Source organism: Ursus americanus, chromosome 9 (genome assembly GCF_024610735.1).
Source record: "Ursus americanus isolate L20-20 chromosome 9, mUrsAme1.1.p, whole genome shotgun sequence".
NCBI classification, from domain to species: domain Eukaryota; kingdom Metazoa; phylum Chordata; class Mammalia; order Carnivora; family Ursidae; genus Ursus; species Ursus americanus.
Window position 1 is genome coordinate 18,156,467 of NC_142135.1, and position 72,089 is coordinate 18,228,555.

Below are 72,089 nucleotides of genomic sequence, written 5' to 3' on the forward strand. Positions count from 1 at the left end.
GTTTTAACATAGTTAAGTAATTATTGTTGGATGGATTATCTAGGTTATAAATCAGTCATGATTTATTTTTAACTTCATCTCTCTCATTGGTCCTGACTCTCAGTCCATCTACTTCTAATTGGTATTTCCAAGAGAGGAAACACAAAGCCATTCTCTAAATGTGGTTTTAGTATTTCACAACAGCTTGTTGCCTTGAAAATTTTTTTTCTGGAATACTTAAAGCTAACAATTGCTAAAAGTACCATTCCATTCTTCATGTATAACTCCATAATCATATCATATCAACTCATATGATAATCATTATCTGTTCTTTGTTATTGTTTTAAAATATTTTGCTAATATGCTTATTTATGCATTGATATATATGCACAATTTTGTCATTGGTACTAAGTGATGATATTAATGAATGGTACTAAGTGATGATATTAATGCATATTGTTAATTAATTGTTACTTTGGCTGATCCAAGTCAAGGCTTTTCCTGGTCACTAAGCATCGGTTTTAACATTATCATTTTGTTTAAAAAATTATTTGAGTGGCACTTTGAGAGATTCTACTGCATAAGTATAATCTGCAATACTGAGATTGCTATCAGAGAAAATAAATGTTTATGCCCTGTGGAATCAGTAAGCTTTCTTAATGTAAGCAGAACTGAAGGCTATTTCTAGATCATTAAAAATAGCTTTTACTGTTTCAGTGTGCCATCTATTTTCATTTGTGGGAAAAAAAAATCTCTGGTAAATGTCAACATTTATTTTGGAGAATTTGAGGGAATATCAAAGTACAACACTAAGCTGTAGAGAAAGCAGCTTTGTAAAGTGCAAATTAAATTTTATCTTGTAACAAGATTTTTGTTTCAAAAATCCAATTGGTATATATTATTTATTATATATTGACACATATTCATTTTACACTGGCATATTTTATTAGTTAGCAACTGAAATGTATTATTTATCAGCTTTTTGCTTTTAAGAAATGTGTGCTATCTGGCATGCATTCCCAATTACATAAAGCATGAAAGCAATAGACTGCCTAGACCATGACTTCACATTTCTTTTTAGTAAAGGAAACATTCCTTAAAAGTTCCAAATTCTAAAATCTCCAGATTTGTGTAATGGAGACAAATAAAAATGAAGCAGAAAAAAAACCACCAAAAGCAAAAACAGTTGATGCTATTTTATAGTAAGCAACACAATAGTGGAAATATTTGAGCCCCAAAGACTTGGATCCAATCACTGCTCCCCCACTGATAGCTGTGTGGCAATGGGCACGTGACTGATCTCTCTAAGATTAAGTTTTCTTATCTGTAGAATAGAAATATGAATGTCTATCTCACAGCAACTGTGAAGATGAAACTGGATAATAAATATAAAGTGTCTGAGTTTGGGACTTGCCCTTCATCTTGCCACTCAAATGACTTATTGGATTTAATTTTTAGAATGTCCACTTTACCAAAATGAAAAATACTGTTCAACATAGAGTTTCTATGTAACCCAGGAATTTCAGTCCTAGGTATACACTCAGGATACTAGAAAATACATTTCCACACAAAAACCTACATCGAAGTGTTCATATTCTATTTATAATAAGCAAATTGTGGGGGGGGGAACCCACGAATGTCCATCAACTGATGAATGGATTAAAAAAATCAATACATTTCTACAATGGAATATTACACAACAATAAAAAGGAATGAAGGACTGATATATGTCACAATATGGATGAACCTTAAAAACATTGTGGCGAGTGAAATAAGACCACAAATTGTACAATTCTATTTATTTGAAATCTCCAGAATATGCAACTCTATAGAGGCAGAAAGTAGATTAACAGTTGTCAGGGGTTAGGACAGGAGGGGAATGGAGAATGACTACTAATGGGATCAAGGTTTCTTTCCCAGGTGATGAAAATATTCAGAAATTAGTCACTGGTGATGGCTGTACAATTACATGAATATACTAGAAACCAATGAATGATATGCTTCAAAAGAGGAATTTTATGGTATGTGAATTATATCTCAATAAAGCTGTTATTAAAAAAATAGAATGTTCAATGTCATGCCTCATATCTATGGAATCACATATTGTTTCTCCTAGCAAATAATCAATAATTTCTAAATCCTCATTTCAAAAAACAAATTATCAGATTCAAAAACCATACAACAACATGTATTTCTAAAATGTTTCTTTAAAAATCTTTTTATCAGTAAACATTGGCCAGTTTTCTTTCCAAAGATATGTTCAGCAAAGTCATAAGTCATCTCTGAAATTATACAGATGTCTAAATGCACAGCAAAAATAGAAATAGTTTCTTTGCGGACCAAAAGTCACCAAGTTTACCTTCCCATGAAAATGTTCCCAAATATGAAGATGAGTAAACTTGTATCTCCTGAAACACCTTTCTCATCCCTAAATTTCCTGTACTCTTCCTTTTGTCCAAGGAAGAATAGGGAGAAGTGAAGAATGCCGTATGTGAAGAATAGAGTCCCTGACAACGTTGGCAAACTGTATCCAGCTGGATTGCTATAGTTTCTGCTACCCTGTGGTGAAAAAATTTTGCTCACTAAAACAAAGAGGAGAAATGCACCATCTCCTACTAGATCATTTCCACAACTTTGTGTGGCAATTGTTCCTGTTTCACATAAAAGCTAAAAGCTCACATTACCTGCCAAAAGATACCCAGTTAGGAACCATCAGAGACAATGTTCAGACTCACAGTGAACTGTGAGGTGTAGCTTCTCCCTGCAGTGTTGCTTTTATGGAATTGCTTTTAATAGTGTAACTGTTGAGAGAAAGTCATTACAGAGTGATGGCCAAATGGATAGAATTGAGAGTCAAATTACCTAGAGTTGAAATAATCTTTGCCACTTTTTCATTGGGTCCTCAACTTCTACTGCCTCAATTTCATCATCTATAAAATGGGCCTAATGATGTATTCCTTTCCTAGAATTGTTTAGGAGGATAAAATTAGATTCATTCATTCAACAAATATTTATTGAACACCTATTATGTACAGGCTGTATTTAAGATACTGGGGATGTGTTGTGACCAAAAAAAGGCTAAGATTCCTACTCTCATTTTTTCTGCAGCCTGAGGGTAAGAGACAATAAGTGAAATAAATACAGTATGTAGTATGTTTGATGTCAGCTATTAATGGAGATAATTTAAGCAGGAAGGGGAAAAGGCATGCTGAATATGGCAGCATATATAATGAGCTTAACAGGATGACTATCAGAGTAAGAACAGTAAAATTAGCAAATATTATTGAAATTAAGAACAGAAATGTTTATTTCAAATTTGCCAAAACATGCTTTACCTGTAAATTCACAATGCTCCAGATTCCAGGAAAAAACAATAAACAAATAAAAATTAAAAATACCCTGTGTAGAGAGTCAACTATGAAGCATGAATTGGATTGGTCTCTGCCTTTGACTAGATTGAGAGAAAAATCCTTTCCAGTGAAGTGAACACAGGGCCATTCCTCATAAAGCTAGCCTCACTGTGATCTCAGATTATGAGCTTCTTGTCTGCAAATTGCCCCTGGGTATCATGAGAGTGGAACAGAAGAAAGACTGAACATTCCCAGGGCAAAGCTCAATCTTCCTGCAAGGAGTCCCCACTGACTCTATCAATGTTGGGACAGCAAGTAAGGAGATCTTGTTGGCATTTCTCAACCTCTTATATTTTTGAGAGGCTGTGGGTACTGTTAGGTCAACTCGTGACTTCTGCTTTGGATACTACCTATCTGGAAAATGTCATCCTGGGATTGTTCTACAAAGCAAGGTGTGATCCAGCTTTCTTCATTCCTTCAGGCATTGGGAGGTAAGAAGTAGGAAGAGGGCTGGAGCTGGAAAAAGCAAACAGGACCTCCTGAGCAGTGGTTCTTAAACTTAGATGCCCATTGAAAGAACCTAGAAAGCTTAAAAATAGAGAGATGCCTGGTTTCCTCCCAAGATTCTGATTTAATTGGTCTTAGATGTGGCTTAGACACTGGAATTTTTCAGAGCTCCCTAGGTGATTCTCTTGTGTAGCCAAGATTGAAAATCACTGATCTAGAATAAAGATGAAAGCAAATGAACACCTGTGGTAGAAGACAACTCAAATTTTGTTAAAGGATCAATGATTTAGACAGTAAGTATTGCCCAATAAAGCAAGGGGCTGGAGATGAGCAGAGAAGTTCTTGCAAAGTGGTGAAAGAAAAACTGGGAATAGTAATAAGAAACCTGAACTGCAGGGAAATGTAATGATTCTATTAATGTAAATCTTGCAGTATATGTAAAATTGCAATGCCTATTGTTTTAATAAATTACTCCTTCTTTAAAGAAAAAGCAATATTGAGTATGATATTCCCTTGACAGATTCAGCCATGGGTGGTAGACAAAATAACACATCCCCTCCCCTCAATATGCCCACATCCTAATCGCTGGGACCCGAGAATATGTTACTTTATGTAACGAAAGGAACTTTTCAGTTCAGGATCTTAAAATAGGAAGATCATTCCAGATATCTTGGTGGGTCAAATGTAATTACAGGATCTTTCTAAGAAGGAGACAAGAGGGTGAAAGTCAGAAGAAGGAGATGTGACCATGGAAGTGGAGATTGGTATAATGCTCTTTGTAGATAGAAGAAGGAACATGAGCTAAGAAATGCTGGTGGTCTCCAGAAGCTAAAAAAGACAAGGACATGGAATCTCTGGGGGAGCCCTCAGGAGGAACACAGTCCTACTCACACCTCGATTTTAGCCTTGTAAGACTCATGTCGGACTTAGGATTTCCGAAACTGTAAGATAATAAGTTTGTTTTGTTTTTTACATTTATTTATTTATTTATTTATTTATTTATTTATTTATTTATTCAAGAGCACGCATGAGCGGGGGCGGGGCCGGGGGGAGGGGCAGAGGGAGAAGGAGACTTCCCCCCAAGTGGGTAGCCCACCACGGGGTTTGATTCAGGACCCTGGGATCATGACCTGAGCAGAAGGCAGACATTTAAGCAACTGAGCAATCCAGGCGCCCCAAGTTTGTTGTTTTAAGCCACTAAGTCTGTGGTCATTTCTTACAGCAGCAATAAGAAACCAATACCGATGTCTTTGGAAAGACTGGCTCTTTAGACTACAAGGCTATCTCCATACCTCCAGAAAGCATCTATCTACTAATTTGTAGCTAATGACTGAATTGCCAGCCTAATGTTCAGGAGGAAATCGACAATGGAGTACTAGCTTAGCCAGGCAACCCTAGGAAATGCTGGCAAAACCCCAAACCCCGCAGTCACTGCAGAAGAGCACAGCACTTGGATTCCGTGCAGCTATTTAGGATACAATGCACCTGGAAATAAATGCCATTACAATTCACTCACCAGCGATGCCAAATCTCCTGCAGGTACTCAGGCCATACCAGAAGAGCTCCACTTAGAGGCTCTCAAACTTGGCCGCACAGTGGGATCCCCCAGGAGCTTTTAAATATCCTTATGCCTCCGCCACACCCTAGACAAATTAAATCTGAAACTCTGGGGGCAGGACGTAGTAATCCTTGTTTTTAACAAATCCTCCCCAGCAGTGGTTCTCAACATTAATGCACACACTAATCACTTCAAGATCCTGTTAAATTACCCAAGGCTCTGCATTTCTTTTTTTTTTTTCTTTTTAATATTTTATTTATTTATTTGACATAGAGACAGCCAGTGAGAGAAGGAACACAAGCAGGGGGAGTGGGAGAGGAAGAAGCAGGCTCCCAGTGGTAGGAGCCCGATGTGAGGCTCAATCCCAGGACTCTGGGATCGCGCCCTGAGCCAAAGGCAGACGCCCAACGACTGAGCCACTCAGGCACCCCAGGCTCTGTATTTCTAACAAGCACCCAGGTGATGTCCAGGGCAGTGTCTTTGAGTTGCCGGTGGAAAGGCAGGTATCACTGAATTTAGCTTTACACTTCTTTTGGTCTCTTTTGCTTATTGCCTAATCTTGCAAACGTTAGTTTTTAGTTATCAGATATTCATTGCAGCTAAAAGGCAGAAATTAACACGAATTTTTTGTTGTTCTTTAATCTTATACAGTGGCGGGCATATAGCATTGAAGAATCTTCAACTTAATTCTTGTTGGTTGGTTCTCTATCCCTCAGTATATCTTTTTTTTTTAATTTTTAAAATTTTTAAAATTTTTATTTACTTTATTATGTTCAATTAGCCAGCATATAGTTCATCATTAGTTTTTGATGTAGTGTTCAACGATTCATTAGTTGTGGATAACAGTCAGTGCTCCTTGCAATACGTGCCCTCCTTAATACTCATCACCCGGCTACCCCATCCCCCACCCACTCCCCTCTGAAACCTTCAGTTTGGTTCCCAGAGTCCACTGTCTCTCATGGTTTGGCTCCCTCTCTGATTTCCTCCCATTCAGTTTTCCCTCCCTTCCCCTGTGGACCTCTGCGCTATTCCTTATGTTCCACATATAAGTGAAACCATATGATAATTGTCTTTCTCTGCTTGACTTCACTTAGCATAATCCCCTCCAGTTCCATCCATGTCCATGCAAATGGTGGTATTCATCCTTTCTGATGGCTGAGTATTCCATTGTATATATGGACCACAAATTCTTTATCCATTCGTCTGTTGAAGGGCATCTCGGCTCCTTCCACAGTTTGGCTATGAACACTGGGGTGCGTGTGCCCCTTCTTTTCACTACGTCTGTATCTTTGTATCCCTCAGTATATCTGACAGAGTTTTATTACTTGAACAAACTCTTTCATTGTATTCCATGTGACAATACACAATACAGGAAATCAAAGCTTATACAAATATTAGAGAGGCTAGGGAAGCTGCTGCCTGGGTTGCTGACATCAAAAAGTATTAGATCTATGGGAAAACATGGGTGATGGTCTCAGATGCTTATGGAGCCCCCAGGAGTCTGCTGAAAATCCTCAGTGAATTTCTGGAACCTCCGGAGAGCTCTCCCCTCAGTATCAGCTGCTTGCAGCACCAAAGCACCACCGTGCCACCTTGGTCTGCTCTCTGCGCATGCATCCCTTGGCATCTGCAGTCAGGAATGATGGCTTTTTTTTTTTCTCATCCACCTTCTAGATCCCATAAGAGCACCTCTTGATTGGCAAAGTCTAACAGAGGAAAGAGATCTTGGAAACACATCCCCAGGTTTTCCTGTTGGGATACAGAACAGACTAGAGGCAGGGATGACAGTGGAGGCTGACAGCAGCCTGCCACATTCAGTTCTTCAGTTCGATTGTTTCCTTAGATCCTACCTCGGACTAGACTATGTGGGGAAACAGAAGAGAAGAAGAAGGTGATGCTTCCCCTCCAGGCTCTCCCAGTCTGTTACAGGAGTCAGACGTGCACCAGCAGATCCGATGTGCACTCCTGTTACAGTCAAATGCAGCTGTTTAAGAGGCTGTGTGAAAAGGATGTGCCTGGTGTTCTTTAGGACGCCTGATCTCATCCAGATCTGAAGAAGTCTGATCTGGGAAAACCTTCTCTTTTCATCGGCCTTTCACTGCTATTTCTTCAGGAGGACAGGCAAAGGAGTTCATCAAAAAATGCTAAATCAGAAAGACAGAAAACAAACAAATGTACAAACAAACAAAAAGTATTTAGGCTTATGCCTGGCATAGAATAAAACGTATAGGAGAAAGGACGCAGATGAGTCTGTGCTTCTGGCCTCTGGGCTATGCGGTCTCATGCCACGTTGGGAAAAACGGCGGTGTATACTTAGTGTGCATAACAGTCCTCTTAACAACAAGTGCAGAACAAACAGACAATGATTCATAAATTATAATAATCAGGGGATTGAGTGTATCTTTCTACTCAAATTTTTATGTAAACTGTGTTGGATTTTTTCCTAAGCATTTTTTTTTAAGTCACCAAAATCAAATTAGTGTATGTTTCTTTACTATTTAACTTGGGCCATTTTTACTTCATAAGAAAAAAAATGGGGTTATCATTTAGTGTTTCTTGGACTATCCAGCTCATTGTTGGCACTGGACAAATGTTAACAGGAGCTCTGAAATAATCACTCATTATTTTGTTTACATGTGCAATAATGAAAGGGTAGTTTCCTTTCTGCCAGTGGGACAGGAGACACCTGATGAGTGGTGTCAAACAGCTTCTCCTTGAGATATGTATGAACAGCTTGTCTTTTAGGAGGTCCTTCTTCAATATATTGGAAGATCAATCTTTTTATTTAAAAATCTCAGGGAGAAGAACAGCCTCAGAAATGTTATTAATTTTCTCCCTAGTAAAGTTTCCTGGAATTTAGTATCTCAAGGGGACTTCTGTGCAATGAACTGAGTAGCTCTTTAGACTGAAGTTGATCACAGAGCCTCCATGCAGTGGGAATGTTTTCATTTTCCCCACCTGACTGGGAACTCAAGCTGCAAAACACAGTAACAGCTGTGAAGAGCCACTCGAGAGCATCTTTGGACTGACCAGAGTGAATGTGTCTCCATGATAATTCTTCCTGTTAGCAAATTCAAGACCAGTGGTCCTAGAGTTAAAGAAGCATAAGTTGCTATTAAAAATAAGTGCACCATGGAGGATACACTGGAAAAATATATTGCATTTAATTAAGTATTCCCAGTTATCGAAGCCTCCCATTCACACAGTAAAAGTGGCTTTTGGAAGCTCAGCCAATAACTGAGCCATAGTTGGAAAAGTAAATGAAGTCCAAATACTATTTGGAAAGAAGAGAGTATGCCAAGACATTCGCCACTCCAAAGAAGGTGAGGCAGGTGAGCGACACAGGTGAGTACCAATACAGATGGCAAATTGATGATCAAGTGGGATGGAGAGAAGCTGAACAGTGCCTCTGTCCCATGGGTCTATTTTTTTTTTTTTGAATAGTTCTTATAGGTAGATAATGGAAACCCAAACTGGATAAACTGACATGGTATCTGAGAGCTTGCAAAATCTCAGAGCCTTCTACAACATGGGCATTCTGAATCATATTTGGAAGCAAGGATGCCAGCTTTGCAATGAACTGTGTAACTAAACTTAGAAACAAGATTTAATGAATAAGTACTTTCATCTTCAATTTCCTGTTTCATTCATTTAAAAAGTATGTTCTGATTTTCATGGTCTATAGACAATCCACACTTTGTACATACCATATCATTTACCATTTGGCAGTATTTTTTTCCTTGGCTATTGGTGTTATCTTCACGGCCAATCAACGTTTGTATAAATTTTCTATAAGGACAGGAAGACTATATTTGTTTTCTTCTCGAAAGCAAATCCGCAGACATTTGGTACCTATCTAAATTCATCCCAATGCAAGTCAGAGGTTTTCAGAGTGCTGAACTTCCACAATCCCATGCAAGAAAGGACACAGATGATGTCTGTATCTCTGTCTTCTTCACTCATTCCTCTTAGCTATTTCCTTTGGTTAGACTCCCATAGCATGATAGAGACTAGCTATTCACAGTTTCCTGACATTGTGATATTTACGTGATCGGCCATCATAATGCAACTGCCTGAAGCTTTAAATTGTGTCTGATTTTCCACCCTGTGAAATAACACAATCACCAGAGGCAGAAATCAGTGCATTATTATCAGAAAGAAAGATCTAACAAAAACCGTTTTTGATCTGATAACAAAATATATTCACTGATGCTATCTTGTTGGGTGCCTAGAGCAGACATGTCCATACAGTGGTTCTCAAACCTCGGTGTACATCAGCGTCATCTGAAGGGCTATTAAACCATAAGTTGCTCTGTCCCACCCCCAGAATTTCTGAACCAGTAAATCTTAGATAGATCTTGAAAATTTGCATTTCTAACAAGTTTCCATGTGATGCTGATGTTGCTTATCTGGGTACCAAACTCTTGAGAGCTACTGCTCTGGTAGCTAGTGCTCCAAATCCCTTCTTCAAGGCCAATGCACCCATCCTCTACCTCCATCCTCCAGGTAGTATTATTGGCTACTGACCACTCACAGTTGTGATGTTTGTTGGAAATTGCTCTCAGCCTCTTGCAAGTTTAGGACCTCTCCCAGGGCTTGGTATGAAGCAAATTACAAGTAAAGGAGGGAAACTAAGGCTTTACCAACTTGCCTCAATTTGAGATAACCTAAAGAGCTTACCAGAGAGTCAGCAGAGGTCTTAGTTTCAAAACCGCATGGTGGGTCAGTTTTTCCCTCTGCTTATTACTACCTTATTCATTTTTTTATAGGCATATCTCCCAAGACTACTCCCCAATTAATTTTTGCACAAAACTCCCTGTCTCAGAATCTGTTTCAGTGGAATACACCATAAGACAGTGTCAAGATTTTGCACCAAAGTGATTTGAACTATTGCTCTAAACATAGTCCAAGTGCTCCAGCAAGCACATTGACTCCTATGCTTTCTACCATCATGGAAAATAAAATCTTATACCATCTGGTCTGAAAAACACTGTTCAACTCTATGTTGTCTTATCATGGCCTGTCCTATACCCAGAACTTTTCATAAGCATTAAAGACTAATAATTCCATACAAAAATAAAATTTGCTAAAGAATTTACAGTATTTAGGGGCACCTGGGTGGCTCAGTCGTTAAGCGTCTGCCTTTGGCTCAGGGCGTGATCCCAGAGTTCTGGGATCAAGCCCCACATCAGGCTCCTCTGCTGGGAGCCTGCTTCTTCCTCTCCCACTCCCCCTGCTTGTGTTCCCTCTCTTGCTGGCTCTCTCTCTGTCAAATAAATAAATAAATAAAATCTTAAAAAAAAAAGAATTTATGTATTTAAAGGCACAGCTTTCTCTGCTCAAGCTAGTCTTTCCATTTATGATAAACTGATGGTTAAGAAGTATTCTAGCCTGATATTTCCTACCTGTTAAACTCAGAATTCAAAACTACTAGTAATGTTGACAAAAATGCTGAATATACTGTTCAACCCTATTTCTTTACTGATCTTCCTGTTTCTCCTAATACTATCAAATATATTTTATAATAACAAAGTATTTTACCGTGGGAATAGGTATGGTGATGAGGAAAGCAAGATAAGTTACAGGAAAAAGATAATACAATTTCATTTCAGTACAACATAAAAATACAGACAATCTATTAGGCCTCACAATCTTTCCTGGTTTACATCTTTTAAAGCTATTTTAGGTGTTCCTTGTGTATAACTTAAATTTACTGAAAACATACTGTGCTTAAAAGAAAAATGAAGAAACATAAAAAAAAGAAAAATTAAAAAAAAAAGAAAAATTTTTTAAAAAGAAAAATTAAAAATATCCAATCTCATTGAATTGGATTACAGTGGGCAATAACTTACCCACTTATTTTCTTAATGAGTAAATGCCAGGGTAAAACTCCCTTTCTCTGCAGCTTGTTTGGAGTCCAAGATCTCTTTTGAAGTAGCTGCATACTAGAAACTCCCTGGTTGGCCAAAAGAATGCATGAAAGTGTTAGTGTCTTCAAGTGCTTGTGGGACTTCCAAAATAGACACTTTCTTACCCAAAGATATAGCAAGAAGGGAATTTATTCTGAGAAGAAAAGAAATTGACAGAAGCAGTGTCTGAGAAAGAAATGTCAAAAAGCAAGGCCATATGAAACAAGAGAGTCAGAAAGCCAGGGCATAAGGTCAAACTACTTTGGCTTATCCCATTTTCTTTTGCGAGAACTTATATTAACTAACTACTGAGCAACTGGTATCTGTTGTGAACTAAATGTCAGCAACTCATAAGATTCTGCTGTGTTAAGATGTAGAACCCTCTCCATTCATCACATCTCTGGGGGAAGGTGCTTTTTATAATGGACATATCAGGAAGAAGGTCAGGAACACAGCAGAGCTTCAGACGTAATCCTAGACATCATTTCAGCCATGTGGAGTGCTTTCTTTCATACTTTCTGACAGCCCTACATCTCTGCACACCCTTTGCCCTGATTATATATTTCATAAAAGCTGACACTCCATAGGAAGTCCCCATCAATGCAGATTAAAAGAGGCAAGATGATCTGTATGATTCAGAGGGTACACTTCAGAGGAGGCAAATACTGGGCTGGGTCCTGCTTAGGAAGCCAGGATGACTGTCCCATTGCTGGCACTGACAGACTATGGGGGACGCAATGAAAGCTAGAATGATTCAGAATAAGCGACTACCATGATCCGAAGTGTGACATGTATGACTCTCCAGCTTGAGTCTCTTTCCTTGCTTATGCCAGTCCAAGAGGCAAAGCACTCGTGACCCACGAGTCACTGAAACCAAGAGCAGATGTCATGTGTCATCTCTAAAGAGATGTTATATGTGCTTGGTGTATATACCCATGGGAAGGACAAGTCATCTTAACACTGAATAAAATATTTCATAGATTACTTCAATATCCAGCAGATATTTGCTGAGAATCAATGATCCGCCTGGCACTGAAGAATTTTAAGGAGTTCAGTCAGGGATACAAAACAAAGTAAAATAATCATATGACAAGGCACAACTGAATGAGAAAATTATAAAAGTGAAGTTAAAATGAGAGCAAACCATCCCAAGAACAGTTACATCTTAAAGGCAGTGTTTGATTTCTGGTACTAATTTTAAGTTGTAGTCTACCTGTGTCTTCACGCATTCAACACACATTCACCAGCATTTAGTATGCACAGGACACCTCGCCTGGTCTGGGGATGGAATGAGAGAGTAAAATGAAATGGACTGGAATTAGTGTTTGTTCCCATCTGGGCAAAGTTTAATCTCAACAGTTTGTTAAAATTGTGTTAGATCAGCCTTGAATAATACAGTATACCTAAGATGGAATGAGCAATCCTGGAAATACTCCTTACCAATTCTTTAAAACTTCTCCAGTTGTCGGGCAACAGGGAAATTTTATTAGCTATCCATAATCAGTACTCCTTGCTTAAATGGTCGGAATATATCAAATGACTGAATTTCCCAGTCCTGCTAGTCGGAGATCAAGAGCAATAACAGATACTATTTGCATTTACTCTTTATGCCAGATACCACACTAGATAATGATTTTTTTAAATTTTCCCAGAAACTCTTTGTGATAAGAATCATTGTCTTCGTTCTCCATCTAAGCTGAGACTCAGGGAAGTTAAATAACTTGTGCAAATTCATATGGTTAGAAAGACAGAAGGTGGGACACACATCGAGGTCTGCCTGGTTCCTTGGTAGCTGAGACCTCACTCTCCACAGCACTGCCTGTGGCTACCCCAGTCTCTGTCCATACTCTTCACTGGGCATTTGTTGCTTTTTATTCCCCTGAACTCAATTCCCACACAACTAGTACTGACTTAACCCACTGTTTCTGCTTACCAACATCACTCTTTTCTGTAAATTTTAAAAGAGTGGTGGGGGAAGCTTAGTGGCAAGTATGATATTTAAAATGTTTACTATGTGTTATGGCTCAGCCTTGGTTAATCAGAAGAATGCCCAATCAAAAGACAGAGTAAACGAGCAGTGTAAACGCCAGCTGACTATCACACTCACACATTGAGGTTACTTTTTTCCATTCAGACAAAATCTTACATGGACAACTCACCTTGCATAGAACTGTCATGAGCTATTATGGGTCTCCTGCTGAACACCTCTTCCTATATCTTTACTTTTACCTTATCTTTTTTTTTCTTTAAGATTTTATTTATTTATTTGACAGAGAGAGAGACAGCCAGCAAAAGAGGGAACACAAGCAGGGGGAGTGGGAGAGGAAGAAGCAGGCTCCCAGCAGAAGAGCCTGATGCGGGGCTCGATCCCAGAACGCCAGGATCACGCCCTGAGCCGAAGGCAGATGCTTAATGACTGCGCCACCCAGGCGCCCCATACTTTTACCTTATCTTTAATGTATGGAGATATATCACTTTGGGGGTAGAGAGCTTAATACCTTTACCTTTAAATGGACTACCCTACTTATTGGTAGGCACATGTTGCTCCAGAAACATAAAAATAGCTGAACTGTAAATTAACAGCCTAGACAAAGAGTTCACTAAGCTGCAGGAAACAATGGATGCCCAACATCTCAGATTTGAGACCTATCCACTGTGAGAGTTTTTTCATATATTAGCTTGTTCATCAGGCCAAAGGAACTTACTCATAATATTGTTAGGAACTGAAATCAGCAAGGGGAAATCTGGATAAAAACATTATATATTGTTAGTATACCATGTACCTGCCACTAAGAAGTTCTTTAAATCTCACAGCAACTCCATTGCACCCATTTTTCAGGTGAGGAAACCAAGGCACTGGGAGGGAGACAGCTGAACCAGGATTTAAAACCAGGGAGTTTTACTCTAAAACTCATATTCTTTACTACTTTCCATCATATGGAGACTAAGAACTCATAAAATGCGTGGTTTCCAAATGGAAACTCTGGTCAGTATTTCTAATAGCTCTCCTTACAACAAGAAAAAAATACCTTCTATCTTAAAGGAACGATTTTTAATCTAGCCCCGGTTATATGTCCAGCCTTGTCTGTGGCCATTCCCCCCACCTTGCTTTTTATAGTGTACTTATTTCAAATAAGCCATGGCTTCTTGTGCCTAAACTTCTTTGTAGGCGTGTTTCCCTCTTCCTGGATTGCTCTCACTTGCCTTATTTCCAACTCTCACTCTAACCTCTATCTCAATGCCATCTCCTCCAAGAAGCTCCCCTGATTGCCTCCCTCAAGGCCTATTTTAGGGTTCCTTTCTCCTTGCTCACACTAGACCTTGTATCTATTTGTTTGCATCTAGCATTCACCATGCTACATATTTACTTTTCATTTCTCTCTCTGTCTTTCCAGTATACCCTATTTTCCTGGAGGGAAAAGGACAACCTCTGTCTTTAATGACTTAGTAGACAGTCAGTATTTACAGAATAAATGACTGAATGATCAACTAATTGATTATACCAATAAACATTCATTCTGTCAGTAGTAATAGAAAACCCAACTTAAAATAGCCTGAATAATAAAGGAAATATTTCAGCTTATATAAAAAGAATAGAGCAGAAGAACGGTCTTGGTTTCATCCAGGAGCTTGCTGATGTCACCAGCTTCTTTCCAGCTTCCTTTTCTTCCTGCGAACATATCCTAAGGCTGAGCTCCCCAGTTGGCTTACAGTGTGGCTGTCTACAGTTTCTAGAACTACATACATGTTTTTCTGTATCCAGGAAAAAAAAACAACAACAACAATATCTTTCCTTAACCCACAGAACACTTGCTAGCTTCACTCTGATAGGAATGATTTAGATTTCTTAGGACAAGGAAAATACCTTGTCCTGGTTAACTTAAGCTTGGTTAAGTGCCCGTTCCTAACCTAAGCATTGTCCCAAGAGGAATGGGATTAGCTTATGCACTTAAAACTCACCCTTAGGACTGGTGCTAAGTCCATTCTACCTCAACCCTATGGTTCCTATATAAAAAGGAAGGTGTGGAGTAGATGCTGAGGGGTCCATGACACGTATGAATGGGTTTTTCCACTCTGAACAATCACATATGTTTGTTATATGCCGCAGTGTAGTAGCACGACATTCTTCTGCAAACATTTCAAAAGTACCCGTTGGACAGGCAACCTTCTGATGCCAAAATCTGATTTCTTACCAGGGTACTATCAGTTTCTCTGTAGTTGAGTAAGCTACAGGAATTCTCCATCATCTCCGTTTCCCTGACAGATCATCTCAAACCTGAAGCCTTAGCATTTGACCTGAGGATTCCTTTCCAAATCAGAAGAGATCTAAATTTCCCAAGGGATGTCTGGGACTGAAAGGAAGTTGTTATTAATCAAATGACTCACATGCTGAATCACAAAACAAGAATCATTTGGGGAAAGGTCGCCCCTCTTGGCTATCACTGCTGAGTGTGTTTCCAGTTAAGTAGACATCCCGAGGCCCTTTTAGGAAGACGTCAACACTGGCCAACGTTTTCACAGTAGCATCACCAATGGCTGCATGATAATGGCCCACAACCCAAGGATACTTCCACCCTTCTTAGTTTTCTGTTCTCTGGGAAATCTTAGACTAAGATGGGAATTTCCCATGTACCAGGAACTGAAATTGCAATGGAAGTTTCAAGGAAAGGCCATCAATTCTCTACAGAAATGGCATTTAGAATTTAGAACACCCATCCCAGAAACTAGACGGCCAATTATTTCCTTTTCTTTCTTCTTCTAATAATTTACACATGAATTTTTACTACCCTAAAGATAGATATTTGTTTCTGACATGATTTCAGTATTCTGTTTAGAAAGTTTAGAGTGATTAAAAATTTTTTAGCTTACTGAAAGGTAAAACTTGGGAGATTAAGCCAGAATTAAAGACTGAATGTTGAATATTTTTATTTTTTTATCTAAGTTTGGCATTCTACAATACAATAAGTATTTGATATTTTTCCATTTTAAACATATCCACCAAAAATCCTGAAGGTGCTTCACCCATTTCATTATTCCTTCCATCCATCCATCCGTCCACCCATTCCTCTAGGTTTTTATTTAGTGAGCACAAACTTATTGAAGGTCTGTTACGTGGCACATACCAGTGGATCCACAAAGGGTACTTCTGTGAACCAGCAGAGTTAGTTCCTAAACTCCAGAGCTCAGTCTAAAGCCCTGCTTCTCCTAGTCATTCTGTGGGGGAGCCCTTCCCTCATTTCATATGAGAAGGAGGCCTGGTGGAGAGGAGCGGTGTTAACTGTGCGTTAGGAATCTGTGTTATTGCCATAGCAACCGTAGCTCTTCCTTGGGTCACGTCCAGTTCTCAGAGGGTAAAAGATCCCTTACCTGTAAGCATCGCAAGTGCAGGGTCATTTCCACTAATTCTTGTATTCAGAAGAGTGCATAACACTTAGTATGTACATAATAAATAATGAACACAACCACGGAAGTCAAGGCAGAGATAATAAGGTAACTTGTTACCAGTAGCACAGCCCCATTCTCGGCTTAATTTACTTCCTTGGCTGGGGCTCTTCCTAATGGCTTAGAGCTGTCTCCTACAAAGTGGACTGTTTTTATACAAGCTCGGTTATGGCCTTAATTGTTAGCCTTAATTCTATCACAAACTTCATTTCAGTAAGTCAAATTATTTTAACTATATTCTAGCCACGTTGAACATCTACTTTGGAGTCCCAAAGAATGAATCTAATGCTTCTTTTTCAGTTCTTCTTTGCCCCAAATTAAATTGGCTTTCTCCATGCTTACTCATTGTGAGTGTCTATTAGCCTGATACAGACAGACTCAGGAGTTATCTACATTTGAAGATTCAGCTGCACTTGGAAGGGGGAGCAAGCTCGGGAAAAAGGGGAGGGAAAAAAGAGGGTTTTTTTTTTTTTTTTTTCTCTCCATAGAGCAGGGGCCTTTACAATGCACCACAGTGTGTGAACAGAGCTTCGGGCTGTGATACCATTTAGCAATAATGGATGGCTTGTGCTGCCCAGACTTAACAGGCCAGTGAGCAACATCAGGCTGCAGATGGAGTGCTCTGAGACTGCCATGCATTAAAAAAGGATGAAAAATAAAATTGTCTATGGCTATTGTCGACATATTTATCCCTTGTTTAGGGGTTCCCATGGCAACAGAAAGCTGTGACCCGCTGGTGGAGGTGGGAAATCGGCACTGTAGAAGGGTGAGCTACATGCTCAGAAGTGAACCCTCTCTGTGTGCAACCACCCCCTCTGGTGACGACTTGGTGAATGGCAGGTTTTTTTCATCGTTGCCTTTGGCATCCTACTCTCACAGCCATATGTTATGGCTCTTAACTTTAAAAGCATAATATTGTTCTATTAAATTAGCATGACTTATTTTTGAGGAGACTTCTAAAACTCCATTGTTTTGAGTCTTTCAGTTCTTGTTTTCCAGGGTTTTGCTTTATTTCCATATTTTAAACTAGATCTAGGAAATACTCAAGTTGCCGGCTAGAGCCAAACTCTTCTCCATAAGCTTACCTATGATTCCTACGTTTGGGAAACCAGATAAAGAAGAAAAAGAACTGACATGGATTTCTAAGGCTACTGTTCTTCCTTTCCTGATAGCGGGGCTGGAATATAGTTATAATCTTAGGGGTATCTCAGGCATGCTATTGTTTCTCCGCCCTGCCCCCTGCAGCCGCCCTCTCTCCAGCTGTCACCTATGACAATATTCATGCTAAGAACTCAGATCCAGACCACCTAGAAACTCACTATACATCAGGGGCAGAAACCTCTACCCCAAATGTGCACACTGAAGGGGCAGAGTAGGGTTAAAACAATCTCCATTTGACTCACAAACTCTTCAAGAGCCTGGCAGATTCCATGGGAAGCCCATACCCTTTCAAGAAATTGCAACTCAGGTCCCACTCCTCACTTTCTCCCTCCTCTGAAATTTTAGAGCCCTTTCTCTTTATTTCTATTCTTTCCTTGAGTATCATGAACTGCCTTGTGCTATTAATACTATTTTTATGTGAATTTATCAAAGTGTTTTCAACTCTAATATAAGTTCCTTGGGAACAAAGACCTTGTTTTTGAATGTCTGAATTCTGCATTTAGTTTCCATTGTCCAGTTAATTGTATTTTTTTCCACATGCAATGTGGTAAGGTAATATTTGCAAAGACAGACATTAGCCAGTGGGGAATTCATGTTCTGGGTGTGATCCAGATTTCTGGAGGATCAGTCTATTAAAGACATAATACTCTGAGACATGCAGGAGACTGAGTAAGAAAGGAGGGAACTGTTTTTATTGCATTTGTGATGTCTAGATATATTATGAAAGACTTCACTACGTTGTAGATTCCTACTATACTCCTATGATGTAGATATAATTTTTCCAAACAGATAGGAAAGCTAAGCCCCAGAAAGGTTAAGTAACAAGTTGGATGTCACAACATTACCAACTTGGTTGCTAACAGATTTCACATAAATGTCTTTCTATTACATTTCATTGACTTTAAAACAGGAATCCTCCAACTTTCACTGAAGAGAAGCTACTTTTGAAATTCTTGGTCTTCTGGATCCTCAGAGAAGAAATGAGGGATTTTCACAGAGCAAGTTACTAATGTTTGAGAAGGAATAATGGTTACCATATTTACCTCTCTACTGGAAATCAACCCAAAATTCAGCACAGGAAAGGCAGCAGTAAATATCTAGGCAAGGTCTGAAGATCAACTGGTATTTCCAGGTCTGTGTTTTACGGAATCTTGGTCAAGAGCAAAGTCCCATTATATGTTTCCCCAAACATGAGTATCATGAGCTTTTCTTCTAGAAGAAGAAACTGGGATCAAAACTATTTGAGAAGACCTGCCCATGAAGATTCAGAATGGATGCTGAGAAGTTCTGTAACTTAATAATGAAGGAAAACATTTAAAACTGTTTAACTTTGCAAAACCTCATGTTTCCTAAGCACAAACAATCATAGTTCCTGTGTATTTGTGAATACATTACCAAACTACATCTGTGAAGCTAGGTTTCACTGATAGGGACACTGATCTTGAAGCAAATACAGAGAAGTTCAAGGCAAGCAAGGAACATCTTAAGAATCTGAGCTTGGAAGCTATGGACTCTACAATAAGAAAATCATATGAAGGAAATTAGACAGGGTAACCACTATAGTTTTGTTATTTAATTTAAGTGAGTGAAGCATTTTTATTTTATTTGTTCTCAAAGAGTACATTTCAAAAAAATTCAGCTTTGGTAATCCCCTCAGTACTTTGATTCACAAAAGTTTCCATCATGGGACCATTCTTGTTTCTCCATCTTTCCTCTTCCTCTTCTTAATCTTCTCCCCATCCCCACCCTCAATCATACAGTTTTGGTCTGTTCTATATCTAGAAGAATGGGCTTAATTTTTCTCAATGCTATTTTTTTAATTCACTACTCCTTCCATTCTCTGTACATTTTTTGTTGTCTTTTTATTTCCTGCAAGATTTCCCACTTTGATGGTGGTAAGAACTTTAACAAAATTTCTGTGAGATTAAAGAGAAAGACTTGAATTCCATCTCCCATAATGACTAGATAGGAGACACTGAGCAAGTGACTCAATATCTTTTAATTTCAGTCCCTTTTTCTGTTAAATGGACTCAATAATGCCTATCTCATAAGTGAAGGTTTTGAAATACATTATATACATTTTAATATTTATCTGATATGTATATAAAACAGAAAGTTCTGAGCACAGCCCCTGGCATACAAGCGCCTAATTCTTCTCTCGGAACATAAGAACACTGTTAAGCACTCTACATTCTTTTGCTCTTTGTTTATAACCACTCACTCAAGTGAGTTTAAGAAAATGGAAGCTCTATTTGATGATTCAGGGGACTTCAAGGAACCCAACAAGAATTATGGCTAGGCTCAATGTAAATAAAAGATAGTTATCAAGCAGCTACTCTTTCTGTCTCTATGTCTCAAGGTTTCAGCTCAGATTACCAGCAGAATATGTTGCATAAAGTACTCATGCCTCTGGTTCACTTCTCTTCTTTGACTGAAGTCTACTGAGATTCCCCAAGACATAAGCCTAAGGTTTTATCTATGCAAAATTTCACACTTTTCCCCAGTCTACCATAATAAACCAACAAACTCAAGAAATAATTTTGGTGGATTTTATATGAGATGTCAGTCTACAAGTGGAAGGGAAATTCATGGGCCGTAGGTAAACATCTCCTTTGGCAGAGGCCAACGGTTAATTCCAAAGAAAAATTAGATATTTCATATCATCTTTTATTCTTTAAGAAAATTTAAAGTTCTCTCCACTCTTTTTGAAAACTCTGGGGATTTTTTTATTTACATGGGGATTGCCAGTATTTTGAGATCTGAACAGAGTGTCTATGTAGCAAAAATAAGCATCACAAAATCTAGGGACATTTGACTCTTGTCCATCATTAATGAAGGTTATCAGGTTGAAGAGCTATAAGCGGGGCGATCAGAAGAACAGAAGCATAGTAGAAGATGAATTGATTACTACCAATCAATAAACTTTCTGTCCTTCTTAACCTCTTCAACCCATGACCCCCCACCATGCTTTCTTGTCATGGTCCACAAAGCATATTTAACAAGGACATGGACGCAGTGATCCAGTTAACTTAACCAAAGTTCCCTATTCTTACATTTTAATCCTTGCTCAGCCATTCTATCTCCAGGTGACCTCTGGCATTTTTGGAAAGGGGATTATAGTGCTGATGTATTAAAGAACTGCTAATTCCTCTTTTAAAAGAACTTTGAAACTAGGAGGAAGATAAGTACGTGGCTGTAATAGGCTTGATCCTAATTTTTCTTCCACAGATTGACATTTGCTAACAACCTGGATTAAGTCTATAATTAGAGAAATGTAAAAATATTATGTCAGGTTTTTTTCAGCTCTTCACCCACTAAACTCAACACTTACTGAACACGTACTGCACATGAAGGCACTATTTTAAGCTTTGGCAATAAAAAGATGGGTTGGCATCAACCAAGCTGTCAAGTTACTCAGGATCTGTAAAAGGCCCCATGCAGTAAAGAAATGATTACGATTGAATATGCAGGAGACCATATAGGTAAAACTGTCAAGGTATAGAACTTACAGAAAGGACTTGGGGCAAGAAGGGAGGGTAGAGACATTATCAAGAAGAAGAACCAAGATTTAGAGAACAAATAAGAATTTGCCAGAAGAAGAGACTGAAGCCAAAGCAGTGGGTGGGGAGTGGGGATGTCTTTAGGTCTTCTAGAGGAGAGAAGTGCACATTTGAAGAAACTGCCATGGAAGAATGACAGGGTGGAAATCCTGGGTTTACTTGGGAGTGGCAGGTTGTGAATGAATAAAAAGATAGGCAGGGGATAGATTACAAAGGGCCTTATGAGTTATTTTTTGGAGGGTGAACTTAGATCAGAGGCTCATTGAAAGAAAGGACTCAGTTAGAGGGGATGTTAACACCAAAGTTTTCCAAAAGAGTATGAGAAGAGGAGAGAGGAGCATGAGACAGAAAGAGAACATCAATTTTTAAGACTAGGAGATACTTGGAAAATGAAGGAGTTGAAGAATTTCTTGCATTAGAGCCTCTATTGGTGAAGAGCTCTTCTACTGGGAATGATTCTCAGCTGAAAGTATTTCTATACTTTTAAATCTTTCAAATGATGTTGCTTTTTAAAACTTATGCTATATTGTTTGATAAATAACTTCTCAGCCAATCATCTCCAGGGAGTCTGTCCCTTCCATAGAAACAATTACAGATTTATTGTTGGTTGTCCTGCTCTGGAACAGTGAAGTTGATAATTATTTTATGAAATAAGATTGGTAGGTTGAAAAGTTTGGAAAAAATCAAAGACGCTTTCCTCTCTCCCCATCATTTTCCTACTTTGAAAAAAGTGAAGTTCAAATCTAAGAGTAAAGGATTTTAAATTACTATACCCAATGATCTAGTGTCACTAATGGGAGATGATAGGGAAGAAAGACCATTTTTGGTGTTTAGAGTTAGTCAGATCTTTCTTCAGAGATTGGGAGAAGAAAAGAGACTCCCCAAAGTCTTGCCATTTTACTCATAAAACTTTCTGTCTCATCCTCAGCGATGTAATTCTGATAAGAGATGCTGTTTCAGGTGGTACAGTAAAGTGCCTGAATTCATTACCAGTCAAGTTCTCCTGCAACAGAAGGACCTCAGGCATGCATCAGATTCCTCCTCCCCATTTCCTGTTAAAAAAGAGGAAAGACTCCATTTCCAGGATAATTTCAACTGATTCCATTTTTTTTAGTGACAACTAAAAGCTGATTGATCATCATCTTTTCTCAAAAAAAAATAGAATTTGATCAATTTGTTATACATTTTTAAAAATGGATAATTAAGGACAGCAGTTAGCATGAGAGAGAATTGTATAAAGATAGCATATCCATAAATAAAAGAGCACTTTAAGACATTCAAGTTAAATAATATAATTAAACTAAGTACTCTGTATTAGGAGACGAGGATAACCAAATACTAACTTTATCTTCTTTCTCTGGAGATTTGTTTTTGCGTGCATGGTCAAAGTGGGGTTTCCACCATAGTTGTTCACATTCCAGATCAAGATAAGAGCAAACAAATTTGAAGTGGAGGCAAACAATTTCCTTTTAAGTACATGACGTGGAAGCTGTAGCCATCTCTCCAACTCACTGGCAAGAATGAAGGACACAACCACACCCAGCTGCAAGGGAGGCTGGGAAACTACCGTATCGATGGTTTTGCTTTCCATAGTTTCAGTTACCCCCAGTCAATGGTGGCCCCAAAGCAAATGACCCTTCCTCCATCAAATCATCAGAAGGTCAGTGGTGGCCTAAAGCTCTGTCACAGTGCCTACGTCATCCACCTCACTTCATCTCACCACGCAGGCATTTTATCATCTCACATCTTCACAAGAAGAAGGATGAGTACAGTAGAGTAAGATACTTTGAGAGAGAGAGACCACATTCACATAACTTTTATTTTAGTATATTGTTAGAATTGTTCTATTTTATTATGAGTTATTGTTTGTTAATCTCTTGCTGTGCCTAATTCATAATTAAATTATCATAGGTATGTATGTATAGGAAAAAAAAACCATAATATATATAGGTTCCAGTACTGCCTGTGGTCTTAGGCATCCCCTGAGGGTCTTGGAACATATCCCCTGTGGGTAAGGGGGGACCAGTGTAGTTGTCAGGCAGGATATGATGTACCCTATTGAAACCCCTAACTACTGAAGAGAATAATTTATTTGAGGGAGGGGGAGGCTCCTAGAAATTTCTACAACATGGAAGCCCCTGGGTGGCTCAGTCAGCTAAGTGTCTGAATCTTGATTTCGGCTTAGGTCATGATCTCAGGGTTGTGAGATCAAGCCCCTCATCGGGCTTGGCACTGGGTGTGGAGTTTGCTTGGATTCTCTCTCTCTCTCTCTAAAAAAAAAGAAAGGAATACAAGGAAATATCCGGAAGGATGGCATTTTGATAGAATTATAATGGAAACAGATGGAATATGTTCAAGAAACAACAAGGGAAATATATATGATTGGAGGAAAGAGATTGTGGGCAAAAATTGATAAGCAAGTCTGAAGAGGAACAGAATCCTCTCTGAGGACATGGATCATGTGTCTTGCTCATTATTTTATCCCCTGCATGCAGCAATATATCCGCCACAAAGTATGTACTCAGCACATTTGCTATTGAATCTGCCCATTTCAAAGAGACACAGCTTCCACAAATGCTAGAAATACTGTGCTAGCCACACAGAATGGACGCAGAACAAAATATACCCTGCTGCTTCAAACCTACAGTCTCGCCAGGGGTGAGTAGACAATAAGCAAATGACAATACAAACAAATTCCTAATTACAGACTGTGAACAGTGCCATGAAGTTAAAATAGAGGGGACTATAAGGAGTGCAAAAGGTACCTGGTCTAGTTGGGACAATGGGGGAGCCTTCCTTAAGAGAGGAGACTTTGAGCTGAAATGCAGAAGATGGGATGATGAGAGATGATGGGTAGGTAGGTGCCAGATAAGTCAAGACTAGAGTCTGGAAAAGCAGTCCAGCAACTCCTACAGCTTGTGGAATGGTGATTTTTTGTTTGTTTATTTATTTATGTACTTATTTTCTGCTCTTCCCTACTGGAGAGCAAGTACAATGATGATTTAGAGCAGTGTGAAAACAAGGGAACCTCGTTTAAAATGGAGCTGGGAAACCAGCAGGGGGAGCTCTCACACCCTACCACTTACCCTCAATTGCAAACCCTACAGAAGAGATCTACCTTGCAGGCTGATGCTACTGTACCACCCCAGCAGGAGGAAGAAAGGTTTTCCTCCTTCCCCAGCAACAGTCCAGCCAGTGAGAGACAGTCACAGCTCAGCCAATGAGAGGCTGAGTTTGACTGCCAGTTTACTCCAGTGGCCTTTTTGTTTATAACCATCTTCCCAACATCCCCATTTCCTCTATAAAGAGCGTTTCTTTCCTTTTGTTCTCCAGACTTGCCTATGGTTTTGCCATCACTTGCTTGTCCTGAATTGCAATTCTCTGCTATTTCCTAATAAACTCATTTTTTTGCTGATACAATAACTGGTTAGTTTTATTTTTAAGGTTAACCATAGGCACTTAAGAATGGTAGTTTTATTGAATTAATGAGACATTCTAAGGACATTGCCAATTATATAACACAATGTCTTCTTTATGTGGACATCTATGAGAAATTTCTCTGAGTTCTCAGTTGTCAGTGTCAAGGTCAGACATGTTTCTCTTTAGCAACTAAGATGCTTTGTTTTAACTTACAGATTCTATAAATGGGGTCAACTTCATGTAAATGGTGTCGTTCCCTTCAGGCCTCATCCTCAGAAAGTTCCCTTGCTTTGATTTTAATGCTTTTTGTTTGCTGTTTTGAAATGTTTAATAATTTTATTTTTAAATTTCTATTTTGTATGTGTAAATGTACATTTTGTAGCTTGGGACACTGCAGCATGCACCAAGCTTGGAGCTTCAGCTCCTGTGTAGCCCCACCTCCCTCCCTCTGTTTTCCTGCCTCCCTGGGATGGGTTCTTGCCTTCCCATTGTGTTGCCTTTGGTAGGGTGGCCCAGCTGACCTCCTCCTCCCCAGGCCTACCCAGACACTGCTGATACACCCTGCCCCATTGCACCCCAGACAATGCCTGGCCTCTCTCTTTTGGGCCAGTGAGCGCTGTGCACACCAGGGAGGGTTTGTGCAGAGGTATGGGCCATGGGGAGGGAAGGGGTCAGATGATACAGGCCCTGTGGTGCCTCAGGGCGGGATATAGCAGTGGTAGTCTCTGCTATGATGCTTAGTTCATGTGCATGGTGGGGAAAGCCTCTTGCTCATACCCAATCCAGGTACTGATCACATTCCACATTCAACTGATTGAAAATCCTTTGAAGGTTGCCTGTTCTCGGTGGGTTGGCGCAGTAGGCCGTGGGAAGGGCAGACTGGCTTCCTTGCCCCCTAAGAGGGCACTGTATATAGGTCTGGTGGGTGCAGGAAGGAGAACGCAGCAGCAGATGGGCAAGTAAGGAGGTGGGGCGGGGTGGGGGGGGGAACACAAGCAGTGACTGTTGAGAGTCTGCTTTACCAGCCAGTATTCCCATGCCCGAGGGAGCGAGCCATTAAATAACAAATAAAAAATACCATGACAGGTCTAGAGTGAGAGCGTGGAAGAAAGGAAAAAGTTTCATGTTTTATTACATTTAATGGCATTTTTCCTGCTTTTTGAGTAAGGGGCCCCACATTTTCATTTTGCACTGGAGCCAGCAAATTATGTAGCTGGCCCTGCCTATAAATCACATACTAAATCATATTTTACTCATTACACTGGCTGCTAGGAAAATCAGAACAAAACTTACAACCAACTTTAGCAGAATAACACAAAATTTATGGCATATATTTTGAATAGTGAAATAATCTTCTACCTGTCAATTTTCTTATTTTTCTTGATTTTAATTTCCTTTATGTCTTCACGTACCCAAAGGGGAAAGATCAGATTTTTCATTTATCTTTGAAAACTTTAATCCTGTTATGTCCTCATCTAGGGTAGAAATAATCACTAATTAAATAACGAGCTAATTGTATACTTAACACACTCAATAAAAAGCTGGTTTGATAGGACTTGTGATCAATTCCTTTGGGCAGGAATTTGTCATCATTGCAGTTGGTATTGTTTTCATACTTCCCTCTTGTCACACTCATCAATGATGACGCCATGAATGGAAAATGTCAAGTTCCATGTTTTGCCCCAGCATCTCATATCGTACACGGTTAAGAGTGGTCACTTTATAAATATCAGCGTCTTAGAATCAGATGGCTACTTTATGTGACTAAAAATGGCAGATAAGCTACCCTGTGTTTAAAAAAAGTGTCATCAGGATATTGACTGCTAACTATGTTGATTGGTTTCTGATCTCATAGTCCTCCAAAGGGACACTACCCTCCACATTTGGACTGCTCACTAGAATAATCCATTCATCAGTAATTTTTCATTGATTGGCTACTATAGGTAAGGTTTTCCTACGCATGGGGAAACTGACGCTCAAGTCAGGAGCTATCCCTAGCTGCAAGAGATATCAGTCCTAGCCGAAGAGAAAGACAGTAAACAAGTAAATAAACAGGTTCACTAATATGTTTTAAAGGCCATAAATAGGATTATATGTTACTGGCAAAAATTAGGGGACTCTGGGGCCTTCATTTCATAGAGTGACCTAGGAAGGCCTCTCTGAAAAGGTGATATTTGAGCCAGAAGTTTAAGGAAACTAGGAGAAGCCAGTCATTCAACACGCTGGGACAGGAGTCTAGGTAGAAGTGGAAAAACAGTCAGGAAAGAAAGAAGTGAGTATGGCTGAGGCATAGCAGGAAAAGCTGAAAATAGCCCAGGACACCCTTGAAGAGTCAGCCAAAGTTGCCCTTACCTTCTTCCTGCTCTGCCCTCCGTCACTAAGGTCATCAAACGGCTCCCTCTGGTGGTCATCATGTGCAAACATCATCACAGGACAAAAAAACCACCTACAGAAGAAATATTTACAAAGATACCAAGAAAACATGTTAGCCAGGTGGGTAGGGAGAAAACCAGGCAGGAAGAAATACATGCCCAAATAGGAAGTGGTCTCCAATTGGCCGAAGAGGGAGCAAAAGGACGAGGTAAAATCAATTAATGGTGACAAGGGACCAAAAGTATAGATGCTTTATCCAGCTGCTCCTTGATTACCCAAATAATTACTGCAGTCAACATTAGCCTCTGACAAACCACAGCTTGATTCCATTCTGTGATGAGGCTTTAAGATTACAAGTTGAACGTCTCCCTTTTCTTCTTAATCGGAAATTCCCAAGAAAGAAGGGAGCCAGAGAATTGTGTCTAAAGCATCCTTAGTCAAACTTATGAGACTCAAACTCACGAGACTCTATGGGCCAGTCCCCAGGTCCCCCACTAAGGGATCCCTCTACCTGACAGCTCTAAGTAGGTTCTAAACAATTCTAACCAGTTCTTAGCAATTGTTAGCACTCCATGTAAGGGACAGTTATGGTTATTAAATGTGATAATTACTTTAAAAGCCGTTCTGAAACTCTCTAACTGAACACGTTAGGTGTATGATAATGATGCTGATGATGATGACATTGGTTGTATAATTCCACTCCTTTATCCAAGAGGTGGTTTCCTCGAAAAAGCCAACCTGGTTTTTATGGGCAGAAATGATTTGCAGGACCACGTCCTGCAAATAAGAATGTTCATTGCAGGAAGCAAAGGTTTCTGTGGATTACAGTAGGGTGGTTAGCTTTGTGATTGAACTAACATCATCACATCCTTGCCTGAATTTAACCCTGTGAAATAGAAGAAAACCATGTGAGATCCTTTAGTTAGGGGGCAGGGGGTGTAGAATAAGGCTCCCTGAATGCCCTTTTTAACTCCAGGAACTCAAACCACTCCAGGTTTCAAGGGTCTCAAGAACGCAGCCATAGTTCGACATTAAGCAAAGTTTTGAATGATTTTGAGGGGAGGAAAAGGAGAGGGGAGGGATATATTTTGGGGTCAGATAAATCAAAGCACATTTGGCCAGACACTGCCCCCCTTCATTTCCAAGCACATGTGAATTTCCAGGGAAATTGAATCCATGTGTTCCTGATTCATTTACATTTAACTCTTCAAAATGCTTTGTAAGCCCTCCAAGAGCCTTCAGTGTATCAAGCCAGGATGTTGGGCTTTGTTCGCTATACAGCCACTTAATAGGCTGAATGAATGGGACGAGGTTTTTCGAGACAGAACTAAGGAAGGTCAAAAGGTTTGCACATTTGACCCAACGTATTCTTCTTAATTTCTGGTTCCCACCCACCCGCCTTTGGCAACGTGGACACAGAAATAAACATCCCCTCTATGGCACCCATCGAGCTGAGAACCGCTGGCTCGGACACCCACTTTCACACAGACCTAAGCCTCTTCCACGGTCAGAGACAGAAGGGTTGACATTTGATAGGAGCCTTGTGCTTCGCAGTGTTAGTTTTCTTTTCCCCTTGCTCGACTTGCTTCCTTTTCTGAAGTGGAAAGGCTGCTGCTGCCACCCCTGAATCCTTGATAAGAATTGACGAGCCCCAGGGGAGTGTGGGAAGAGTCTCTGACTTCAGCAGCTTGGCAGAAGTTCCGCGGAGACTTTCTGATCTTCCTCCACATGCTGAAAATCCCTAGAAGTCCTCTGACAGAGAGGAGGTTCAGAAGGGCAGTCTTCCTGTCCTCATTTCTATTGGAAAAAAAAAAATCATAAAAATAAAAGAAAAAAATGAAGGTAGCCACCAGATTACATCCTCAGACAAAGCAGACATAATAAAAAAGGGTGCTTTCTTTGAGCGGGGTAGGAAACAGAGATCAGTCACTGACCCCTCCCCACACATCTGAAATGCAGTCATAAGTAGACACACCCAGTCTTTAAATTGCACAAATGTTTTGGCAAAAGCCTACGCTTCCTTTTTTATATGATAATAGCGTGGATGCCTAACTCACAAACGAGGCAAGTTTCTACAAAAGAGATTGCTACAGCTCACGTGTAAGTATCCTGTTCAAGGTACCTCCTTGTACCTTGCCCCTGTGTTGCTTCTCCAACTTCAGCGTGTTCTGCTGCATATGCAGAGTCTGAGATTGTCTAGTCGCATTCCACCAAAATCTTTGTGAACAGGTCAAACCCTGTTGTAAGCCCTTGGAGCAATTGTGCATCTGCTCGCGTGATTATGTCAATAATACGCGAGGTCCCTGCCAGTGTTTTGTCTTACTATGGTAGCGCTTGGATCTGCCACCATGCAGATGCTCAAAAATATTTAGTGAATGAATTTAGTGAGGCCTCACTGTATGCCAGCCAGGGTGCATTAAATTCTATTTGGTGCTCCCAATAAATGTAGGAGGTATATACGCTCTTAAGATCCCCGGTTTTACAGATGATGAAATGGAAATTCAGAAATATAAGCTGCCAATTCAGGTCATGGAGTCAATAAGAAATGGGTTTAGAATCCAAGGGCAGGTTTGTCTTATTCTAGTAACCTCTGGTCTTGTAAGACCCATTCAGGAGAGGCTTAGTGACTATGGACTTTACTTTCAATAAGTGAATTTCAATTTATACCATAGAAGGAAGTACCTACCTAAGATCTGTGAAAGTCGCCTCACTAACGGGCAGAAGAATTCCCCTTGGTCCTCTTTGCCTAGGACATATTCCCTGAATTCCCCTCTGGAGCTAGCCCAAATTATTTACTTACTTTTTTGAGTGTACCAACGTATGTTATTTCACGCCTATACGGATTTGGTGCACACCCATAGTTTGCTGAAATTTTGATCTGAGATTCTAAACTCTGAAAGCTGGACATACGCAATGAATATCAAATTTGAGATCTCTAAATAGCAGATAGAACTTTCTTATCTTTGATTTTAGCCTCCTTTCCTTTGCCTTGTGAAATAGCTCCCTGCAAGGTCCCTTCAAGATGCTCATTGTCAGCCAGTTCAGGTAAGGGCAGTGAAGTGATTCATAAGCAAATCTAGGACTTCAAGACACCTGAAGAAATTCTGTAAGCCTCAGTAAATATTCCAACTCGAAGCGTTTCAACCTCAAGTTAACCAAATATATATTTTTCTCTGTCGGTGTAAAAATGGTATTGCACACCAAAAAGCATGGTGCAAATACTCGTTACAGTTGTTTAAGGAGGAAAAAATCACACTGCTGGTGAAGTCTGCCACATGACTGCTGCTTTTGTTACTTTGGATCTATTCATTCTTTGGGAGTCGGAGCTTTCTAGAACACACCAGCATGGTTCTCTTCCTGAGACCCATTGGGATTCCAGACAGGACAACCTTCAGGCAACACTTAAAAAACAGTGAAGAATTACAATCCCTAAAGGGATTTAAGGACACCATGACACGATCAACCTGACAAGATAAGGTTTGAAGCAGAGAATTAGATTTGAAAACGTCTTTAAAGCTTTTCCAGCAAAGATTGCTATCTCTCAGTAGAGACATTTCACAATCTAGTGCAAAAATATTAATGTTCTGACCTGCTCTTTAGCGGTGCTTCTCAAATGTTCATGTGTTTCACGAATCACCATAAGAACTTGTTAAAATCCAGATTGCAGTACACCAGGTCCAAGCTGGTGCCTGAGATTTCGCATTTTATCAAGCTTTCAATTCTTGGAGATGACATTGGCACATGGGCCACACTTTGAATAGCAAGGCTCTAGAGAATGGTGCAATACAGCGCTTTTAGACTTAAGAATTAGGAATCGGGGGCACCTGGGTGGCTCAGTGGGTTAAGCGTCTGCCTTCAGCTCAGGTCATGATCCCGGAGTCCCGGGATCGAGCCCTGCTCCTCGGGGAGTCTGCTACTCCCTCTGCCTCTCACCCCACTCGTGTTCTCTCTCTCTCTCTCTCTCAAATAAACAAAATCTTTAAAAAACAAAAACAAAGAATTAGGAATCAGGCCCTGAATTTAGACTGAGTGACTTGGAATTCCACGTCAGTCACTTACTATGTGAAATTGGTCAAAGAACTGTACTTCTCTTTGTCTAGTCCACATCTAAGAATAAAGAAAATATTAGTACTTATTTTATAGGCTTTTGGGGCCAATTACATAACAAATTTTTGCAACTGTACAGTTGGCATCATACCTTATGCATAGGAAACATGTAATAAATGTTAGCTATTATTACTATTCTCAATAGTGCCCACAGAGAACCTTGCTTCTTCATATGATCTCTTCTTCCATATTCAAAAGAAAGGTATAGTTTCTCATCAAAAATATAAAAATTGTGACACTTTTTTCCCCAAATAAAAATAGAACACAGGAAAGGATTTTTAAAGCTCCCTGGGGGCAAATACAGTCAAGTGACAAGTTGTGTTTAGTTGACACTTTTATGATAGCTTTTGATGTCTGGGCTTTCTCCAAAGTCTATTTGTACATTTGTAGACACTTCTCTATGATCAATTTTCCTTATTCAATTCCATTTTAAAATGTAGCTCAGGGGCTCCTGGGTGGCTCAGTTAGTTAGGCACCTGCCTTCAGCTCAGGTCATGATCCCCCAAGTCTTCAGGCTACCTACTCAGTGGGGAGTCTGCTTCTCTCTCTGGTGCTCCGCGCCACCCCCCACCCCCCCTTCCCCCTCATCCACATCTAAGTCTCTCCATGCTTGCTCTCTCTCTCTCTCTCTCTGAAATAAGTAAAAGCTTTTTAAAAACTGTAGCTCATTGTATTCAAAGCCTCACTGGAAATTCTCACCAAAGCAACATACAACTTGTAGTTTTGATCACTTGATGATCTGCCAGCAGAAATCGATCACAGGGGCACGCTCTTACTTCACGGCACTCTATTTTGACTGGGTGTTTTCTTCTCTTACTCAAACAGTAGGAGAGGAGTGGCATCCTTTTCTATCGCTTTTTTTTTTTAAGATTTTATTTATTTATTTGTCAGAGAGCGAGAGAGCACAAGCAGGGGGAGTGGCAGGCAGAGGGAGAAGCAGGCTCCCTGCTTGAGCAAGGAGCCGGATGCAGGCCGACCCTGGGATCATGACCTGAGCTGAAGGCAGACGCTTAACTGACTGAGCCACTGAGGCGTCCCCTTTTTTATTGTTCTACCGATTTACTCCCAAATGGAAATAGTCCTTTTGCCTATTTATCAATATTTATTTCAAAGAGGGAGAGTCAGAACAGACATATTCCTAGTCCTCAGCACTCATACTTTTTCAAGTACTTGCTATGTCCCAGGGACTGTTTACTCATTTAACATCTATTCATATATTAATCCATTTCATCCCCACCATCCCCTAAGAAAAGATTATTTTTATCCCCATTTCAAAGAAGGGAAAACTGAGAGCCCAGGGTTAAGTCATTTTGCCCAAAGCCTGGCAGCATGAATAGAGAGAATGAAAACACAGAAGAAAATGGGATTCACTCCAGCGGGTCTAGATCCAAAGCTCTCCTACATAATCATTGCTAGATTGGGTTCCTTCATTTCCCACAGGCAGGGCTGGGCTGAAGGTGTGCTGAGTGAGGCATTTAACTCAGAAGCATCATTGAAGGGGGCACAAAAAACTCAATAATCAAGATAAATAATATTTTAATGTGATATTTTTAAAATAAAAAAATAATTTTCAAAATCATGAATAAACATTAATTAGAAAAAAATAAAGTAGTTCTGTGCTGATCCATATTGGAAACCTGAGGCAAAAGGAAAGGTCAGTAATATTGATTCTCTCTTTATTTAAAATTTTGGTATTTTCTTCATCATAGATTTCTTTGCATGAAGTATGATTTTTTTTGATAAAGATTTTATCTATTTATTTATTTGAGAGAGAGCATGAGCAGGTGAGGGGCAGAGGGAGAAGCAGACTCCCTGCTGAGCGGGGAGCCTGATATGGGGCTCCATCCTGGACTCCGGGATCATGACCTGAGCCGAAGACAGACGCTTAACTGACTGAGCCACCCAGGCGCCTTGAAGTTTGATATTTTAAAACCTGTCATTAAAATATTATTTATCTCATTTATTGAGATGTTTTTGTGTCCCTTAAATTTTGTACCTGAGGTGAAAGCCACACTCATCTCCCCATAGTCCTGGCTCTGCCCACCTCTGCTGGCTTGGTTTTAAACATTGCAGGTACAAGAGAGTCTTGAGGACGAAGCCCAGAGATTGCTTACATTTTTTCCCCTACTATAGAACAGCAACTGTGCTGCCCTCCCTCTTCTCCCTTCCTCCCTGTTTTTGATTTTCTCTCTCACACTATCTTTCTTCCCCTCTCCTCCTACTATCTTTGCCTCCCTCATTGGTCATCTCTCCTGCTCCTTCCCCTGCTTCTGAAGTCTCATGGATTTGTGACTTCCAGCTTACAGTCCCCATTGCCACAACCTTACTGCGTGGTGAAGAGACCCTTCCACAATCCAGTCAAGGCAACGTGTAGAATCACGGCTACCTTAAAGCAGGACCATAGTTGCTATCTTTGCTTCAAGAGGTTTAAATGTTCTCTTTTTGTAGGATCTGAGGAAGGAGTTAACCTTTGATATAGTTTACACTTCTGACTTAGTATATATTTGATCGTTTAGCCATGGAACTAAGGAGCATTATCTGGGCAAACAGTGACCAGCCCAGGCATGCTAAGGAGGCTGAGGCAGCGCTGATCTGTGCTCACATACAGTTTTGTGGGGTCTTTTGAATAAACTAGGGATTGAATTCAGTAACACATACCTTTCAAATCTATGACAGTTCTGAGTAACTATTAATTTGGGGAGTAGAAGGAAAAGGATTCACTTTTACAGGAGCAAAATAGGTAGGAAGTTATATTTGATTACAAGGTATTTTGGGGTTCCTTAAAGAAATAGAGTCCCTGACCCTTCTAAATGTTTTTCCCTTCTGCCACCATGTAAATATGTCCGGGTCAGCCTGCTGGGGAGTAAGAGACCTTGAGGAACCAAGGAAGTCATCCCAGATGAGTCACCCTCTCTGTCCCCCACCAGACCAACCAGGTCTCAGAGGACCTAGATAACGGACATCAGGCACATGAGTCAGCCCAGCCAAGTCCAGTGAGCATAGCCCAGATTATGGACTCAAATCATTAACCAAATACATAGTTGCCATCTTAAGGCATGAAATTTTGAAGTGGTTTGTTATTACACAGCATAAGCTAACTGACTGATACAGAAACAGATTTCATGGAGATGTCAGCAGTGCCCTATAATGCCAGATGCAGTGGAGACGTTTTTCCGCTGTGGGAAAACAAGTAGCCCCTGGCTAATCAAGAGCTGACTTTGTTGTACCTTTCCTGCTGGAAAGAGCAAGAGCTTTTCCTAATATACTTCTGGGTCTACTCTAATCATCGGCAATCTCCTTTTTGCAGTCACTTCCATGTGTGTGACTTCCTTGAAACTGCTTAGTCTGATAATCAGATTCTCTTTTCAAGTGGCAAGATGTTCTGTGGGTAGTAGATATCATTTTGAACACTTCTCCTTTTTTACAGGCATCCCTAAGTAAAGCATCAGCCACAATCCTTGGAAAACCAAGCTTTTAGAAGCTCTCATCTATAGACTGGTGAAACGGAACTCCTCCTAGTCGGTTGGGTTGGTGAGTTTAATACCCTACCCTTCTATTTCTTGCTGCTCTTTCAAATTGATCCTATCTTACCACCCCCCACCACCACACAGCTCCCTAAAACAAAGGGAGAGGTGAAGGATTTAATCCCAGGAAAAGAAAAGAAGAAAGACAAATAGCATCTCTTGAGTTGGTTATACACTATACTTTTCCAATCTTATTTAAATCCTAAAATGGGATAGACCGGTGATGGGTAGTAAGGAGGGCACGTATTGCATGGTGCACTGGGTGTTATACACAACTAATGAATCATCGAGCCTTACATCGGAAACTGGGGATGTACTGTATGGTGACTAACATAATATAATAAAAAATCATTAAAAAATAAATAAATCCTGAAATGTATGGGAAACACATGCTAAATACACAAGCATTCTGATTTATGCTCCTGTATACTTAACTGAAACTATTTGGTGAGATTCTATGGGGTAAGTAATATTTTTTTTTTCTATTTTACAGATGAGGACATTGAAGCATTAAATAGATTAAGTAATTTTATCATCACAACAAGACACCTTCTTGGGGAAGAGAAGTTAAGAGATCCTTTTTGGGAGAAAATCAGCTCTGATAGGGAACTTGAACTTTAAGTTGGAAGAATATTTATGTAAAATGAAGGTGTTACAAAGGGAGGAAACCATTACCTTGGGTTGGTATGTCAAAGTTGTTAAAAGTTTTAAAATATAGCTTTAAGGGGGGATTGAGGAAGTTTATTTTGAATATAGAGAAGTGTAAAAGGGGAAAAAAGGTTCTTTGTTTCTTCTCCTTCTTTCTTCTTCTTCCTATTCTTATTATTAACTCTATTATTATTCATTTTATAAATCTGAGTGGCATTATATGTGTACCTTTCAAACTCCTACCCCACATCCCTATCTCTCACTCATAACAGATAAATGGGCAGTGGGTCCTAGTTTCACTTAACAATTACATGTGCTTTCAAAAAAGTTATTATCTCACAACTTGGATTTTCCTTTTTTGGTCAGATCTTTGTTAGAAGAAGGGCAAAGACAATAAGTAATAAAAGTGATGAAGCACACCAGAGACATGGATAACCCACCAAAGACACCACTGGTTCCTGCCTAATCAAAAGCTGGCTCTGTGGTCCCCTCCTGCTGGAAAGAGTGAAGACTTTTTCTAATACACACTGGAATCAGCTCGAATCATTGACATCCTCCTTTCTGCAGCTGGCTCCATATGTGTGCCTCCCATGAAAATGCTGACTCTCCCACTCATTCCCATCCCAGCTCCCAGTTCTCTAGCATCCTTTCTAATGTTGGAGTATAAAGTTTTGGGACATGCTCTACCCTGTTATTTGTAAGAGTGGCCAGTTTCTCGAAGTTATGAAAGCCTGGGTCCTCTATTAAATACTTCTCCTTAATCCCACAGTGCCTTTGTGCTCATAACTGCACTTTGCATTTGTCATAGAAATGTGTCACCTAGAACTAGGTTTCATTTTGAAGAACAATCAGAAGGTTGCCATGGCAGGCTTTTATCTCCTGACTCTCTCAACATCCTGGCTTTCATATGTTTTCATTTTTCCCTTTTGAATTCAATATCATAGCTGCTAAGTGCTTCCCCATATGAATCGCAGTAACACCACCTTTGTTTATGAATGTACCGAGTCTCAATTTACCTATCCAAAAAGTGGGCACATAGCGATGAGTGTGCCTGCCTCCTGGAGTCACAGTGGGGATCAAATACATTTGAGTGGTGTGGTCCGGTGTCTGGTGCATACTAAACTCCCCATAAACACTACTTGTCACTCTTATTATCTTCATTCTAGGTTCATGAATAGGTCACTGTAGTTAATAATTCTCAAGCTTTTATCAGGACTCAGAAATTCTGACTGTTCAGCATCTGCTTTCCGTATGCTTCTGTGTTACCTTCAAATTTTTCCTCTGCCCACATCTATGAAATGATTCATAATAAATGAGGCTTGTAATTATTGACATATTCATATAGATGTCCACAACTCAAATATAGGACTTTTGTAGGGGAGAGGGCTTCTGCACCATATGTTCAATTTTTCTCCCAAATGTTGCATCCTGAGAGAAAGATGCTACCCTCAAGAAGTAGAGAAGATGTAAGATCTGAGATGTGAAAGAATGTGTGGGACAGGTCAAGTGCAATTGCAGCCCAGTTTGTCTCAAAGGGTGATTCCTAAAAATATCCAGTCTGGCTCTTTATTGGAAGCCATCTTGCAGATGAGGTGGATTTAATAACAACTGGCAATGAACACATCAATATTACAGATGATGAGCTGGTTCTCTGTAGTATAGTCTTTATATACCTGTTTACACAAGAACAGAGGAGGGGGAGGGTAGAAGGAAACTATCAATGTGCACATAGCCATGAGTGGAACTTGACCAAAAATGGCAAAGCAGTAACAGTCCTTATCTGGCCATATTTCAGACAAGACTCAAAGACCTGTTTTGCACGAGAGATGGCTAAGAACAACTTCCACAAACTCAGAAACATTTCCTTCATCCTTCTTGTAACAGCTGGGAGCTTAGGCTGTCTAATACAATCAAGGCTAAAGTTCCCCAGTGACTTAAGTGGAAACTGAGGCTTAGTGAGGCTTAATAAATGGCCGACGACCATCCAATGAGTGTCAGAGGCAGGATTAAGTCCAGATATGCTTGGAACCAAAATTCCAGCCTTTGCAATTACAACACAAACTAAAATGATAGAGGGCAAGTTGTCTAGTGTGAAGACAGGAAGAATTGTTTAAGAGAATGGTCCGTAAGGAGCATGTTTATCTAATCAGCTCAGCAAACTTGGTATTTCACAAAGATACATCTGATTGCTGGGCTGAGAATCAGTCCATTTTCAGCAAACAAGATTATACAAAAAGATACATTTTTCATGGATCCATCTTATCCTATGGTATGGAACATACTGTTTTCTGAGATCCTTTTTAAAAGTTGAAATATGGGTTGGGGTGCCTGGGTGGCATAGTTGGTTGAGTGTCCCACTCTTGGTTTCGGCTCAGGGTCATGATCCCAGGGTCGTGAGATCGAGCCCCTCGCTGAGCCCCACATCAGGCTTCGTGTTCAGCGTGGAGTCTGCTTTGGGATTCTCTCTCCCTCTCCCTCTGCCCCTCCCCACTGTGTGCTCTCTCTCTCTTTCCCTAAAATAAATAGTTAATCTTTAAAAAAATAAAAAAAAGTTGAAGTATGGGAAGAGGCTTTTGATTTACAACAAATTCACTTAGCTTTCTTCATATATTGGCTTTATTCTACTTTTTACTATAGGGTACTTGTTACATTTATTTGGTAGAGATTACAGTTTTATAGATATTTCCAAGGAATCATCTGACAAAATAATTCAGCATACAATAGATCATTATAAAATGAAGAATTATATAGCTAATGCCAAAACAGAAGGAAAAAGTAGAGGCTACATCTGATTCTCAATTAAATTCTTACCAGTAATGCTGGTAATAGAGAGAGAAATAAGAAGGGAGGGAGGCAAAGAAAGAGAAAGAAAAGAGGCTGAAAGAGGACAAAATGTGTGAAAGACTAGGAAATTGTAGGAAAGTTAAGTCAATGAGAGCCAAGATGTATTACAAAAATTTTTGTGAACACTTCAAAAATATGAATGCACATGTGTACTTAAATACACTCCCAGGATCAAAAGTCTATCTGATTTCAATGTCTAGGTTCTTCAACATTTTGTTCTACTTTAAGAAAGAACCTAATTGTCATTTGGTGGGTAAGCCCCAATTTAGAGCAAGTTGGGATCCTTGAAGAAAGACCCAGAGAACATGGGCTAAGGCATCATTCAGACCTGGGTTTAGCTTCCAAATGTATCACTTCACCAGCTGTAGTGTTGGTGAAGTTATTTGTATTTTCCTGAGCAGCATTTTCATCTTTAAAAGCCCCGTAGGTTTATTATAAGAATTAAATAATATTACATATGATGTTTATAGTATATTGTTATATGTATAACATATATATGATAAGATGTCAGACATGTTACATATATGTGTGAAGTGTCTGACATACCATGTTATGAGTGGTTTGATCAAATAGTTCACTCATACCAAATCTTGCGGTGACCAAGTTTGCCCTCTGCATTTTGTCCAGCCATCACTCCCAGGACTGTGACCATGCTAGCGATCAAGCTGTACTTTTTCTGACTATTCTTTGTATTTCCCAGCAAGAAGAAAAGGAAACTCATCGAAACTAGTCAGGCACACTCTAAAACCACTTAAATGTTTAATAAATATTGCCATCTTGCACATCCAAACATCTAAATCCCATTTCTAACAATTTTTCCTTGATTATAGTTGCACAAATTCTCAACGACACAAAATGTTCATTAGCAAATATATTTTGCTAATCATTTGAAAAATTGAAAGCAATCTAAATGATCATCAACAGGAAAATTGTTTAGTAAAGATTTGTTGTATCCATATTATGGAATAATATGCAACTCTTAATAGGAATAAGATAGCTTGGGATGCCAGGGTGGCTCAGTCGGTTAAGTTTCTTTTTTTTTAAAGATTTTATTTATTTATTTGACAGAGATAGAGACAGCCAGCGAGAGAGGGAACACAAGCAGGGGGAGTGGGAGAGGAAGAAGCAGGCTCATAGCAAAGGAGCCTGATGTGGGGCTCGATCCCGTAACGCCGGGATCACGCCCTGAGCCGAAGGCAGATGCTTAACCGCTGTGCCACCCAGGCGCCCCTCAGTCGGTTAAGTTTCTGACCCTTGAGTTTAGTTCAGGTCATGATCTCAGGGTCATGAGATTGAGCCCAGCTAAGTGAGGAACCTGTTTAAGATTCACTTTCTCAATACCAATGACATTTTTCAAAGAACTGGAACAAATAGTCCTTAAATTTGTATGGAACCAGAAAAGGCCCCGAATCGCCAAGGAACTGTTGAAAAGGAAAAACAAAGCTGGGGGAATCGCAATGCCGGATTTCGAGCTGTACTACAAAGCTGTGATCACAAAGACAGCATGGTACTGGCACAAAAACAGACACATAGACCAATGGAACAGAACGGAGAACCCAGAAATGGACCCGCAGCTCTTTGGGCAACTAATCTTTGATAAAGCAGGAAAAAACATCCGGTGGGAAAAAGACAGTCTCTTCAATAAATGGTGCTGGGAAAATTGGACAGCTACATGCAAAAGAATGAAACTTGACCACTCTCTCACACCATGCACAAAGATAAACTCCAAATGGATGAAAGACCTCGATGTGAGACAGGAATCCATCAAAATTCTGGAGGAGAACATAGGCAGCAACCTCTACGACATCAGCCAAAGCAACCTTTTTCATGACACATCTCCAAAGGCAAGAGAAACAAAAGATAAAATGAACTCGTGGGACTTCATCAAGATAAAAAGCTTCTGCACAGCCAAGGAAACAGTCAAAAAAACTAAGAGGCAGCCCATGGAATGGGAGAATATATTTGCAAACGATACTACAGATAAAAGACTGGTATCCAAGATCTACAAAGAATTTCTCAAACTCACTATGCGAGAAACAAATAAACAAATCATAAAATGGGCAGAAGATATGAACAGACACTTTTCCAATGAAGACATACAAATGGCTAACAGACACATGAAAAAATGTTCAAAATCATTAGCCATCAGGAAAATTCAAATCAAAACCACACTGAGATACCACCTTATGCCAGTTAGAATGGCAAAATTTGACAAGGCAAGAAACAACAATTGCTGGAGAAGATGTGGAGAAAGGGGATCCCTCCCACATTGTTGGTGGGAATGCAAGTTGGTACAGCCACTCTGGAAAACAGTGTGGAGGTCCCTTAAAAAGTTAAAAATTGAAGCTACCCTATGACCCAGCCATTGCACTACTGGGTATTTACCCCAAAGATACAGACATAGTGAAGAGAAGGGCCATATGTACCCCAATGTTCATAGCAGCATTGTCCACAATAGCTAAATCATGGATGGAACCGAGATGCCCTTCAACAGATGACTGGATTAAGAAGTTGTGGTCCATATATACAATGGAATATTACTCAGCTATCAAAAAGAACGAGTTCTCAACATTTGCTGCAACATGGACAGCAAAGGAGGAGATAATGCTAAGTGAAATAAGTCAAGCAGAGAAAGACAATTATCATATGATTTCTCTCATCTATGGAACATAAGAACTAGGAAGATTGGTAGGGGAAGAAAGGGATAAAGAAAGGGGGGGTAATCAGAAGGGGGAATGAAGCATGAGAGACTATGGACTCTGAGTAACAAACTGAGGGCTTCAGAAGGGAGGGGGGCGGGGGAATGGGATAGACTGGTGATGGGTAGTAAGGAGGGCACGTATTGCATGGTGCACTGGGTGTTATACGCAACTAATGCTCACGCTCACATCTATCATCGAACTTTACATCAAAAACCAGGGATGTACTGTATGGTGACTAACATAATATATAAAAAAAAAAGATTCACTTTCTCCCTTTCCTTCTGCCCCTCCCCCATGCTTATACTCTTGTTCGCTCTCTCTCTGTCAAAAAAAAAAAAGGGAATAAGATAGCTCAATGTGTTACTGACATAGGAAAAATTTCCACAATATATTCTGAAGCTAAAAAAAAATTGTGAAGCACTATAAATGATTTGATATCATTTGTGTCATAGAACATGCATGTATTTTATAAAATATGTATACAAGTATGTAAGTGTATTACATTTTCTGCATTTGTTATCATCTCTGGAGTGTGATAATAATAGGTCAAAATGAGAAAGGATTTTTTTTTCCATAAGACAGATCAATTTCCATAAATTATATGTTATGTTAGTTTCCTAGTACTCTGGCACCACAAATTTGTGACCTAGGACAACACAGATTTATTTCTTATAGTTCTGGAGATTAGAAGTCTGGAAGGGGTTTTAAGTCTAAAATCAAGGTACTGGTTGAGCTGCCTTCCTTTTGGGGCATCCAAGGAAGAATCCATTTCTTCCTTCTCCAGCCTTCAGAGGCTGCCTGCATCCCTTAGGTCTTGGGCCTGCCTGAGACTCCAGTCTCTGCGCTATCATCCACACCTTTTTTCTTACTCTGACTCTCCTGCCTCCCTCTTAGAAAGGGCCTTGTGATTACATCAGGCCCACACAGATAATCCAGGATTATCTCCAGATCCTTTACTGTACTCATGCAAAGTCTATTTTTCCATGGAAGGTAGAATATTCAACAGATGAGGATGTGGATGTCTTTGAGGGACCATTATTCTCCCCATCAGATGTGTCTTTCTGTTTTGTACAATCTGTCTTCTTGGTAATTACTTAGTTAGCCACTCACTTGTTACTGATTCTATTCCCAAGCTCTACATAAAAAGAAACATATGTTCTTTCATTAGCATAAGACATTAGCACAATGTGGAAGGAGAAAAGGAAGGAAGGACTAAAGAAAGAGAGAGAGGAAGGAAGAGCAGACTCCGTATTTTCCTACACCTGAAATAATGGGTGCTCAAAATTATTAGATATGATACATCCAGTTATTCCCTAAATAATAAGTTATTATGATGAGTCAAATAGTCTTCAAGGCATTGCTCACATCACCACAAAAAGCATGGGGTGGAGGAAGGGGAAAAAAAAAAAGATGATTGCTGTGCCTTTTAAGAATTTATCATTCATTTGTGTAAACAATGCAGGCATATGAAAAAACTTTGGAACAGGGCAACATAATAACATCCCCATCAGTGAATCAAAATAGTTTACAATGAGTTTTTGGAGATGGGTGACAAGAGCTTGATAGTAGAGTAATAGTGAAAGGATTTAATTCAGTGATAGTTGCATTAATGGAAGATTTGAATTGGATTTTATATGAACCAAATAAGCATGAAATGATAATAGAGGTCATTTACGATAAAAGAAATCAGAATGAAAGCACATAACCAAGGAAGAATTGATGAAAAATTTTGGTAAACATGGCAACTTTGTTGGGGGAAGAGCAGATGAACTTGGAGAGATACAGAACTTTTGTACAGCTGAGGAAGTGATGAGTTGAGTAGGCAGAGAATAAGACTAAAGGAGGCAAACTTGGTGGTGTATGAATGGCCATTGTGCATTCCCGGCAGACAAGTGAAATGCTATGATTTTTGGTCCTATCATCTAAACCTTCTTCCAAAATCTGATAAAGATATAGTAGTACTATGTATTCTATAATTACTTTGGCAAAATGGAGAGTTTTTAAGTTCTTTTAAAGGACATTTTAGTCAAAGTTAGCTAGTTAATCTTACTTCTCTTGAGACTGATAACGGTAATCAAGAGGAAAGGAAAATGTCAGCAAAGAAAAGCCAATGGGGGTTTAACTGATGTATAGATCACTAGCACCTCCTGGTGGTTAAAGTGAAAATCCATCATCGATGTATACAGCAGACCATCTCAACAAAAAGTCATTAATAAGCAATGTAAAAAACAAGGCCATGTTTGATAAAAAACAAAACAAAACAAAACACCTCAGCCTATCATGGAGGAATATATTATAGGTGGGGGAGAAATACTCTACTTATCCCCCACCTATAATACACCCTATACCCTGAGACTATAGTTTTAGATAATTCATAAACGGCCAATTACTTAACTAAGGTGGTGTGTTAGATTCTAAAAAAATAATAATTGGATTCAAGACACATTTAGAGTAAAAACCAGCAAGAATACCTCAATTTTACAAGTGAGGAAATTGAGGTTTATAGAGATAGAAGAAAATGCCAAAAGTCACACCACTAGTAAAGTGAAGATCCAGGATTTAAACTCTAGCATATCTGTTTCCAAAACCCTAATCTAACCAAGTACACAACTACAACCCCCTAATACAGTAAGGAGTACAAGAGAGTCCACATTGACTCACATGCTCTGTCTAGGTCCTGAAATTAAGAAAGAAAAGAAGTCTTCAAACATTCAACATTTTTTGAAGAATAAAACATAGTTTTATAAAAATACAGATTCTCAGAAGATTTACAACATGCTCGTTTCTTCTTTGTAAAAAGATACCTGTTAATTTGTAGTTGGTTTTGAATGCAAAAGACCCTGTTTACTTCTGTATAAACACATGCAGCCAATTTTCAGTAAAGTAACACTTACAGAGAACCCACTCTGGGCAGAAAATTACACATGATGTCATTAGAATATTATTACATATTGCAGCCAATGTATGTACCTATTCTGGAAGTTTATCATCAAACAGAATGAGGGGCCATAGGGAAGGTGCTGTAAAAATCTATGTCAGAAACACACACACACACACACACACACACACACACATGCACAGGAAATACCAGCTGTAGAAATCAGTCTAGAAACCTGATTGTCCAAATGGTAGCCACTAACTACATTGAGCTATTGAGACCTTATAGCATGTAGTCCAAACTTAGATGTGCCAAAAGTATAAAATATTCACCAGAATTTGAAGACTTAGTGTGATAAAAAAGTAAAATATCTCATTAATAATTTTCATATTCATTACAAGCCAAAATGATAAGGTTTTAGATATACTGGGTGAAATAAAATATGTTATTAAAATTAATTTTACCTGTTTCTTTTTACTTTTTTTTTCTTTTTAGAGAGAGAGAATGTGTGTGTGTATGGGTGAGCAAGGGTGGGGGGAGGGGCAGAGGGAGAAGGAGAGAGAGAATCTTGAGCAGGCTGCACGCCCAGTGTGGAGCCTGACAGGGGGCTCCATCTCATGACCCTGAGATCATGACCTGAGCCAAAATCAAGAGTTGGACTCTTAACTGACTGAGCACCGGGGTGCTCCTCTTCTTACTTTTTTATTGTGGGTAATAGAAAAATGGAAATGACTTATGTTAATTGCATGTGCAGGATCACATTATATTTCAACTGGACAGTTGATATTTCAACTGACAGTTCTCGATATACTTACAAGAGACATTTTAGAGACTGTCGCCTTGAGGGACATGACAACAGGTGGATGGGATGTGTCTGGATGTATTCAAGTTTGATATATATCTCTCCCCTAAACACAGTCCTCTCTAGCCACTGTCAAATTTTTGAATTGAAATTTCTCTGCCCAAAAAACTGTTGTGGAATACTATTTGTCTACAAGTCTGGATGTTTGTGTTGCTACACTTTATTTTCAGTAAAGCCCTCCTGTTACCTTCAAAGGTTAGGATTCAGATGTCAACTTTGCATTCATATCGGATGACATCTCATTCTTTCGGTGGTACTTCAATGCAAAAGTTTGTTACCATAAAATATTACAAAAATACAAAATATTACAAAGAACCATACAGTGCCTTGCCTTGGTCTTAAGTTATGGAAAATCATGAGATTATAGTTCCTGATCTCAAGGAGCTGAAGAGAAGAGACAAAGAAAAATATAGAAGGTGAAAATGCACATTATCATATTCTGTGAGAAATGAAAAATTCCCAGGGTGGTATAGGAATCAAAGATTGACGAGATAGTTGATTCGTAGGGCTTACCCAGAAGGATTTGAATAGAAGATCGAGTTGGGATTGGATGCAGGAAAACCTCACTGAGTTCACTTCCTTTCTACTTACTGTGAGGTCCTTAGCAAAAGACTTAACCTTCTTAGGGATTAATTTCCTTACCAGCTATTATAACCCAATACAGTGTTTGACTGATGGTCAGTATACATGAATATGTCTAGAAAATGGAGGTACTAATTCATATATATTAAAGGTTTTGTGAGCATTAAATTCAATGACTTTATAAATTTTAGATCATGATAAATATGCTAGCTGTTTATTAAGTACTGAACACCTGAGTGCCAGGTATTTTCTAGGCTAAGCCTATTACTTGGTTTTTGAAGTAAAGGTAGAGCTTAGGTTGGAAAGACACAAAGGGATACATCTTTTACTGCTTTAATATTGTAACTGGTCTCCTTGCTTCCAATCCTAACTCCTTTAGAACAACTTTTATAGATCAAGCATGTGTCTTTGGGGCGCCCATGTCATGGCCCCTGGGGCACCCTTGGTTGCCGCTGCAGCTGAAGTGGATATTTCTATGGGAGCTCAGACTTGCCTTGTGATGACATCAGTCCTCAAGCACATTCCTCCCTTCTCTGTGCTTCCTGCCAGAGTGCCTTCTCTGATGCCACAAGAGCCCAGCGGGTGTGCCCACAAGTGCATCTAGAAATACAGGAGACTTAAGAACCCAGGGACATCCCCCAGCCAGTGGGGAACTAGAAACAGTGGATAAATTCTCCTGCTTCCCATCCTTTGATGGGACAATTCAGGGTTATTCTGTTCACTTTCCAGAGGTTCCGGTAGAACCGAGCCTTTGTTACCTACAGCAGCAACCTCAGTAATACTCTCTCATTTTACTTTTTCTCTTTCCCTGTTGCTCTTCCCCTACTCCTTTATTCCTGCTTCCTGAAATCAGTGACCAAATAAACAACTTTTACCCAGCTCTATGTCTCAGGCACTGCTTGGGAAGAACCCTAAGGAAAAACTGCCAAAACATTACAATTAAAACATGAAGAGTGGCCGTCTTAAGGCACAATTCTAATCTCCCTTCAAGTCCCAAGTGAAATGTCACCCCTCAATGAAGTGTTCATAGCCTGCAGCTTCCCAGACTTAACGGTTCCCCAGTATCTCTATTCCCTCATTCTTGGTGAATTTGCAGATATGGAATCCTTGAATAAAGACAATCAACTGTGTATATATGGTACATATCTATGTTAAAACCTAGAACATAAAGCAAGAGGATTATAAACACAAAGGCTATTTGTGTTCCTTCTCAGACATGTCTAACAAAGCCACCCTGTTATCAGTTTCCATTAGAAATCTAATCACTACAAAATTTTAGGAATTTTAGAAGGTTTTGCTAAAATATCCAAGAGGTCATATAGATCCACCACATCTATACCACAGTCCTTCGTCAACCTGCACACTGTCCTTACCTCTTCTTCAGCTTCGTTTTAACTCTATTCCCTCTTGCAGAGAGGTTAAGCAATTTCTCTTTTTTCTCGGAGCCAGGATCTTTCTGATACACTTGGTCCTGCTCAGTCTCAAGATTTCTGACTACCTAAGGGGCCATGTGAACAATTTCTTTCCCCCAAAATATAGTGATCTCTTCTTGAAAGAAATCATTTCTCTTCTGCCTCAGTAAATTTGTGTCATTTATTATAATATTTAAAGCTGCTTTTCATCATGACTATAACCCATTTATTCTTGGGATTCTAGCATCCTCCATTTCTGAGACTTGCTCATCTCAGGGTGTGTATGCTGGTATCACAAGAGATTATATTTACCAATTCAGCAGCTGTTGAGCATCTACAATGTCCAAAACTCTGTACTAGTTATTGATGAGGTTGTAAAATATGCATATGACACAAGCCTTGTCCTTGAGCTTACCATCTATTGGGGGAGACACAAAGAATAAAGCAATTCTACCCACAAAGCAGATTTTGACCTAGGAGCAATGGTTCAGTAGTCACTAATCATATATGTGTGTGTGTGTGTGTGTGTGTGTGTGTGTGTGTGTGTGTGTATTATATAATATATATATACACAAATTGCATATATATGTGATATATATATTTGTATTTATTTAAAACATAACCTTGGTACAAGTGAAAGGACTTTCTTTCTCTTGGATTTATAACCTAAAGTAGAATTGTCAGGTCAGAAGGTATATGAAAATTTGACTTATATTATAAGATAATGCCAAATTGGTATTCCAAGTTGTTCTATTAATTTCTACACCCATAGCAATTTATCTAGCTTTAATTTTGAAATGCAGTCTTCAAAATATTAAATTTTATTTTGTTTTTTTACTTTCAAAAAAATACTTGCCTCCTTCAAAATTTCTGGATATGTCACAAAGAAATGTGAAGCAGTTTATAATACTGTCTTTACTAAATTCAAAAAGTGAATAACATTTTCCTACACAATAGGAAAAACTGCAATTATAATTAATTAAATTAAAATTATACTTAGAAAAATAAGAGAACATATAGAACCCAATATTCCATGGAAGAATATCAGAAGTTCCTGAATTAAATACAAAATTTCTGCATGGTTCTAGGAAAACACAACTTTCTTTAAATTCTTTAAATTCTCTAACATGTCTGTGCCCCAGAAAATGTTAAGAATCATGGCTAAAAAATAAAACAAACAATGATTGTACCAGAATTCTGGAATAAAGTATTTGAAAAAAAAAATAGTCTTAAACTTCCTAGATATTACAAAGGAAGGCATGTGATTTGTTATGTTTTCACAGGACAAAAGGAAACATACCAGTCTTTATCTTAATAATTATTCTTTGCTCTATCATCTGGAAATCACATGAGTTTTTATGGCCCATACTGAAGTTGAACCTTGAAGGATAGTGCAAATGTTAAAAATTAGCTGTTGATAATGCATCAAGTAAAACCCCTGAGTCAGTAAAATGGAAAATTACGCATAAAAAGCAGAGAGAAGCTGGAGCGAGCAAGACACAGAAATTACAAAATATTTCTAGCTAAGGAGCATGAGGCAAGAATTAATACACAGCACATGTGGGAGTTTTCTCACCCAGTGTTAGCAATAGGCAACTGGCAAAGGAGGTCCTCCTTCAATAGGGACTGCATGCTTCGCTAGGAAAAACAGTCACATTTGACCACCCTGGGAGAGGCTTATAAAACGCTTCCAAGCTAGTAAAGGAAAAGACCCAGACAATTAAAACAGGAAGTACTAGCTGAGGAAAATCTCCACTGGTGTTCCTGCATACACAGCCACATAATGAACAGAAGGGTGGATGTAGCCAACCTCCCAGAAGTCCTTCTTGGGAAGGTGTGAGCAGGTGGCCCTCATCAGGAAGTATTTGCTGGTTTGGGTTCATGAAAACCCATCAAATCACTAAGAGGCTATATTCTCTTAAAATAAAAGTAAAAGTAAAACAAAAGGTTGGTTTTATGCCTTTGTCAACTGGATAGTGGGTATTTTCCTCTGGGACTTAGATTTTTTTTTTTTTTTTTTTTTTTTTTTACTTGTGATATATGGTTGTTAAAATTTCATACAGGAGATTTTTCTCAAATGTTCACACGTCCTTACACATGGGCTTGGGAAGGAGTCTCCCTTAAAATATTTTCTGTTATTGAGTCATAAATACAGAGAACAAACTCGTGGTTGCCAGAGGGGAGGTAGTTGGGGGAGTGGGAGAAATAGGTGAAGGGGATTATGAGGCACAAGCTTCTAGTTATAAAATAAATAAGTCATGGGGACAAAAAGTACAGCACAAGGAATATAGTCAATAATATTGTAATAACACTGTGTGGTGACAGATGGTAACTACTCACTGTGGTGAGCACAGTGTAATGTATAGAATGGTCGAATCACTATGTTGTACACCTGAAATGAATATAATATTGTGTATCAACTATCCTTCAATTATGTATATAATTTTTTTCTGGTATTTCCTGGAATGTTTTAGTAGGATGTAAATTAGGTAAAACTTTAAGAAATGTTTAAGACACTTAATTGCTATGGAAGTATAAAGATAAAAATAATACCGAGAAGCTCAACCTACACAGTCTCCTTTCATAGAAAAAAATTATGAGTCCACCTGAGGAAAAACAAAAATGTCCGCAGTTGTATGTCTCTTAACGTTGCTAACACGCTTTGTTGCTTGGGTTTTAATCTATCTCTCCGACTGTGCACCGTGATATGAGAACTCCCACTATTAGAGAAGAATGTTTCCAGATCAAAAAAAAAAAAAAAAAGATGAGAGAGAGAGAAGGCATTAAGTTTAATCAGGGAAGTAAGGTGAGAAACCACCTCCACGCTCCAAACAATCCTTATGCTAGATTCTTCAAGAACTCATCTCTAAAAGACAGCAATAGCTAAAGTGGTTTTTCATTAGCTGTCAAGTGTTTATCTGAGATATAATCAAGAAAGAAGGGCTGAGGTAAGAATAACTCCTCATCAGAAGTCAGAAGTAAGTTTTAGTTCTGGGCTTTTCACAAACTAGAGGTGTCATCTTGGGTTTCTGTTGCCTCACCAGCAAAAGGAAGGGGTTGGGATTAGACGAAATAGGTGTTTGAAAAAATCAGGGATGATAACTCTCTCAAGACTCAATCTAACTGATAATTACTTAAAAATAAGCACTATGAGAAACAACTTTCAGTCTTCCAAGAGACATAGACCAATCAAATGTTTATGTTGTCTTTTATTTTCTACTCAAAAAATAATATAGAAAATTCCATAATTGTTGAATCCCTCTATAGTTAGATTTCTTTTAAAAAATATATTTTATTTATTTATTTTGACGGAGAGAGAGAGATAGTGAGAGAGAGAGAGCACAAGCAGGGGAGCGGCAGGCAGAGGGAGAGGGAGAAGCAGACTCCCCAAGGAGCAGGAAGCCTGATGTGGGGCTCAATTCCATGACCCTGGGATCATGTCCTGATTTGAAGGCAGACACTTAACCGACTAAGCAACCCAGGCACCCCCAGATTTCTGATATTAAATCATTTTAAAGATATGTTTTAATAAAGAATCTCCAGATTCTTTTTTTTTTTTTTTTTGGGCAAAAAAGAAGGTTCACCCATAGTCAAGTTTGGTCAACATAACATGATCATTTCTTCACTGGTGTGATGGGGTAGGGAATTTGACTGTATTCAGAATGATTGGTAATATGATATCCAATCACATTTTTTTCCTTTCAGAGTCTGGCTTCCTCTACTCTCTAAATATGGATATTTCAGAGAAATAAGTATGCCAGAATTCTTATGACATAGAGCAAACATAAAGACTGCAGAATGCAGAACATAGCATGCTTTTTAATTCCCCTTTCTCCTTTATAATTTATATAAATTATCTTGGGAAAAAAATGTTCCAAACTTTTGATGCACTATATTCTTTAGTTACAATTTTAAAAGATTTCTATGACAAATGACCAAAAGACTGGGCCAGCAGGAAGAATAATCCTAGGGCCCCGGGCCCACTGGAACATGTTTATGAGACAATCTTAAAGGACCCTCTGGTTCCATGAATTCAAAATGTAGAACTAGAAGAGAAAAGAAGAATATATAATTTTTAAAAGATAATTTGGTACATAAATTATGGTAAAATGATTTACCACTTGTCACTAGTCAATGCTACAACAACCTCTAATTTGAGTTAGTATGTCAATTTACCCATTATCATTAGCTTAAAGCCAAGAGTATGGTGAAAAAGAGGTTCTATGATATGTATTAGACCATGATCTCCTGGTAGGGAGGGATTTCTCAAAATCGTAAAGGAAAAATTGGTAAAGTAAGATACATTGAACTTAAAATATTTTGTTCATCAAGACTCCATGAAAAGGACACCACCATGAATGGCAAAGTAAGGAAATCCAAAAATCTGCTCCTCTATAAAAGCAATGAGAACACAGGCAAAAATTTTCAAAATCAACTTTTTTTTAGAACTCTGGAAATTCATTAAAGATGTGCAACAGTTTGAGAAACACATCTTCAAGAAAAATGGCCGTGTCTTGGTAAGAATACGAAGTCCGGTGGCATTTTAACTTGCCCTAGTCTAAAACTCATTCTCCAGTTCCATGAAAGTCTTAAAAAACAGTAACCAGAAGTTTAGCAATCACTAGAATGAGAAGAAGAGGTCTGAACCTCCCCAACGCAGCATTCTCAGAGAATTGTCATTATTTGACCTGTCTGGCAGTTCCCCAGAAGCCCCCACTCAAAGAACTTTTTCTTCACTTGATTTTAGCCAAAAGGCTGAGAAGCGATAGACAACTTTTTCTTCACTCAGAACTCACTCAGTGCAAGCAACCTCTTCCCTGGAGGTGTCTGTCAGATTGCTTAGCACTGCAGCTGTGTGCCTGCCCTGTGCTCATATCCAGAACAGACCTGAGAGAGCTCTGACTCTCACTCTTCACAGGCTCTACAAACACAAGAAGTACAGGCTAAGCCAGAGGGATAGACTGCCTGCCTCAGAATTGAAGTCATGCCCCTACATGCACACAGAGCCTCTTGGTAAAGGTTGAGAGATTTATTGGTGCTAAGCATTTAGAGATATCTCTGTCCAGTCATTAGCTGACCACTAAGCTGACCAAGCAGAGACTTCATTTCCCATTTATGACAAAAAATAGACTCTGCAATATTAGTTCAGGAAAGTCAATAAACAAACAATAACAGCAACAGTAAGTAGCAATGACAACAAGCCCCAAGGAAGAGTAGACTTATTTCTAGAATTGCAACATTATATTACTTAAAATGTCCAGTTTTCAACAAAAATCATAAGACATACAAAGAACAAAAATTATGTCCTATACACAGTAGAAACTGTTACTGAGGAAGCCCAGACACTAGACATACTAGACAAAGATTTTTAAATCTGCTATTTTAAATATATTCAAAGAGCTTAAGAAAACCATGTCTAAAGAAATAAAAGAACAAATGGGAAGGATGTTGAACAAACAGGGAATATCAATAAGGTGATAGAAAAAAAATTATGGAGTTGAAAAACACAATACGTATAATGGAAAATTCACTAGAGGCATTCAACAGCCTATTTGAGCTGTCAGAATAAAGAATCCAAGAAATGAAAGATTAGTCATTTGAGATCATCCCGTTTGAGGAACAGAAAGAAAAAGGAGATATGGAACACCATCACTATCAAACCTGCCAACATACTTGTATGTGACTCTCAGAAGGAGATGAGAGAAATAAATAGGCAGAAAATATTTGGAGAAATAATGGTCAAAATTTCCTGAGCTTGAGTTGAGGAAAAACATTAATCTGCCCAAAAAGCTCATCAAACTTCAGATAGGGCAAACTCAAAAAGATCCAAACCTAGACACATCATAATCAAACTGGAAAAACACAAAGCCAGAGAATCTTAGAAGCAGCAAGAGGAAAGCAACTCATTCAACTGATCCTTAGTGAGATGGGTGCCCCTGTCTTACAATTGCAAGAAACTGGATTCTGAAAGAAATGACAAAAGCTTGAAAGGGAACCCTGAGCCCCAAAATAGAATACAGCTCAGTCAACACATTGATTTTGGTCTTGTGAAACCCTGAGCAGAGGACAGAGTAAGCCCTGCCCAGACTCTTGACTCATGGAAACTGTAAGACAATAACTATATTGTTTTAATGCTGCTATGTTTGCAGTAATTTGCTACCAGCATTAGAAAATGAATATAGTGTAGAAGTTCAAGAGAGAGGGGTGCCTGGGTGGCTCAGTCATTAAGCGTCTGCCTTCGGCTCAGGGCGTGATCCCGGGGTTCTGGGATAGAGCCCCACATCAGGCTCCTCTGCTGGAAGCCTGCTTCTTCCTCTCCCACTCCCCCTGCTTGTGTTCCCTCTCTCACTGGCTGTCTTTCTCCCTGTCAAATAAATAAATAAAATCTTAAAAAAAAAAAAAGAAGTTCAAGAGAGAAGAGGAAAAGAGTTATATTGGTAAGGAATGTCTAGGGAGGGTGGGTTGGCTTCTAGGGTATTGACACTATTGTTGGACTTTGGTGATGTCTACATTGGCGTTCATTTTATAAATATGTGCAAAATATATTTGTGTAACTAGTGTTAAGTAGGTCATCCTTAATTTTAAAAAAATTTAAGTATTTTTAAAATGCATTAATAAAAGGCTAAGATAATGGATCAACAATTTTTGGTCAACTAACCAGGAAGCTTATGCTTGCTAAATTAAGTAGAACTGGTAGTAGGTTGAAATTGACACATCACCCAGAAGAAAATAAGAATATATACACCCAATCATCAGCCAAAAAAAAAAAAAAAAAAAAAAAGGAGACCAATAAAAACAAAGTTCTAAAAAAGGGTAAGGAAAAAAATGAAGGTGAATGTAAAGACAATTGCCTTTCAGGAACTGGCAGAGATTTTCAAATGGTCATTTTTCAGAACTGATATCGCATCACTCAATACCATTCATTCAGAAGAAAGGTACACTTTGAAATGCATGTTGGAGTAGATTTTTATCTCAGGAACAAAAAAGATTCTAGCCTAATGTCATGTAAAGACAGCACGCTAAATTGAGAGTAGTTGAGCCACCAAAATAAAATTGAATGGCAGATGTGCACTTCCTCCCTATTTCTTTGTCTCTACCTATGCATGGATCCCCCTCCCCCCACCCCCAGCTTCCCCTTGCACCTCATTACTAGAACTAGAGGTCCCTCTCCCACTCCATATCACCACTTCAAAATAGTCAGCACATCAGTATAGCTGGGGACTTGGTATCCAAGTTTGGGTCAATCGAACAAACATACTATGTATCAGGCACTGTGCTGGTAGTGTGTTTGAAGATGAAACTGATAGGACCCATTCCCTGAGGTGCTGCTGTTCCAGAGGAGAAGAGAGGCAAAGTGACAGATAATTTCAATACTTACACGAGGGGCTGGAGAGATTTAGTGACTTACTAACTCACAATTTTCTTTAATTATTAACTTGATATTTGAAAACGAAGGATTTTAGAATGAAATGTTTACTGACACCCACTCATGCACCAGGGTGTTTTTCTGGTATTATGTCAGTCAAATGCCAAGGAATCTCAAATAGGAAGTGTGTCCTTAGAGTCTTACACTTGTCTTCTCAATGATTTTTGCTTCCCTCAGAGAATGTTCCTGCTCATGAATCACCTAACCTTAACAAAGAATCCACTTTAACATAAAGTGTTGTTGGAAATTAAGGATGTAAGGAGTCACCCCTCGCTAAGGATTTATGCATATTAATAGGAAATGATTAAAGCCTAAAAGATGTTTCGAGGAAATAAAATATTATTATGGCAGTTCAACAGATTGTTACATAGGAACTACTACTTGCCTGGCACCATTCCTGGGTCTAGATATCTCATCTAAGTAAGACACAGTAACTGGCTCTTTAGTGTTACAGATGGGTACCTCGGTGTTAGGATAAAAGTGAATATAAGGTGCTACAAGAGCTCAGAATGACAGCTCAGCTTGTGGACACAGAATGCAGGAAGAATGGAAAGCAGGAAGCACTTGAGGCAAAAGACAATAAAGACAAATATCAGTCAGAAAACCACCAGGCTAATCATCTGTGCATGAATGAAGTTTCTGAATTAGGAATGGCAGTGAGGACAGAAGGCAGAGCACGGAAGAGAGAGGTCTCAGCGATCCCTCTAACAAAGTGTAGCTGGAGTCTCAAGTGGGACCAGCCTCTTCCACTATGGAGCAGTCACACCTCTCCTGTTGCTCTCACCAGGAGGTAGAGATAGAGGGAAAAAACCTTAACTCTGTTTTACTAGTTGAGCAAAGTTCTTCTCACCTCATTCATTCACACATTTCTCATATATTGAGAACAAACTTTATGCCAGGTGCTTTCCAGATACGGAGCTTTTGAATCTTCCCATACCAAGGTATCATTTTTCGAGGTAATCAATGTCAATTTCAATTTATTTCTCTTATTCAAATTACTAGCCATCTAAAATTTGCAGCTTTGAGAATTTCAAATGTTATTTAGCTGTCATGTGACGTCACTCTCACCCTTGCAATTCAAATAAAATAGGTTTCATCCCAAATCCTAAGCCCAGTGCCCTTCTCTGGATCTATAACCTTAGGTTTGTTATCCCATTGATCTCTTCCTCTCTCTTTCCTTTTCACTTTCCAAGGACATTTTCCTTCCCAATCTGTCCAGAAGCCATTTAAATGTTGACTATAGCCCATTTGAATGATTTCCCCAGAACACCTTTCAGATAAGAGTGGGGCAGACTTTGCTGAGTATTTTCATCAACAGAGAAGGGTTACACCACAAAACAAAAAAAATGTGAAATACTAGGCTTGTTTTGATTATTCCTTGGAAAGTAATCATGTATTCCAAATTTAGTGGCTTAAGGCAACCTTTTTTTTCCCTTCATTTTTTGATTATGCTATTTTAGGCCAAGAATTGAGAAAGGGTTTAACTAAGCAGTTTAATCTCTGATCAACATGGAGTCAAATGGCAGCTAAAGATGGAAGACCTTCTTCCAAGATGGCTATTTCATGCAGATATCTGGCTCCTTGAGGCTCCTTAGCTTTCCTATCCATTGGGAGTCACATTCTCCAGAGCCTCTTCACAAGGCTTGAGCTTCCCGCAGCAGAGTGACCTTAGGGTAATTGTACTTCTTCCACGCTAGATGTCTTCTGTGGGGAATCTAAACTTCATAGACCCTTCCTGAAGAACGTCCAGGGAGTTGACTACTGACAGGTGCGACGTACACTGTGAGGGGCAACCATTGGAGGTACTGACAAAGAATTATGAAGAACACAACATTGAAGGAAGCCTGATAAAAAGTTAAGAAAAATGTCAGAATAAGCTCAATGTAACTAGTGATGCAAAATGAGTATCTGCTGTTTACTAAAAGTAGGATGATGTGTAACAACGGTAGCTCTGATTCCATATAAATAGAGCTGAAAATCCACTATAGTTTTGCAGCTACTTGTTGGTTACCTGCTTGCATTTGGGGTCTATATTTTGTCCAATTATAAAGTCAGTTAATTCTGTATTTCTGAATTGATACGTCCTTTTAGTCCTGACTTCTAGGGTTTCTTCCCCCCTCAATACTTCCAAGAGATAGGAAACAGACACTGCTCGGTCACTTAAGGGCTGTGTGGGAATTGGCATGTCAGTCACAGGATTGACACGTCACCTTGCTGAGGGGCACGTAAGGGAAGAGAGATTATTCCAGCAATCTTGGGAAAAGTCAGTCTGCCACAGAGGCAGCCACTCTTACAAATTTGCCAGTTACTTTTGCCTCTGAAATTCCTCATTGACTGATATTTCCGCGGAAGTTCTCACCTTCGCTCTCCCCTCCCCTGTCTTTCCTTTTTCCTTCTCTACCTCCGCCAGTCTCAAAATTCTCATAGTTTCTTGGACAGGAGAGGTTTATTGGCTGATTAATGATTATATCTTTATCTCTGTCACTGAATCATCTCTGACACTCTCAGAGGCCTTATCTTTATAAACGCTTCCATACACTTTTTTTTTTTAATGTGAGAGAGAAAAAGCGAGAGCGAGAGAGAGAGAGAGAAGAAGCGGGCAGAGGGAGAAGGAGAGAATCTTTTTTTTTTTTTTTTTTTAAAGATTTTATTTATTTATTTGACAGAGAGAGAGACAGCCAGCGAGAGAGGGAACACAATCAGGGGGAGTGGGAGAGGAAGAAGCAGGCTCATAGCCAAGGAGCCTGACGTGGGGCTCGATCCCATAACGCCGGGATCACGCCCTGAGCCGAAGGCAGACGCTTAACCGCTGTGCCACCCAGGCGCCCCAGAAGGAGAGAATCTTAAGCAGACTCCTTGGTGAACACGAAGCCAGACATGGGGCTTGATCTCATTACCCTGAGATCACGACCTGAGCCAAAAACCAAGAGCCCAGATGCTTAACCAACTAAGCCACACAAGCACCCCCATTACACTGTAGTCTTTTTTTGTCTCTCTAATATTTTATCTATTTATCTATTTATTTATTTATTTGAGAGTGAGAGAGAGGGAGCATGCATGGGGGAGGGGCAGAGGGAGAGGGAAAAGCGGACTCCTCGCTGAGCAGGAAGCCCTACATGGGGCTCCATCCCAGGACCCTGAGATCATGACCCGAGCCAAAGGCAGACATTTAACCAACTGAGCCACCCAGGTGCCCCTACACTGCATTCTTAAAGACAATTGTCTTTCTGAAAGGAATTCTGTGCTAGACGGTAAAATAATAATTTTCACTTTCACATCATTTGAATGGCTTAGAGTACCCACAAATGCAAAATACAAAGTTTGCTTTTTTGTGTTTTATAATTTGTTTTCAATTAATATGTAATATTTATTTAATATTATTTACTGTATTCTTTAAGTATAAGGAAAACTATATTTGATTCCTGAGAATGCAAAACCAGTTCTAAATTGTCTTTGTTCCTTTTTTCCTCATCTGTCCCCAAGCCTATTTTACTCAGTTTCTTCATGTATAGGTAAAAGCCAAATCCCACAGGGAGAACAGGCAGACTTGAAGTTTGTATATTTGGGGCAAAGCTGTTTGTTATCAGCTTCTGCTGCTTTCAATCTATAAGGCAGTTAAGAATGGGGCAATTATGCATAGTAAGTTTTCCTTTCAAAGCTAAAACACAAAAGAAGCCCTTGTCAAGAATTATTAATGTCTTAAGTAAAGTTCATCATAGCCAAAGCCATTCAAAGGAATAAATCTACCCCAAATAGGAAAGTGTGTGTGTATTTGTGTGGAAGTGGTGGGGGTGGTGAGGGGGAGAAGAAGGTGAAGGACTCATTTTCTTACAAGGTAGAGAAAAAAATGGATATTTCATTGGATGAAAGAAAACACAACCCCAATAATAAATAAATCCTCTTTTAAGAAAATAAGCTTAAGTAAAAAGGGAAACTGGAGGTCAAACTGGAAATCCAAGTTTAATTCAGAGAAGAACGCCATGGAATGTTACAGAAAGAACACTGGGCTTGGATCAGAGCTTGGAGTTTAATGGGCAGTGGCAGGAGGGCAGAGCATAGGGACACTATCTGACCAGGACCACTATTCTTAAAAGGTGGTACAAATACAGGATTTGTGTGTTACCTGAAAATAGGTTTATACAATGAAAATATCTCCAAATTAATTTATATATTATTTGGTGTTAAATTTCCCTTTTTGCTTTGGCATGGAGAATACCTATCTGTTCAGTGTAAACATTCAAAATGTAGTGGCACCGTTTTCTAACATTGATTTGGCTTTTCCTTTCTTTCAGCTTTTAATGAGGTGGTGTGTACAAGCATCAAAAGGAGGTCAGATCATTTCAGACCGCTGAGACGCCTTGCTGCCACTTATTAGTAGTGTAAATTTGGGAAAGGTACTTAGTTCCTCTGCAGCCCAGTTTTATCATAAGGCAAGGAGAACAATCATACCTACTTTACATACGTGGGTTGTGAGATCTTATATGTAAATCGAAAAGCACATCAGAGAGGTGAAGGGCCCTTCTCATTTTTCACACTGCTATAAAATGTCATTGTTACAGAAAGCCACAGTTGGTGTTTAAGGGTAATTTTGCAGTAATTCGAGTTGTTTGTTACGTGAATCTTGAAGCCAGAAGGTAGTTCTGAGTTTTCTATCATTGTCAGAGAGGCTCACATTTCATAAACTCCTGGCCTTGAAGTCATCACCAGATGCAATGCTCATCATGGCTCTCTAGATAGTTCTTTCCAACAGGGTTTCAAGGAAGTTTTGCTGGAAATTTAATTTCTACCTAATAATCTTGTTTCCCAAGTGACATTGAAATAAAATTAAAGATACATTCTACTTAAGGGAAGAAGCATCCTGAGACTTAAAAACACACATGCATGTCTGCAAACACGTACACACATACACAGACACTTAAAAGGCATAAGAATAAAACATCAAGAGACACAACAAGATCTATTAATTGATAGATCATCCTAAACCGAAAAGAGGATATTGAAGGCTTAGTTCTCCAGGAAGTAGACTCTTAGGGACAGGTTTATTCTTAGGGACAGTGCTCTTGGGATTAACACCTGTAGAGAAGTGAAGGAATCAGTATTGGGCAGTGGAAAGAGTTGAACTGGGATGAACTTGAAGCAAAGGTCTTAGCAGATCCTATGGGGAGCTCTGGAGCTGACATGGCCCTACAGAGTTGTCTCCAAATAGGGCAAGGGGACAGGCCTTTTAGACCCCCATATCCACAAGCCGTAGGTTGTCCCAGTGAAGGAGAGTGATGGGATGACCTTGAGTAGGGTGACTTTCCCTGAGGACAAGTCCTGGAGGGGGACTCAGCTTAGAACTATCCATTGCAAACACTCCCAGGACCTCGGGAGCTTAGTTCTTCAGTCTTAGAGTGAGATCTCGGTGAACACTACACAGTTCACTCTGGTCCCTGCCTCATGCCATTCAGATCCACATACATCATATAATCAGTTTGAGGAGCAATCACTTTGCTCCTGGAGGAAGCTTACAAGGAGACGGTTAGTGGGATAAACTACAGGCACCACCAAGGAAGAAACTATTGTTGAAGCCATGCCTAATATTCATCATAGCCCCTCTCCCCACCCCCAGTCAAGATTCCCCTGACTTTTGGCTGACACATCTGTTAGCCTCAAAGGCTTATTGGTAGAAGGACCCAGACCCTCATTCCTTAGGGGCTACCATGTCCTTCTCAAGCTTTAGCCACTGAACATGTTCATTTACTATCAAAATTGGGCAAAGGAAAACCAAGAGGTACCTAAGTAGATCACCTGAGTCCCAACTGTATTATTTAATGTCCATGTAAGAGCAGTCCTACCTCCTCTCAATAATCAGAATCACTTGCCAGGTTGGTGACTCCCTTCTTTGCATGTTCTTCTTGTAGCACAAGAAGCTTAACGTGGCTGAAACAGTTATCAAAGCTTGAGCTTTAATGGAACTCCTTCTGTGTTCCCTGGTGGAAACTCTCTCCCTCTGAAAACCAAGACCCTTGAGTGTAGGAATAAGGAACACAAATTCTCGAAGTGGGTCACTTAGAGTAAAAACAGCCTTCTCCTACCTTCATTACTTGGTTCTAGGACCTATGTGTTCTACCTTTGGGGGACATAGAACCATACATAGTTCTTGTCCTAAGGTATATACAGCATTTCCCAAAGTGTCCTCTCTCAGTTGATGCCTCTGTTATTTGTTCAACAGGCTGTATCACTGCTAAAATGACTGACAGCTCCCAGGGAAGGTGATATGTAGCAAGACAAATGAAAACCATGAGGATAAGCTAATACTAAACCTACCCCACTGTGAGATAGGTCACTTGATCTGATGTTACCTTACAAGGAAACACCTGTCAATGGGTAAAATAGTCTCGAAGTTCTCTAATTGTGGTGATGGCTGATCCCTACTGGCAGAGAATACAAACCAATACCCCCAGAGAGTGTGGATTTCAATTAATATGACTGTCAGCCTCTCCCTATATAGGGCGGAAGGGGCCCTATATATTCAATTAGCCACCAAGGGGCTGGTGGGTCTCCTGGGCTGATGTCATATTTGGGGTTCAACATTGCTCTCTGTTGTTAGCTGACCAGAATTTGGTAAAGGCAGAAGTTAGATCAGCCACGGTGAATGGAAAACCATGAAATTTGGCCAATGCTCAGCCTCTACCCCCCCCCCCGCCACCCCCTCCTCAAGCATTACCTGTTCATGTGTCCAATGTGTCAGTTTTAGGGTAGTTGACATCAATTGGCTGAGTCACTTAGTCTCCTTAGTTGTTTGGTGTCTCTTCTATGATAGATGTTCTCTCATGGGTATTGATAAGCAGTAGAAAATCTATCACACTTCATGCCCAACCCTGTAGCTTATCCATATGCCTCTTCCATAGAACTCCTTGTCCCCAGTGATGAACTACTCTTTCTTCTTCCAGGTCACTGACTAACTGGCCAAGCCACTTTCCACTTCCCACTTGTCTGTATATAACCTCAAACCACTTCTCTTTCCACACAAAGTAGATGGTCAGGTATAATGCCAAGAGTTTTGGTCGTTGGGATGATTTTCCCTCACAATGTCTTCCAGTGCCAGCCCTGAGTGGGCTATTATATATTTCAGTCCAATTTCAGTTTGTATTTATATACTGAGATGACCCACCCACGATTTAAGCTGATTTATCCCCTCTTCTGTCAGCTGGTCAGAAGGGAGTCTCCCACATGGCCACAACTCTGAGCTAAGGGAAAGGGCTGGTACCAGAGTGGTGGGTAACGTGAGGATCTGAATCTGGGCCACCTGCTAGCAAACTCTGCCAGTGACTTCTGGTCCTATTCTTGTCTGATACCAACTGTACCACTTCCTACTTACTCGGGATTACTGCTGGCCTTGGCCAACTTTATGATGTGATGAGTTTGCCTGAACTCTGCTCATGATGGGTATTTCTGAATGCATGGCCCCCTGCTGTCCCATGGTCAGGCATTACCTTTACCAGGGCAGTCGCACAATGGGAGGTGTTTTTCAGAAAGTTAATAATAATTCTTTGGCATAGATGGCATGGTCTTACTACCTAACTACCATCCTTTTAGGATGAAGGGTTATCTGATACCTCGGGTATATTTCTCAGCCTTTAGGGCCTCTATAAACACTCCTTAACAAAACAAAACAAAAAGATTAACCGACATCTTGTTACACATATATGTTCTTGACTTCATTAAGGTACAGGGATAGATCTTAGGGACACTCATGATGCAGCTAATACATGTCAAGGCTTAGAGGAGTATGGGCTGAGGGGAACAGAGAAACGTTTATAGGTTTCAATGGTACTTTTCTTCTAACCATTCTGATAATCGAAAAGGAAATGTATACAAAGTATTATCAGTGCCCTCTATGACTCTTTCATATCCTAAAACTAAAGGCAATGTTTATTTCAACTAAGTCTTTACACTTGAAGCAGGTACAGATGTGCAAATCAATCAATCGAGTGATTCTGTTCAACATGAGAAAAGGCGAACAACAATGAAAATCAAGTCAAAAACGAGAACTTGTTTACCAAAGGTACAGCCTCTCTAAAAAAACATAAAATAGCAGAAGCCTAAATGAATACTTAGAGGAAAAGTAGGGCATTATTTAAACAGGAATTACATATGATATTGTATTATGGAACCCAAGACGGGGGAGCAAAACTTTTAAGGGGAAGGGATTTTCCTGTTCTTAAAGAAACATGTATGTTATTAGAGAAGTCTGAGCCCTGCAGACTTTAGTTCTCTGTAGCAAAAAGGCTCCGCGAAAGATGAAATCATCTGTATTATATTATGAGCAGTCAGGCCAGTTGAAAAGGGACATTGAGTTTGCAATGTGGTAGATATTAGCAAACACTTAAGAGAAACCACAAAAAACCTCGTGCATTGGCCTGAAGTAAGACTTCAACATCTGCTCAGACCCTTCAGAATCTACACTGCTGAGAACATAAGTCAGTTTGTTGGTCATTCCTCTGAACTTGAAGCCAGATGAGCAAATCCAAGCCATTTTATGGTACAATCATTCAAATCATTCCAGTATGTTACAAGATTTTTTGCCTTTGCCTTGAGCTTCAAAAAGAATTAGGCGGCATTTGTAACACTTCACACATTCCAAGGAAACTATTGGATCCAATTGTGAAAGTTTTCAAGTTCTGATGAATTTTTAATGTATAATTTATGTTAGTATCCAACTTAAAATGATACTTTGCTATAGAATCATGGTGCTAAAGCACACCAAGGCTGTTATTGCTATTTTTATTATTTTATCACATTTATAATATTTATTTGTATTTATTATTATAATTTAATAAATACTTATTTTGGACTGGTGGTGATGCTTTCACAGTTTCACCATAGGCTTCATAAAAAATATATTCATTGATCAGGTTTATGATTAACAAAGGGGCATGTAGAAACTACCGCACAAAAAGAAAAATTCAGTTCCACCAAAATTTTCAACAAATGCTTTTAAAATATATGTATTTTCTAATTTATGAAGCTAAAAAACAATGGAGCAGATACTTGAGTCATCCCACTGAGGTCACATAATCTTTTCTTGCTGTCCATAAAACAGCTCAGATGATGTAATCTATACTTGGGAACCCTTACGGGTGTAATAACAAGGAGAGCCAGAAGTGAAGGGCATCCCCTCCCTGCAGAATTTATCTCATCCTCAGAAGCAAGCTACTTTATCTCACGTGTGCCCAATAGCTTCAGTGTTTCCCAGGGAGGTCGGAGGTTCCCCAGTGTTTCACCTATGAGATTGTTCCTGCTTGGGCAGCAGTGGGAGAGAGAGTGAGGATGGGGCAAAGGACTTAGCAGAATTGTAAGTTGACTCCCCAAGTGCTCTTTTATATTTTTTCTGAAATTCTGAGACATAGAATCTAATTATTCTCCTCTCAGAGTTCAGATAAAAGCAACAGCAATGTATGGACAGGTTTCTATGTGCCAGGAAGTGTGCTTAATCACATTCTTGCCTTGTCTTTTTTTCAAGACGCACAACAGCCCTATGGAAACTCTGCTGCTGTTATTTTCCCTCTTTCCTTGTTGAGGAAACTGAGAATTACTGAAATCAAATAACAATCTTGAGCTTATACTCCAAGGTATCTGTAAGATCCAAAGGTTAAAGTCTAGTCAATTCTAAGTATTCTTGAATAAACAGCTAGAAAGAATCAAATCTCTGTGACGATTTTGAGCATATTAAAATTCACATTCTGAGGGATGCCTGGGTCACTCAATCGGTTAAGTGTCTGCCCTTGGCTCAGGTCATGATCCCATGATCATGGGATTGAGTCTGGCATCAGGCTCCCTGCTCAGAAGGGAGCCTGCTTCTCCTTCTGCCCGCTGCTCCCCCTGCTTGTGCTCTCTCACTCTCTCTGACAAAAAAATAAATAAAATCTTTTAAAAAATTTTTAAAAATAAAATTCACATTCTGGGGGCACCTGGGTGGCTCAGTCGATTAAGCATCTGCCTTAGGCTCAGGTCATTATCTCGGATCCTGGGATTCAGCCCAGCTTGGGGCTTCCTGGCTCATCGGGGACTCTGCTTCTCCCTCTCCCTCTGCCCTCCCCCCACTCATTTGTGTTTGTGCGCATGCTCTCTCTCTCTAAGTAAATAAGTAAAATCTTTAAAAAATAAAATAAAAATAAAATAAAATAAAATTCACATTTTTGGAGTCAGGACACTAGATCCTGATGATACATCCCTTCGATAATTAACTGGGTTCACTTCCAGACATAGCTTTTCTTTTTCTGGACAAGTTTTTGTTTTGTTTTGTTTTGCTTTAAGGAAAGAAAAGGTAAAGGTAGGCCTTAGTAGTTTGGAGCTGACTTAAGAGTACTTGAATCCCGTTCATGCAGCTGTAACTATCGGATGATTAGTTAGATCCGTAAAAATCACAAAGGACTTGGCGTTTCCTGCTCCCAAAGAAGGAGCAAGGGAATTGTTGCTCTGCTTCTCTGCTCACAGTTGAGCCTTTTAGGATGCCAGCATTTTCTTAAGAGCCTTGCTGAGAGAGGGGCTGACTTATATTTGCAAACCTAAGAGTATTTTGTGATAACACACTGGTATCTGGAACCTAAGTTCTTGATGCATTTCCACAACATCCAGGAAATTTAGGTCCTCAGAAAAATGTTAACATCCCTTTTTATCTTACACTTTATCTTCAAGTTAATTCCTAGGACTATATAGTGTCATAGCTCTGAGGCATCTCGGAGAGCATCCAGCTCTACGTGTCCTTACCAGAGCCACCTGGGGAATTTACCAAGACTTCCTAGGGAAGACGATGGAAAGGCTGGTTTTAATGGAATCACATTTCAATCTATCACCTGTGCTCTTTCCTAATGTTTACCTGCCTTGACCAAGGAGACTTCCAAGATCTGGGAGCCTATCTGTCCACTTCTCTTTCTTTCACAATCAGCCTTTGCCTAGCGTACAAAATAAAGGCGTATCTCACCTCCATTTGAAATCTTTCTTGGGTGCACTGTCCAAGGATGTAAAACCCTGTGGGAAGCTAAACAGAAAGGCAATTTGAGGTTGCAGAGCTCCCGAGGGCAGAGAGAGCAAAGTATAAGAATGTTCACAAGTGCGTCTTGTTCTCATATAAGGATGAAAAAAGTGAATGTGAGAGAACTTAAGCAACCTGCTAATGATCACAGAGCTACAAAGCATAGGGTTCAAGGTCTGAAAGAGCATAGTTCTGCTGGCTGCAAAGCCTGCCCCCTTCCTTCCTCACCACATTGCCATACAAAAGATCAAGACTGGGAGGTGTCTGGCACACAATCATTAAAGTTCAGTACTTTTTTTTTCTTTATCTTACCTTGAGTATTTCTGTCTCCAATGGAAAGGGTCACAAAGAAGTCAGAAACTCTGGTGAAATTAAAACTATAGCCACACTCCTTCAATACAGCCGATGTATGGCATTACCTTCTAGATTAATACTTCTTTCTTTCTTTCTTAGAAGTATAAAAGATAGAATTACAAAGGGTCATATTACACATGCTCTAAGCATTAACTGCAAGTGGGAGTTTAATAGCTAGTTTTTGAGCCAATTTTTGCAATGGCAATTTTCCTTCCTTTCTGTGCTCTCTGCCCATTTCTCCAACCTAATTTGGTTTACAAGCAAATTGTACCTTTAATTGCCTTCAATTAACCTGAGCAGGTAGGTAGATGGGAGTCATTTTCAATTTATTTCCTGTTGTTTGCCTTTTGAGAGGACTACCCAGAGCTGTGTCATGTGCCTTCCATCTCCCAAAATTGCATTCCTTCAAGAGAGCCCTGCCAAAACTGGGTAGTGAGAGATTTCCCTTCAAAATCTGGGTACTGAGCTGAAACAGTTTCCTGACCCAAGAGAAATATATCAACAACCTCCTCCTTTAGTCAGTTATCCCATATGTGGTATGATTTAAACACGGAGGGGAGGAAGAGAAGGAGGCAGAGAGTGGGAGAGAGAGGGAGGAAGAAACGGGGACCCAGTGTTCTGAGTTGTGATTTAAGTTTTTCTACCACCTTTTGTGTGTAATTCTCTCTACCTTTCTTGTTTTCTGTTTATATAGTTTGTAAAATTGGGTTAATCACTCCATCTTTATAAGTTGGTTGATATGACTTAAATAATACAAATTAATTGCATAGTTCAATTTCTTGGACAGAATAAATTCTCAATAAATTGGGACTTACTGATGAGATGTGACCCCAGTGAAATTCTCATTTACTCAGCAAAACTGACATAGAGAACACATTTGGCTTCTATTGGAATCGACCAGGTGATGGGATAGTTCTTCATCCAAGAAACAGATGAACCTTCCTTTCTCTCCAACTCGTACTTAATTATTCCTGGAAGAATTATTATTTAGTAAAACTAGCTCAAGCCTCCATCTCCCAATGGAGGGACACTAAGAGAATGGTGAGAACAGGAGAAACCAGGAGTGGACCATGGCTAAATTATCATAAATTTTGTGAATAAATATTCAAATAAATAGCTACTGAACAAAGCCAACCCAATCAAATGCAAAGTCTATCTATCTATCTATCTATCTATCTATCTATCTATCCATCTATTCATCCATCCATCTAGCTAGCTAGGTCTATTAGATATGTTGAGTTGGGTTTTAAGGAATTTCTCAAGCCACCAATCTTTTATTTTAAATAGGTGATAATAATAGTGATACTTATCAAAAACTCATTCTTTTCTATATTTATTAGGTACTTTATTTGTATGAACTCACTTGATCTATACAACAACCCCTTGAGATGGGTAATAATATTATTCCCAGTTACAGAGGAGAGTTAATGGTCCAAGAAAGTTATATGATTGACTTATTTCATATTTCTCATAAGTAGTGGAGCCAAAATTTGGATGGACATTCTGGCTCCAGAGCAACTGCCTTAACCAGTAGGATATCCTGCCTATAATTTTCAAGATAATTGGAGATAAAGGAACAAAAAAATAAAAGAATAGCACATCTCCAAATGAGCTTACCTATGGATTTTCATTAAGATCCTTTTTTTATTATAATAATAATTTTTTATTATGTTAGTCACCATACAGTACATCCCTGGTTTTTGATGTAAAGTTCGATAATTCATTAGTTATGTATAACACCCAGCGCACCATGCAATACGTGCCCTCCTTACTACCCATCACCAGCCTATCCCATTCCCCCACCCCCCGCCCCTCTGAAGCCCTCAGTTTGTTTCTCATCCTTTCTAAGTGACTATTACAGTGAGTAAAATATTTCATGAAGTTAAGAATTTACTGCTGTAGGAACTTTATGATCATTCCATTGAAACAGATCACCTTAAAGATAAGGAAGAGTCAGCCTTCAAATGTAGACCCCCCCCCCCCCAACTCCCCCGGCCAGTCTGGTACTCCTTCAGAGGAATTAACATACCTGGAAGGTAAATGCAGAATTTGTTTGTGTGTTAATTGTAATAAGAATAACAATAGTAATGACCGATTCTGGGGACATAGAAGAAGTCACAGTGTTCCTGTTCTATTTATGAGGTTTCCAATTTATTACTGAATATCAAGGATGTAAGAAAAAGACTACTCTGGTTAGGTCACCTTGTACTTGGCCAAGATGGAATTGCTCTCTATAGAATATTCTTGGAAAGTATAGAAGAACAGTTATCATAGCAGAATCATCTTCTAAGGAAAAGTACCTAGAGCCAGAGATTGGATCAGGGCCACTGTTACACAGACTGAGACTGAATCTAGTAAAATAGCAATGTCCTCTCCATCAAGGACTCAAATTAGAGTGTCAGACTTTGTCCACACATTGGGGAATAAACTGAACATGAACCGCAGCTGTTTTCATGGAACAGTGTAGAGTGTTCCACAGAATCGTGCTTTCACCATACAGTACAAAAGAGGCAACAGATTCAACATTTAAGAAATTAAGCCCCTACAGATCTTTCTTCAGATTGTTGAATATGTTTGCCCATCATTGTATTTCTTTTTAAGAGTTTTCCAACAGTGGACTATCACTGTGGGATATAATAAATTGTCAAGCAGAATTAAATAGAGAGAGAAATTCCTGTGGCTTGGAATCACTGCCTCCTTGTTTCAGGATTTCCTAATACCTTCAAGCCAAATTTGGTGGTGAATTTGTAAAATAAATTAAGTTCCGGAAAGTTCCAAACAATAAGACTCAAGAATCTCCTACCCATGGATAGAATATGAATTCAGTTTAACCCCTTATTGGCTGAGTTATCTGGACAAAGACGCCCATCTTCTCCAAGCCTGTTTCCTCAGCTGTAAATGAGGGATAACTTAACACCTAACTGCAGGGTTCTTGAAGATTTGGTGGAATAATGGTGTAAGTAGTCAGGGCAATGCCTGACACAGAGTAAGAGCTCCATATATACACTAAATTAAGTCTGCTGCGCAGCTGTCCTGGTTGATAATGTGTTTTCTCTAGACCTACAAACCATTGCATTCTAAGCAAAAACAATCCTAACTTCCTTGTACTGATACTTTGTGACTTCTTTTGATTTTTTTAAGAGGTAATATGCTGGTGTGAAAATATTTCTGGGTTAAGGTCAAATACCTGGGCTCTAGTCACCGAGCTGTCACAGAACAGGAAATTTGAATGACTCCTTCTGTTTCTCTGTGTCACTATTTTTCTCATATCTAGAATGAAAATCATGCCCTTGCAAATATTTTTTGGAAAGAGACGATTTAAATAAGATGATTTAAATAAGAAAATCAAGCCCATAATGAAATCTCTAACCTGTCCAATGACCTACAAAGACTAATGATCCTGGCCCAGAAACGAGAGAGAATTCAGTAATCTAATTCGTATCTTCTAAAGCACTTTTTCCAGTGACCATGGACTCGTAGTTAGGTGGAGTTCAGTAGGCAACAGGTGGACGTGGGACTTAGTAATGCTAACTGAACTATCTGAGAACTTAATTATGACCCCTGAAAACTTCCTTAGGAGTTTTTTAAACCAATGGCAACTTGATAAGATGTACAGGAATAGACAATGTAGGAAATATTTTGGCACCTCTATCACTCAGAAAAGAAAGGAGCATGTGTCCCACTCCAGCTTAATTATTATTAAAGTTGTTTCACACAATGGAATGGAGAATGATACCTGGAACTCCAGGTTCAGGATTTGAGTACCACCTCTGCAATTTTCAAGTGAATTAAGTGCTCAATTTCCACATTCTAGAATAGAGGAAGTAAATAATACTTCTTCAGAGTGTTGCTATGAAGATTATTTGGCAAAGAACACGTAAAGAGCTTAATGTAACTCTAGCTCTTAAAAGATAGTTAATGTTAGTCCCTCTCCTTATCTAAGCAAGCCTTCTTCTTTGAGAACAGCTGAGTCTTATCATCCAAGTTTATGGAATAGGAAAAAAAAAAACCAACAAACTTTGGGATCAAAATAATTTTTAAATCAACTTAATTTTATTCGTGTCAAACTTTTAGCCTGAGAATTATACATCTTTGACCCCTACTTTGTGGTGGTTTACAGGCACAGAGAGGTTTGCTGGTTAGTTATAAAAATGGTTAAATTTATAAGGCATGTTATATCCAAGATCCAGATATCAGATAATTTGGCTAGATGATCTATATATCCAGAGGCTCTACTATCTCATTTTTCCATCCTTGACCTCTACTAATAAATAACTTCTTTCCCATCCTTGATACCCATCAAGACAGGTCAAAGTTTCACAAGAGCATCACAACTCACACACACACACACACACACACACACACACACACAAACACACACGCTGTCCTCAGATATTGCTCATGCTGTGCGTGAGTGGAGGGGGTGAGATTCCCTTTCATTTCTATACATAATTAATGCCACCCTTGTTGTAGCTGTTGAGAAGACTCTTCCAAAATAACCCAGCTATTTCTTTTGAATGGCTCATTTTATGCATACCAGTCTTTCCCAGTTGACCAAAATTTTAGTAACATCGTTTACTTGTCCAGTGATCTTTTATTCCTTTTTAAATGCCATTAAAATGCTTAGCATAATACCTGGCATATAATGGATTTAGAATAGATATCTTGAATTGATTTAATTGTAGACTCAGGATTGGAAGAGAATTTAGGGATCATTTAATCTAATCTCCCACTCCTGACCCTTGTGTTTTTGAGCTGTGTCAGCCAGTATGAAAGCTACTGGTTATGTGTAGCTACTGAGCACTTGAAATGTGGCTACTGGGGTGGAATAAAAGAATTTTTAATTTTATTGAATTTTAATTAACCTTAATTTAAATTAAATTTAAATTTAAAGCTAATGCTTCTATTATTGTAAAAGCTTTAAACATGTTTGGAAGAACATGGGTATGGGAATCTACTTTTTCAACTGTGAAGGTTATAGCATCTAAATACAGATCAGGTACTTACAATGAAAATTTAGCATCTTAATTGAGTGATTGAAATGTAAAATACACAGTGAATTTTAAAGATGAAGTACAAAGAAGTTCAAAATATATGATTAAAATATATTGATACATTGAAATACATAATAATTTAGAAATAATTGATTAAATAATAATATATTATTAAAATTAATTTCACCTGCTTCCGTTCACTCTTTTATTTATAGCTACCGGAAATTTAAAATTATATGTGGCTCGCATTATATGTCTTGCACAGTGCTATTCTAGAGCATCCCAAGCAGAAATTCACTCATCCTGGCTTCCTCTAGTGAGTAGCTCGGTGAGTATGTGGCTAGCATATCCCCATAAAATGGCTCTATTTGTTGAAAAAATGTTTGTATTTATGGATATGTAATCTTCTGCATTCTTCCACTAATGGCTTCTATTTTAGTCTCCAGGGGGGAAAAATACGGATTTTCTTTTTCCCTGTGACAACCCTTCAGAAACTGAAGAGTTCCAACAGCAATAATAAAAGTAATATTAATCAAGCATTTATTGTGTGCTAGGCGTTGGACCGTACGCTTAACATAAGTTACTTCACTCACTTTTTGAGATGAGCAATGATATCAATCCCCATTTTATGGATGAGGAAACTGAGGCTGAGGGCATGTAAGCAACAGCATATGAGAAGTACTTAGCATGCTACCTGGCACACAGTAGACACTTAAATGTGAGTTGACATCACTGCCATCACTAATACTTTTGCTGTTCTTTACAATGATTCCAGCTATTGCAGAACCAATAGAGCTTTCCTCTCTGTTATCAATCAGTAGGTGAATTCCCCCTGCACTTCCACGTTGCCCATATGAGCACAAGAAGGCCTAATAGGGGCACATTATGGACATTAATCAAGTTGCTGTTGAGCTTGGGCTGCAAGAGTTTGGTCCAAGTCCACACCAGGTCAGTTGTCCTAGAAGTAAGGTGGGGGGGGGGGGGCGGGGAATGGCTGGAACAAGTGGCCAAAAGAGAAGTGCAGCTAAAAGATCTGAAGGGGTTATGTAATGGGTGCCTGACTCAAATGAGCGGGGATGTGTTCCATGACCCCCAGTGGATATCTGAAACAGCAGGTAATATGAACCGTGTCTATACTGTATTTTCTCTTATACATACGTGCCTATGCTAGAGTTTAATTTATGAATTAGGCCCAGTAAGAGATTAGCAACAATAACTAATAACAAAATAGAACAACTATAACAATATAGTGTAACAAGATCATGTGAATGTGGTCTCTCTCTCTCAAAAATATCTTATTGTCCTGTACTCGCCCTTCTTCTTGTAAAGATGTGAGATGATAGAACATTTACATGGTGAGATGAAGTGAGGGGCATGATGCAGGCATTGTGACGTAGTGTTAGGCTACTACTGACCTGGTGATTCTTCAGAAGGGGGGTCATCTGCTTCTGGCCTGCTGTTAGCTGCATGAACCGAA